Raw genomic sequence first — 72089 nt, 5'->3', positions numbered from 1 at the left:
TAATGCATGTAGAAAAAAATTTCATATTAAAAAAATTCAATTTAAATTTTAAAATTAACTTAAAGTTAATTAAATTAATAATAAATTGTAATGGAAAAAATAATAAATGGTTGCAAATTAATTTAAGTTTAAAATGACTGCCATATGTTTCGTTGTAAAGCGCATTTATTTCGTAAGGGTTTTTTTTCTGCAAGGAATGGAAAATATCGTATGGGAGATGGGTTCCATTTTCAATATTTATCGATATACATAGGAAATTGTATAGGAGAAAAATTATTATTCGTTAAAATCTCTATGTCTTAAAAACGTTTCATCCAAACAGAAGTTATATACCGCTATTTAGTTAATTAAAAATTATGTAAACTTTACTTTTAATATATTGTTACATATAAAAAGTTGCTACAATTATAATAGTTGATATTTAATTTTATTTTGTAAACTTTTGGACATTTTTTTAGAAAACATAATATCTCGTAAAATATTTGAAGACATTTTATTTTGTTAATTTTTCATATATTATTTGGCAAATATTTTTTTGCTAATGAATTTGATATCAATCAAGCCATTGGCAATTGTAAAGCAGACGAGCTAGCCAGACGTGGTACTTCAGGAAACCACTCGGAGCACCGAAACAATCTGGACATATTGTTGATATCATGCAAATTTGCATTGAGTTTTTAATAAAAGATGGGAAGACATCTGTAAGCAATTTGGCGACACACCAATAGAAGAAAATCGAACTCTCTCATAGAGATGCCCCGTTATCTCTACGTCTTGGTTTACTTACAGGTAGAACTTACTAAATCTCCCTTTCAACCATATTTGCCGCAGTTGTGGTGAGGAAGATAAAAGTGCCTCCCATCTGCTTTGCTTCTGTCCGGCACATGCACGACGCCGTCTTAACATTTTAGGGGCTTTCTTTTTTGAGAATCTTGGCGAACTTCAGGACCTTCCTTTAAATAGCATTATAAGCTTTGCCAACATTTCTGGATGGTTTTAACCCTTCGGGTTTTAATAATACGGTAGCACTATAGGCCTATAGGCATAAGTGGATCCTCCTTCGGTCGCCGGTATAACCTAATATAACCTAACCCAATCACTGTTTTTACCAATTTGTCGTTGAAAAACATGAACTATTGTTTTTTCAATTAAAACACACACATATTTTATAAGTATTCATATGTTTTAGCAAATTTATGTATTTTCATCGTAAATGAAAGTATGTAGCTTACTTCAGAGTGATATAAGACTGCCATACCATCGTTGCATTCGCCTGTCTGTGTCAGTAATCAGAAATTACTCGACAAAAGATATTTCTGTCTTCATTTAGTAAGCATGTTTTCATTTTATAATTCGGTTCGGAACTAGAAGTGGATACAAAAGATATTTTTTATTGGAGACTATTCAACGCAGGAATTTAAATAATGTATTCATTTAAATCGTTTGAGTTTGCTTGATTTGATGTTGGAACATCAAAATAAAAATGTTTTGTATCAAAAGAATTCGTTTTCAGTGATAAAATTCACTTTATTGTAGATAAATTTATAAATAAATCAACTTGCCAAGGCGAAAAAAAATTATGAGTAATTTAACTTGAAATAAAAGTTTAGAAAATGTTACAATTAAGTGATTGGTTTTTGATCGGTGGGTTGTTTCATAAATATTGAAATAATGTGTATATATATATTGCATAAAACTTATATTTAATAAATCCAAGTATAATTTTAAATAAAAATTTAATAACAATAATAATATAAATTTTGTTTTTGTAAACTGTAAATTCCTGTCTTACATTTTTTGTTTATTTTTTATATATTATCTTGTAAATATTTTTAGTTTATAATAAACAAACTAATTAAAACCTTGCTTATGTTAACTTATATAAACTAACATTATGTACGTATATTACTTATAAGCATAAATGATCCGAATTTTATCCACTGGGGAGTATTAAATTCTATATGTCATTGTGATTTGCATAATTAAAATATAATGAGTAGGAAAAAAAACATAAACAATTTCGAAAGGGAAGCCACATTCTACCATTTAAATACATACATACATACATACTTTGATATACTATGTAAGATTTTATATTGACTTTTGTTGACTTCAATTAAAAACATATCGTATTTTCAAATCCAATCTGAATAAATGTGTGTGTGCGTTGTTATGCGTAAGGTAGGAATGTATGTGTTTGAAACGAGCCCCTCTTTTTTGTTTATTCGCATTTTTAAATTGCGTTTCATGAAATATTAAACGATAACAATAACAAAAAAATAAATTTATTAACTTGTTGATTTTAAATAACATTTGCTGTTATAGTATCAATTTTTTCTTAATGAAATCAGTTTTGCATATCAACGCTATCGTCACTCAACAATTAAAAGATCAATAATAAACTAATTTAAAATGTTGCTCTTACATTCTATGTAAATAATTAAAAAAATTGTTTATTTTTTCTAAATATTTTAACTCATTTCTCACGCTCAATTTACAATGTAAATTACTCATAAATAATTACTCACAATTACATATGGGTTTTCACAATAAGTGCACTGTGTGTTATATTTTGTGTATTTGTTTCTTGTTTTTGAATGTCATCACTCTAGTGGGTAAAACGTGCTCATGCTCTTTTTTGGCATGCAGAGTATAAAAATATGGCTTTATGACACCTTGCCAATGTTACGGTTCGCTTTATGCACGCTTGTCATTTGATTATGTTGGGTCGATCGAATTACCAGAAATAACACAAAAAAAGAAAAAAAAACAATTTGGAAGAGCAAAAGAAAACAGAATACCAAATTGTCATAATGAATTCCAAATTGGCTGATGCAATGCATTGAAAGAATTAAGCCATTTACACTCTTTACTTACCAAATATATGAAAGTTTTTTCTATAATTAAAATATATTGGTACGTTTTTTTTCCATTTCTTTTGAATGGTTTTTTTTGTTCGAATAGCAAATATGTTACTGCAGCACGAGGTGTCAAGATAAAACTATTCTGAAATTATGTATTTGAAAACCCAAGCAGCAGATTGCAAAGTAAATACGATTTATTGACACTGGCGATAAAAGGCAATTCAGTTACAATCGGTTTTTAATGAAAACACTCAAAGTAGAAATTTGTCGCACGCCTTCAATTTTAACAGAAGCCCAGCAAGGGAGAATTTTTTTTCTTGGAATATAGAAGGTAGGGACTTTGCCTGAAATTCATTAGAAATATTTTCAGACTATTACATCAGTTTCTTATGAATTTTGTGCATTTTTAGTGGGGGTTTCTCTAATAAAAATTAAAAAAAAAATACTCTTTCATAAATACATTTATAGTTGAAATGATGAAACGTAAAAATTTAGGACTGCCGGCAGTTGTAGTAATTATTTTGATTTTACGTCAAAATTATAATGTAATACTTGTTCTCTTATAAATAGAGGGCGAATTTGATAAGATTTATCTGATCATAGTTGTATATACATATGAAATATACTAGTTTCTATTAAAAATTTGACGTTAAATTACAACTTATATTCAATTTATATTATATACAACTGATATTATATATACTAATATATTCAATATTAGTATCGCCCGTACGACTCGTGGAGTAACAGTAATATGACTTTCTCATCGTTACGTTTCTAGATTAGGTTCTATACATAGTAATGATTATATAAGTCATGGAACAGATAATGCCTTTACAAACAGAATAAAATGTAGTGTTGTTGTAGTTTACTACTGTTCAAAAAACCTCTATTTGTGAAACTACAAATTTTCTTTAGAAATGTCAAACGTATCGGTACTTTTATTCACCAGTTATTTAAATTTGCCAGAAAATTTATTGTTATCGTTCCTTGGTTATCTTATAAAAATTACAATTTAAAATAATTGGTTAACGTAAATAGTTTATTTATATTTAAATAAAATAATTAGTAGTACCATTTAATTGTTTTTCATAATTTATCACATTTTTAATCTTATACAATTTAAAGTTTAAAACAATAGGTTAACATATGTAGTTAATATATATTTTAATAAAACAATTGATACTTCAAAAATATCTCTACAAAAAGTATAGTACTAAATTTGAAGATTTAAAAAATAATTAATTAATTCAATCGTTCTTCAGCTGGTTTATGGTTGAATTCTAATGTAACAGAATAAGTGAATTTGTTATGGAACTTACACAGTAAATTCACAAAACTCCAATATTGAATAATACATAATACAAAGTAGAAGTATTCAATGCAAACTTGAATATTTTTAAATATTAACTAGTAGCAGTATATTAGACTTTTATGTACACATTTGTGATATCTCTAGAAACAATTTTAACAAAAAATTTATAATTGACAATTTATAATACAATTTATTATAAAACCTTAAGAAAAATTGATACCAACCTTATATTTTTAAAGTAATGTTCCTTGTAATTCTTTTAACATTAAGTCACGTAATGATATTTATACACGAGTACATTTGTTTGAATATCATTTGATTAGCGAATTAGTTTATAAATTATTTTTGAATTAAAATATATATCGACTGAATTAAGATATATACGGGATATGACAGAAAAAATTCAAATATCCGAATTTATTCATATTATGTCGATTAATTAAATTTAAAATTAGACAATTTGTTATCGAATAATAAAAACTTAAATCAATCATATTTTTTTTTTCAATTTAAAACCTTAATTTTTTATATTGAGATAAATAATTATGTTCGTTTAGGGGATTTTTTTTCGAAATTTCTTTCACATATACTTCGTTAATCTTATTCAACAACTTCATATTTGCGGACATTCACAAAATTACTAAAACTGACCAATAATAGGTTTATCGTTAATAATCATGTAACTCCGCCTTTAATAGACTTATTAAATTTCAGAAGTTAGGTGTAAAGAGTTCATTTATTTCATTGTTTCATTAGTTTAAATATCCGACTTAGTTGTTGCCATAGTGCCCCTATTTTTGTGGTTCTAATTTTGCATCTCTCTTTTAAGACCAAGGAATAACGTTAAGACTCCCAAAAACAGTTTTTTACATATATGTTTATTAAATGTATATATACATATATATATACATATATTTAAATATTAATAATTATTAATGTATTATAAAAAATTTTTTATTACAACTTATGATTTATATAAAAATACATAATTTTTAAATGTTATTATAGAACTTACCTATACATAACGTGTGTTAATGTATTTTCTCTAATTGGACATGAAATTATTCTTATCTTTTATACATTTGGCATTTCTTTTCACCTTTGTATTGTATATTTCTTAGTGATAAGTTCAAAAATTTTGATTGGCTGCTAACGTTCTAATATTTTCATTTATAGACAATTATATATTGTAGTTAACAAATCAAATTAAATTGTATTATTAAGGAACTACCTACTGTTAAAATACCGATAATATACATATAATAAATTCAAATTTGCTTTTATAATTCAAATAAAATTAATTGTTTGTTAATTAAGTGTTTAGCATTTGTCGTGTTAAAATTTTAGAATGAAAATTTAATTGCTCTAATGTTGATGAATATTAAAAATAAGATCTTTCAAATTCTATATAAAAGCGAACACATTTTGTTCAAAATGATCATTTGAAAGTGGAAGCAATTTTGTAAACTAAATACATGGTTACGCCCATGGTGGCTAATGGACCCCCTAAAGTGTGTTCGCAAAAAATATTTCATAATCCATGGGAAACTGGGTCCATGGGAAAAATGTCCCTCTTTCTGTGGTTTCTCTTAAAAATTTTGATTTTTAAAATTTATAATTACTAAAATTGTTCCTCCGAACTTCCCGCTGTCTTATACAAGGAGTCCCCCGATTCCTTCTTACACACATGCCTTATTTTATAATGTGAGCGTTTTAAATTAATTGACGTTCCTGTAATATCTAAAAGATTCAAGCACTAAATATTTCCTTCCAAGCTTGGATTCATTGATACGAATCGTAACTTGTCTGTATAGTAAAATGACCTCAAATATATTCACAATAATTGTTCTGCTGGTGTCACATTATACAATTTAAGATATTACGTTATAGTTTTATTGCTCGAGACAATATAATTATCGAAGTCCTGTTTTTATAATTCATTGATTTCTATGTTAATATAAAATGTACAACAGTTTTGTTAAAATCAAAAGCAGTCCAGAATATAGTCATTGATGGTGACATTTTATTTACCTTAATTTTTGAACAGAAACGACCTGTATCAAATCAGTCCATAAATAGCATTAAGCAATGAATTTTCAGAGTACTTCGGACTAGTTATGGATTACTTTTTTTATTACGTTCATATTTTTTTTTATTAACAAATCTTTTCAAATAAAAGTGAGCCATATAGACACTAATGTTGTAGCATTTTGAAATACTTCTCATTAAACACTTGTTTCGGATGCATATATAAACACGGATGAACGTTTTTGTATGACAGTTTAGGAAAAATATGATTTAATGAAAGGATGGTGTTAGTTGATTCGTTAATCATCAGTTGCTTGAGTATCCTTTCATATATAAATGTATCTACTAAAAAGAAACTTTTGATATATAAATGACATATGAAGCATTTAACATTTAAAGAACTCAGCAGTGCATACGTACAAACGGAGATTCTCCCTAAAATCGCACCATTTTCCCACTAGATAAAATGATTTTTTTTTAATTTTCTTGTATATATGTAGCACGAAACTAAAGAATCTGTTCTTAAAAGAAATTCTATACTGAACAATATAATATTTAGAAATAAATGAAATTATAATTGTGCTAATAGATAGCAGATATTAATTTTTGTAATTTTATAAATGATATGCTTCAAAAATATATTAAGACGTTGTACCTTCAATGTAAAAAACTGAGTTATACAAGATTTTCTTAATAACAAATTGAACCCAATATTGTGGAACCGTTCCTAAGATTGCTTTGACTGGGGGAATTAAGTAAAAAAAACATTTGTTCTAATTTCGCTGGTATTTTACTTAAGATGTCTTTCAATATTTTGACATTGATAGACATGTATATTTTTATGTTCATATATTTATGGTTGGCAACATATATTTTAACTAAAATCATTTTTATATATTTAAACGATTTCAAAACGTTTAATAAGTATTATATATGAACAGTTCTTGAAAATGTGTTTTAAATGGAAATTAGTGTTAAAATATTTGGCGAGCACGATAACTAATTAATAGAGTATAGATTAATGACCTCAAAACTTAAACACTTCAATAATAAAGAATTTCATAATTTAAAAATGAGATTACTCTATTTAAAACCAGTCGGTTAACATTTTTTCTAGCCAATTATACGTATCATTAAGATACCCTAAGTTCAAAACCGTTTTTCTTAGAATTCCTTCGCTATAATTTAAGCTATTACGTATCAATTTATCAATGGAAATGTGAACTTAATTAATAATAAGATACATATTTTTCGCTGAAACGCTATGAATTGCTTGAATTGAGTATAGATACTATCTGCTGTTTCATTTGAATATTAATGTTCAATTAAAATTTCTATTGACGTGAATGGACGATGATGTGAAATTGTCTTTAATAAAATTATTAAATGATTTTGATATATGATGATAACATATATTGAATAATTCAAATTGTATTAGTCATAGATTTCATTTAAAGGATATTTAATTGATTATCGCGAAAAGTATGAATATTTTTAAACAATTTCAATTGTTTATTTCAAACAAGTTTGAAATAGAAGTGAATGTGATAAATGCAAATAAATTAGGTTGGTTTAATACAGTTAAAACAATTAAAAAAATATATGTCGTTTGTGAATAATAACTTTTTTAATTTCATCATTTATTTTCAAATGATCAGATTAATTTGGTTTAAAATTTAAGATTGAAACAAATTAAATTTTTATTACTCGTTTTTATTCATTTTAAATGATTTTTTTTTTCCCGTTCATATATTCGTATAACAATATAATTTTTGAGTTTTCTTAGAAATAATTTCTTTCTCTTTTTTTATCCATAAAAAAGAGTTATATGTAATTAAAAACATTTAAGCTTATATATGCTGAGATGAGATCATTACTATTTCCATACTTATCTATGTTAAAGTTTGTTACTGACCAGCTTTCTAGTAAAAATTCATGCAAATTTTGGTCATGTATACACGATAACATTTTTTTTTTAAATCTCTTAAATATACAGGTAAGTAGTAAAAAGGAATTTCTGCACATATGTATCTTTGAGATATCTAAAATATTAAACAATAATAGTTGCAATAAAAAATGAAACAAATCAAAAAAAAAAAAAAATTAATTGATCGTATTCGTATTCGTATAGCAACAGTTAACAGCAAATAGCAAAGATCAAATAGCATCATACGAGTAGAGCATATAGTAGAGCATTTCAGTCGTATTCCTGTTTGCTGGTTCCATGAATTATCGCACCGAGCTAATAGCACGTATGCTTCTGTCTACGGGAAGGCACAGTTTTCGGCATCGGCATCGGCCATTGCCAGATCAAATTGTATATCCAAACAAATGAAGCTAAAGCAAAAGAATTATATGAATGAAGCTCAAATAAATTTTTGTATGAATGGTCGTTTAGTCGACTCGTTTATGAGGAAATGTGTGCGTGATAAGGCAGAAATACACACATTTGCGTGACTTTTACAGAGATCAGCAAGAGATCAGTTCAGAGGCAGATTGAAGCACTCGTTCAGCTTTTTATTTGCCGACAGTTAATTTTGTTGCTATGCAGAGAACGGGTGGTGCTGCATAAGCTTGGCTGCAGCAAGTGTGGTGGCATGCATTTACTCACGTCGGTGCATTTTACATTAACTTCACTTAACTGACGTATGCGAACATGTGAACATGTGATCTTGTTGTAGATTTTTTTCTTATTTAAGTGCTTTTAAATTGTAGAGTGCTGCTTAGTAGAACTAGAAATTTTTCAGAAATGAAAGGTGGCATTATACGAGAGTCTATTTCTTTTTTTTTGATATTGCTGCAATGGAAAATTACTGAAAATTTTTTAAGTTAAATGTTGCAACAGCATTGGATTAGTAAAATTACAAAACGTTTAATAATAATTTTGTCGAATTAGGTTAGTTTTCTTTCAGCTTAAAAAAGAACAATATTTTCTTTGAAATATTAATAATGGACATTATATCCTATTTATATTAAATAGAAGCGTAATATTATTAATACCTAAATCTTTTAACATCTTTATTTACTAGCATTTAAAAATACAAAAAATGACGGCGCCATACTACAGGTAGAAAAATCTTCAATATTATTTACTAAAATTATTTAATCGAGCATTAAACATATATTCTTTTAATTCCTAATTAATATATTTCTAATAAAAGTATTTATGTAGCTAATCAATTAATAGGATGTGAAATTTGAATTTTAAATAATTCATTAGTAGTGGATAGTTTACATTTGGCTTCCACTTTAAATTAATACACACAAATAAACTCCCGTAGTATACAAGACAACATAGTTTTTGTTGCAAATTAAGTTTTTTGTGAATATGTATAATAAATGCCACCGTTTATAAAAACAATATAAAACCAAAATAGTTATTTTTATTAAAGCCAAAAAATTATCCATATCATATAATATATTTGTCACCATCAGACCAAAACGTGCTTATAATATTTTTTAATAAAGACGTCCTACTAAGTATTTAACCTTATTTTGTTTTCTTTCTTAGTTTTAATTTGAATTTCCATACTACGTATTAGTTTTGGTAGCACGGATTGCTTTATAATAGTCATAGATTAGGTTTATAAGACACAAGTCAATAAGTCAATATCTTACACTTCTTACAATTCTTACACTCGGAGACAACCATTGCGTATTGTGATATCTTTAAAGTTTACATGCCGTTAATCTAACAATTATTTATAATTTGAAAATTAGTCATGCTGTAATTGGGAGAAAGTTATAGAAAGTATAACTTCTCCAGCCTTACGTAAGTTAAATATACTAGAAACTTACTTTATAGATGATCTTAATTAGTCTCCAGACCACATATTCAGAAGCGTTTCAGATTTTAACTAATTTCTAAATGGTCTTAAACTCTAGTAGATTTATACGAGAATAGAAAAGGAACTTAGAAATGGTTTTAAACCCTGCGAAATTTATACGACAATAGAATATATGACTATATCGAAGAGGATATCTAATGTTGCCATTCTAATCTAATCCGAAGACCACGAAATTGGAACCACTCTACTTTATATGTTGTTATTAAATTTTTCGTTATCATAAGCCAATCATAGAGAAGAATTTTGTGTAAGATTTGGGTTATATATTCTGAAAAATTTGATAAACGCTCATTTTAAGTTTGGAGTAGAAACACTTGAAATTCAACAGTCATACAAAAAATTAAATATCTATCAGTACAACTAACTTTAACAAGCAAAAATTAATTTCCGATATTTAATTAATTTGCGACGTTTAACCCATATGAGTCTCGAATATGACTATCAAAACATGTGCCCAACAGGGTGTTAATTCACACATTTCTTTAGTATACAAAAAAGAATATATAAAACTTTTTTTTTTTATTAAAAGTGTTTTTTACTATAATTTCAATATAAATCTGCTTTAAGTTTAATATAGTGATGTCATTCCAGAATTCTTTCTACTTTTAATGTGTTACATATAACATTAAATCCTACTCACTAACTGAGTAATGTATCCGGTCATGTATATACCTATTAATTATAAGAAAAATATTACAAGTTTCAAATGTAAAATACTTTTTTATTAACTCGAAATTATTAAAACACTATGATAATAATTGGGTCAAACGACTTTCGCTGAGATATGCAAACAACTCCAACAAAAAGTGCTCTGAATTTCTCATTTGAATTTCTCAATGAAATAGTTACGCAAATACTCGGACTGAATACGAGATTTGATCTCAGTCTTGTATTGAATGATGCAATAAAGTTACTTTTTGATATAATAATTTAGTTCTGAAACATGAAACATGAAGTTTTGCTACATTGAACTGAGTATGCTTCAGTCCTGACCTTGCCGAAATAAAGATGTCGCATACAATATCAGGTTACTATAGTTGTAGTTGGTGTTATTGAAATTTAAGTATTCAATGTCGTTTGCGAGTATTTCAAATTTCCACTTTGAATTTATCTATAAGCAAAAATTTTTTTTAATTTTTAATCGACTTAGTTGTTAATAAAATACTCGTATTTCTGCAAATGTGACGAATTTCTTACATAGAAATTTTTTGAATTGAATGAATCAAATACGAAATATGAGTGAAGATTAAAAAATTAGATTACAAAATGTATGTATGTATTGTATATAGTATATATGTATATTATAAATATGCGATTGTAATATTGTTAATAATATTTTGTAACATGAGTTATTACTTTTATTGTAAATGCTTAAGTCTTGATTCCTCAATATAGTTAAAATTTACTAATAAGTGTGAAATCACGTCATAGAATTAAAATCGAGTGAATCACTAACTTTTAAGGCATTTGCAGTTCATTAAACTTCATTTATTTCAGATTGAATGATTTTGCATTGCGAATATTTTTCACATAATAAATTTTTTATTATCATCATATCAATCGTAAATATTTTTTGATGACGACGTAGTTTTGATCAGTAATTATATGGAATAAAAATATAAAAAATATTTTTTTGGAAATTTTCCGATGTGACGAGTGTAAGTGATAGATGTGCGGTTCTAGAATTTCGTTGAAAAAATATTCTCTCACAGAAATGTAAATATCAACATCCGCATATAAATTTTTAGTATTGTTACCGCAGTGCAAAGAATATAATTTAAATATTTTAATGAATATTGAATAAAATTTCATTATTACACTCTTTATAAAGTGATTGAAAGATTTTTTTTACAGTGTTCCTCATTTTTCTAGCCTTGATGCTTTGACATTAGTGTGTTCTATATAATAATTTTTTATGACTTACTCGCACAAATGCTAATGAACAAAGAATTCATGAGATACATATACGTATATAACTTTTCTGATCTTTAAAAATTGTTTATAAAAGCTCAATTTAGAAATATATTTCCTACTTTGGTAAGAAAAAAAAAATATTAAAATATTATTATAATACAAATAGAAGTTTGAAAAATTATACTAGTGATTACATGACTCGGAACTGGAATCTTAATGGATTAATTTATTACATATTTTACTTTGTATGGTAAATATGTAGATGTATTTAAACAAATCACATATATATTTATATAAACAATATAAATAAAGATTAATTATGTTTACTATAAAAATTAATTGTAATAATATATTTATAAGGTATGGGATGTTGTCTGTCTATAAGGCATTTTATTTTCAAAGGGTGAGAAGAGGGGTTGATTAATGGAAACCACTTCTAACAAAGGAGGATCAATGGCAAATATAATATTTAAAATTTATAATACGGAAAAAAGATACGCTCTAGGAGAGTGCTAAAAATGAAATCATAAACCTGTAAGATATAAGATAGGAGAGTTTCGGATATATAAGACATTTAAGAACTAATAAAAGCAATTATTTTGCTGAAAACTTTTGTTTCTACAGCACTGGTGTAGTAATCATATTGTTCATTTGGTTTTGTTTGTTTTTAGAACTCTTTTTGAAAGTATTTATTTTCCATTTTTTTAATTTTACTTAAATTTGTGCATGTCCTAAATCCAAATAGGCTCTAAAATACGAAAAATTATGTACTCTTTCTCACTTTTTAAATATTTTAAAATTATAAAAATATATTATTTTAATACATATTTAGTGCAGTTGTCATTAACTCATCAAATAGTCTTCTTTAAGATGTATTAAATATTTTAACCATAATTTTTATGTATTTATATATATATTTTTTTGTTTTTTTAATAATTTTTTTATACAATTTCTATACGGCTATAGGTCAGTTTTTGTTAAAATTAAAATCAAACGTTTGTTTAATAATTTTTAATATATTATATATTTCGACTGTCCTTGAGAGTCATCATCAAGATCAGGATCTAACATAAATTAATATTAAATTAAATAAAAATGTAGTAGGTGTCTCATTTAGCAAATAATTTCTTTCACAGCTTTAGCCCAAAGAACTAACATATAGATAGGTTTTAGTAGTTGAGTTATAATCTTTTATAATTTCTTTGTTTCTTGATTATCTTTTTTGAACCTTATTTATATACCTTCTTTTGTAGGTATAGTTCAATCATGATTTTGGCGTAATATATATTATTTTCTAAAACCAATTCTAATAAAGCCTTAAGTATTTGACACTATTTTTTATGGCATTTCAGGTGCTATTTCTACGTGATGTTTTTTATAACATGCTATTATTTTTCACAGTATACCATACTTTCGTTTTTCATTGACAGAATTTTGTCCCTTGTTAAGTTTCGTTAAATTTGATATTTGCTACATTGAACGTTAACTGTGTGTTAAAGGATTTTATTTATATTTAAATAATTCAAATGAAAGTTTTTTATCAGTGCTAGAATTTTTAAAAAAGTAATTTCCATCTAAGTATGTAACATACATAAATGATACTAACTATAGTTGAGTCAGTGTACTTGAGAACTTTTACTCTCTATTAACTGCGAGGTTTTTTCATAACCCCTCTCTACGTGTTGACTGGATTATTGTTTAACACTTCATCAGGCTAAGCAATAACTGTCCTCAGATCTGTATACCTCCCTGAGGAACCTGGGAGGTTCGATAACGCGGTGTTGGTAAGCCTGAGAGGCTTTACGTAAATAATTTCAGAAAGAAATTATTTTTGATTTAAATTTACAATTTTTCATTTAAATATTAATTATTGTATATATTTCTATACATAATATTGTCTGCCTATGAATGAATTTGAAAAATTTCTTTTGCTGTTTTAAAAAATTTGGCAAAAGAATAATATCTGAAATGCTTTTAAAATTTCAAATCGGACCGCTGCATCCTAGATCGCATATATCAACCGCAAATTACAGTTGCAATACCAACTGATGCATTAAAATACCCAACAATGTGGAACAAAAAGAGAAAGTTTTGCTTAAAATTATGTTTGGGGAAACAAAAGTGAATTTAGTAAAAAAAAAGTAAATGAAAAGAAAATTTTATTTAAAAAAAAAAAAACAAATAAAATTTTATTATTTGGCAGCACATGTGAAAGGGACGTTGACAGGGCATGCAATTGAAATGTACTTTGATTCATTCAAACCGACCAAGCACATACGAACATACATTGCGCTCGTATATACGTACATATGTAAGTGAATATGTAAGTGAATATGCAGTTTAGATCGTTACGTTACGAAATGAAATAAATGAAAATCTAATAAATTGCATTCACTGGTAACAAACCAAGCAATTTATATGTAATGTAGTATATAATGTACGAATGAGTATGTATAAATATTGCCAATTTACATTCTAATTGCAACTCTTTGCGGCGCACCGCGGCTGCCGTATTGAACATAAGCCGCACCGCTTGCACATAGTGACAAGACGATAAATTGTAATTCGTGTTGCCATTCTGTCTGCCATTGCTTTGTCATGCTTGACGTCGTCTGACAACCGGGCACTACGAGTACACTTAAAAATGCCTTGTGGTCTGTGTACTGGGCGGTCGGGAGGTGTGTTGCAGAACAAGTGATCGTGCTGCAGATAGCTTAATAAAGGCGTGCAAACGAGTGTTTGACTTGTATTGCGGCTTTTTTATATGAGACTTTAAGTATTGTGTGTGAATATGTGGTTGTGTGCGCTTGTACGTTTTTTTTTTGTAGCTTGTACGTTTAACATGCTAAGATCATCAGATCTGAACAGACAAACTGGCACTGGCGGATTCCTTAACTGAAATAAAATGAACTAAGCGGAAAAAACCTTGTACCAGTGTAATGTACTGCAGTGAGACTGCTGCACTGTAGCACTGTAGCACTGCAGCACTGCACATACACACCGCACAAAATATATATGCCGGCAGATTACATTTTAATAAATCAATGATTATTAATGGCTTGTTGATGTTACGCTACTTATCCAAATATACGCGATTGGATCTATATGCAGGTGTATGTTTGTATATTTATATAATTATTTTTATAGAGAAGTGTCGGCATAATATTAATTATATTACAGATAAAGTATAAGGTAGACAATTGGACGTAAGATAATAATTCTTATTTAATATTAGTTGTTAGCTAGTACTCCTAAGTTTTTTTTTGTTTTTTTTGCCGAACAGAAGTGTTTGGTACTCCAGAATATCAGATGGTGTATAAAGAGATTAATTTGGTTTGATAGTTTGGCGAATACATTGTATAGATAATTATATAAAATTGGTTAAAACCATTTGCAAAGCGTTAAGACGTCTAAATTGTTGGAGAAGTTATAAAGCGTTCAAATTAGTTTAAGTCAGTTTAGTTAAGGAGAGAGCGAAAAAATTATTTTATTTGATTTATATCGCCGACGTTTCGTTGCTCTTATAACTTCTGCCTCAGGATACTTTATTTTAATAACGATATCATCTCTATTCTTTAGAAGTTTCATATTTAAAAATAACATGTTTAAATTAAATTAAAAGTAATAAAGAATATTTAATCATATTGTCAGATTACATAAGCTTTTTGGAAAGAACATATAACGGATTTAAAACTTTATTAAGTTTTAGGTTCATAATGCGTCTGTTGCACTTCGAAACAACAATTGCTCTATTGTGTCACCGAAAAGTTCATTACACTATTGCCATTTTATTAATTTATAATATATAATACTTGTTTCTCTCTCTAATTGATTATTTCGAAAAAAATCGAACGAAAACGCGGTATTGGTAAGAAACAATTTTCATGACTGCGAAACATTCGTCAATGGACCTAAATACAAGAGATTGGCAGCCTTACAAATATAGCTAACATAGATACAGAGAACAATACGCAGAAATCCTAAAAAAATATGTAATTGTGTTTATCAAAAGCTAATTAAACAATATAGTATTATGTTATATGATCATCAATATTCGAAATTAAATTGTGTTTTACATACATACTTAAACATTTTAAAAATCGAGTGTTTTCATTTGGGAAAGATCAGTTATAGCGATTTATATTTTATACATACATATTGCAGTAAAAAGTTTTTAAAACAAATCATTTTCAAAATTTACTACATCATCATGGATGTTAATATTAATATGTAATTTAAATTAAGAACTTCCAAGTAATTAATTTAAATACAAAGAACCTTAAATAATGAAAAATTAAAAAAGGAGTTTTTTCTAGTAATAATAGGATGAAAGTTTATTAGCAAAAGCTTATCAGTTTATAATGTATAGAATGATAATATATATTATTTATTTATTTCTATTTGAGCCAGTGCACTTGAGAATTTCTACTCTTTCTGAACTCGAGATATTTTTAAAATCCCTCTTTATGAGTTTTGATTTATATCTTTTTAATTACTGGTCATCAATTTTTTCGTAAATAAACAAGATTTGCTTTATATACATATATATAATATATATGGATATAGTGTAAATATGGATAAAAATATTAAATAATTTCATACAAAAATTATAATTATATCCTAACCAACGATTTCATTTTTTTTTTTATAACACAATATAAGTTTATTTGGAATAAACAATAATAAATATAAAAAACAAAAAGAATCATAAACAAAATAAATACAAAATATTTTAAATACAAAATATTTAAAATACAATATATTTCAAAATACGGAATATTTCTATAGAAAAAATTTTCAACTAAACTACTCGGTTTTAATATATCAGTTAAAAAATATGTGTCACGACTTTTAGGCATTGGGGAAAGATTTCTAACATGAGCTCATATATTGCTGTATTATTGAGAGACAGTCGAATATACCATTTCTATTTGTTTTATTATATCAAAGTATTATTAATATTAAAAAAAAACAATTATACATTATGATCTATTAGATCTTTATCCTATCGTGTCCAAAAGCTATATTAAAACTCATTTTATATTTAATATGATCTACATATTCAAATCTCTATATCAAATTCGGTTTAATGAAAGTTAGTACTGTAAATATTTCCTGACAATCGTAGGACATAAACAGATAACAGTGGGTAACAGTGGATAGGTCAACCGTAAAACATGAGCAGTTAAAATGGGTACAATAGTTTGGTATACTTTGCATTTCATAAAATCTACAGGTGTAAGCGTTTTTGAGTTTTATCCTTAAATGATGATAGCTAATAGAAGCGTATCCAGTCTAAAAATTACATATTAGTTTGAGTTCAGATATGTTTAGACTGAGAAACATTTTGGTTGTGTGCTAATTTTTATAATCAGTTTTAATTGCTTTAGGCCTTTAGGTACATGATTTTACAAATAGTGATTAAGAATACTTGCATTTTTAAATTATTTAGATTTAATACTCTTTCAAAGCAATTGTGATAAAAGCATATAACAATTTATAAAATCAACGGTTTTATGAACACTTACATTGCCATTAACTGCATTGCATCTTTCTCTAATAGAGACTTCATTACAATATCATAATCATTTTTTTATGAATAAATAGTTACATTATCTCACTTTGAGAATTAAAACTTCTTAGTACGGAAGTATATTTTATATAAAAAAGTTTCATTTTGGCTGTACATGAAAAATTGAAATTGTTTACAGTTCTTGTTATAGTCTGCCATACGACACGAAATCCTGACTTTGCCATACTGCTGCTTATTTTTGTAGATCTTTTGTAAGTCAAAAAGCCAGATTTAAGTTAATATCGCTCTGTCATATAAATTACAATTAATTAAATGCACACGGCAACAGGGAAATTAGAAGAAATTAAATTGAAATTAATTTGCGGCTTGTAGCTTAAATTGTACTGAGTCAGTTTTAATTGCAATATATCACGAGCCCAATTAATAAAATATACTATATATTGCTTTGAAAAAACTGCATGACAACACTTATAAAAAATATGAGATTTTATAAAAAATATGAATTTAAAATTTGTAAAAAAAGTTGAATATATTTATAATTATTAAATTAAAATTGAAAATTGTTTAAAAACGTTTATTAGTATTAATTTATTGTAAATTATATATTGTATATTGGGACTAATACAGGGTACAAATATAATTGAAATGATGTTACATGTTACCATTATACAAGTAGTTCTAACGTATTATATTTCAAATTAATTTAGATATGATAACTATTTGTTTATGGAAACCAAAACCAATGAATAATATTGTTATGTATCTAACCGAAAAATCACTTAAATTTTATAAAGACTAAATCTAAGTAACCCAAGAGTTTCTGGTTTCAAATCGCTTAATTAATTTATGTAATCTACATGTATGTATATATGTATAGTTTTAAAAACTTTGACAAATAAAAAAAAAATATTCATCATTTATAATGACACATTAGAGAGCACTTCAAAAATGTAGAATTGAGATCATATATGCTGAACCTTAAAATATGTTAGATATTATGCACAATATCTGAAGTTAGCTTCAGCCAATGGCATGTTATATGAGAGTACAGAAGAATAATGGATATGCAGAGGAATAAGTCAAGGTGACAGCGGTTTTCCAAATTTTTTACGCCCGTACCTGTATATGCCTTCAAAAAACTGAACTGGGAAACCAAAAGGATAAAAATTAAAAACATATTTTTAACCTACTTGCGGTTTGTGGATGATATGGTCTTAATAACTGATAATTTGCATGATGCAAAAGATATGCGAATGCAATTGAAGCAGATTGCACTTACTACTGGTTTACATCTAAAAAAAAAACAAAATTTATGACAAGTTTAGTAACAAGTGATAAACTTACAATGAAAAAGAATCTGTAAATAAATAAGGAGATGAGTGAGTATAAATATTTTAGGCATAAAAGTATAGTCGGTAAAGGTAACCAAACCCACAAAGTAAATCAATGGAATGGTTTGGATAGGCGCCGTTTGTTAAAATGACTGATATCTTTAAAACCATTCATATATTCATCTTAAAAGATAGCTATACGATCAGTGTGTGCTGTCAGTTATAGTGTATGGGTGTAAAAACTACAGTTTATAAGCAAGTGGCAGCTTAAGTGATAAACATAATCGAAAGAATAACCAAACTAAAGTGGCAATGGGCTACATACGTGATAACCATGACAGACAGTTGATGGACTTAATGAATTTTTTGAAAGCATGCCCAGGAAAGATAAGTAACAATTGGAAAACTGCTTCAAAATATGAAGCGATGATATTAAACAAAAAAAAATTTTTTGGAAAATATGTGGAATTCCAAATAAAGCAAAAAGGAAGTATTTAGAGGATGGTTATATTCATCAGTAGATTGTAAATGGTTTGGTTATGAATAATAAATTTAAAAACTAAAATTAAACGTCGAAGGAACTTTTAAAGATAAAATCCTAATTTTTTAATTCTTTTAATAAGATTATAAATATTATCGATTATCATTTTATCGATAATGGTTTTATTGCTTGAAGATTTTCTATGAACTTTTTACTAGTGTACTGCTGTTTGTTTTTAATTATTAATTTTTTTATTTTATTTATATATTGCTTAAATTAAAATTTGTTAATGGTGAACAATGAATTTCAAAAATAAACTGAAATGCAAAATAAACTTTTAAAGATAAAATGCTATTTTATTTAAATATTTTAATTAGATTATGAGCATTATCGATTATTACTTTATCGATAATAGTTCAGAGATTGTCTCTAAATTTTTAACTAAAGTACTGTTGTTTGTTTTTAATTATTAATTTTTTATTTTATTTATAAAATGCTTATATTAATATTTTTGATGGTGAACCATGAATTTTAAAAATTACCCGGAAATGCAAAAGGGACTTCTGCAAATTTTTAGCTAAAGAACTAAATTATTGTTGTTTATTTTTAATTATTAATTTATTTTATATAAATATAGCTTATATTAAAATTTGTTGATGGTGAACAATAAATTTCAAAATTAAACTGTCTTTAAAGGTACTTTTAAAGATAAAATGCTATTTTTTATAAATCTTTTAATTAGATTATGAGAGATCTACTGTGAAATTTTAACTAAATAAATATTTTTAGTTTTGAATTTATTTTACATATTTTTATATTTTTTAAAAGTATTAACTCAGGGCAAACTATTATGCAAACTGTTGTTATAAAATGTCCTATTAAAAATATGATAAATATTATCTTTATTTTTAAACAATAATTTTATTTATTCTCATTAAATAATTTTTTTATTTCAATAATTATATTGTTATATAAAAGAAGAAAATAATAAATCTAAACTTGAATATAACAGAACTTCTATTTTCAAAAGTTTCATAGTTCCTGCAACGCTTATCAAGTAAAAACACATACTCATCTATTTATCTAAGTACATTTCCACATTTCCACATAACTTCACAACTTCCCAAGAATTTTTTTAAATAATTGATGTTGACTCATTTATGTTGAATTGATATTTTTTGTTGCATTTTATGTTGTACACTCAAATTATTTGAAATGCACTCAAATGATCGGAGGTTTGTGTGCTCAGTTCAGAGAGAATTAATATTATTACAAAAATCTCAACAAACCAAAAAGAGAGAGAGCATTATCACAAATCATATAAATTGAAGTGTTTGAAGTGGATTTTAACAGTTCTGTTTCTGACTTTGAGACATAACAGTAAAGTTTGGGAGATTCAGTCGTCGTATAAGTTGTAAAATATATTAGTATTTTATTTATCTTCGTTTAAAATATTTTTGTTGTAATATTTAAATCTTAAATTTGTTAATTGCATAAAGCAAAACTAATCAAATCGGCCTGTAATGTCTATTAATTCTTGCACTTTGGTCGTCTGCCGTGTGACTAAAGCTGAAAAAAAAATTTTAAAACAACAACCAAAAAAACCATTTTTTATATATAAAATTACCAAATTATAAAAAAAGGCTCTAAGACATTTCTGTAATCAATCAAATTCTGTGAATGTTTAATAATCAACGCGTTCGTATAAATTTTAAACATTTTTGTGAAGTATTTAAAATAGCAATATATAATTAAAATTGCTAGCGAAATTTGCAAAAAATACGTGCTTAAAACTGTGTAATTAAATCTATCAAAATTTCGCCTTTAACAAGAACTGATTTCTTCAAAACGGAGCCCTTCATAGATTCTATGTCATTTTTAAATTCTATGTCGTTTCTATTCAATAAAAAAATACAAAAGCAACCAAGAGCCAACGGAAATAACTTTGAACTGATAAATTCATTTATAACGTAACAGTTAATTTAAAATTAAAAAGAAAAAAATTAAATTAACTGTAGCACCTGCGAACAAGTGTGCAAATTGTTAAGAACTTGATTGAGTAAAATAAAAAATTTATATACAAGTGAAAACAATTATTGTATATTCTTCTGTGCGAATTATATTCTTCAGTTTTTTAAAAAAGAAATCTTTAAACATTACCAATCTACGCAGAAAAAGAAAAAAGAAATCAAATGTAAGTTTCATATTTTTAAGAAAATCACATTTTTGAATTTATTTTTATTTCAATTAAAAAATTTGATTATTTTACTTAATTTATTTATTTATTTATTTAATTTATTTAGTTTATTGTTTTTTAAGTTTTATATATTATGTTATGAACATCATATTTTAATGGAGAAATCCGAATACCTGAGGTGAAATATATTGAAAAAATGCAACAATTGTCTGATGCAATTTTATTCAATAATTTAATAAAATTTTTTAAATATTTTTTTAATTTTTATTTAAAAGAATTTTATATTTTAATCTTAAGATTTCACTTTTAAATCATTCATTTCTTATTAGTTTGGAATTAAAAGAATTGCAAGTGTTCGCATCAATCATTAATACAGACAGACGAACGATACATTTTTTACGTCTCGTCTCATCTAAATATAAAACAGAAATATTAACGTCACATCCCAAACTAAATTAAAGGAAGATCGTTTCGATATTCTCCGTTAATTAAATGAAGAAATTCATTTTCGCACTACGATCAGTTTGCCTTTGTTTCTAAGCGTTTTTGTTTGTTAAAAAAAGATTATTAAATAATGAATTAAAAATTATTTAATCATCATAACGGCTTTTATGCTATAAGTTGTGAATAATATGAGCTGAAATTTTGAGTGGTTTCTTCTAATCAAATTTTACTGGAGGCATTGTGAATTTTTCTTTTCGTGTAAAAGGACGTGAGCTAAGTTACTCAAAACTATTGTGAATATTTGTAACTTTTGAGAAAATTTGCAAGTATGAGTTCTTTGATAATGAAGTAAAAGTTATATGATATTAAATTCTTTAAAAAAAAAAAATTTGCTTAAAATAATATGTTTAAAAATTAGTTTAAATAAAAAACTTAATTAAATTATGAATAAAAAAAAAAATTCAAAAGAAAATAATCATAAATAAATAATCATTTTCGTAAAATTAATACCGATTTTCTTTAATGATGCTTAAATTATAATTTTTTTATAATGTAAAAATGAAAACAAAATTATTAAATTAAAGAATTAATATTATTTAAAATGCTTAGTAAAATGAGTTTTAGATTTGATAAATTGTTTATAATAAATTTAGATAAATACATATCCAAACACTCAAGAAACCTTTTTTCTATTATTTATTGTCATATAATTACAATTTTTTTACATAAATATATTTAAACAAACAAACTAAAATTACAGGAATAATTTAATTAAATACTATATAACAATTAATATAAAAATAAAAATTTTTTTTTAAACTTTTATTTCACTTAAGCTTTTTTTTATTGATTATAAAAAATTTTTATATAATTTTTAACTTATAAGAAATCAGAATAACAGAATAAAGTAGATTTTTCTAACATTCATTTTTTTTTATTTATATTTTATTATAAAGTAAATAATATTTATTAATATCAAATTAGAAATAAATTAAAATTAGACTTTAGTGAAATGTTTTTATTAAAAGTAAAAACATAATACATTTTAATCAACAACTGAAGTTAATTATAAAAACCTAATATAAATAATAAATAAATTTTAACCAAATTGATAAGAATTATAATGATCAAATGATTATTATTATGATGATGATGATTTAAAAAAAAAGCTAAAAGTTTTGAATACTATAACGATATAATAATATTGATATAAATAATATCAATATAAATAAATTATTAAATATATTCTTATTTTATTTGGAAAACTTCAGTATTGAAAGCCGTTTATAAAGAATACCGTCAACATTTTTTTTAGATTAGAAATAAAGTATAGTATTTTTTAAATGTTGTTATAGTATTAGAAGGGATTTAAGTTAGTTTTTGTTGAGAAAAATATAGCACAGGAAAAAAGTATATAAAAATATAAAAATCAAAGATATAGGAAACTTGATTTTCACAATTTTAATTGATTTATATTAAAATTTTGGTTGAACATTATACGCTTACAAAAAAAAGTATTACAGTTCTCAATAGTTTCTTGCCGCTATACCTATAAATATCAGTGCCCGATAGACTTGTTTTAGTAGTTTGTAAACGACTGTCGATAGTAACGTAACCTCTTAGCTGATAAATAATATTTTATTTTTACAAATTTGGTAAACATAAAAGAATCTAATTAAAATTATCTTCATAATAAACATATAATAATTTAAAAACATCTCTTGGAATATAAAAATTTGAAATAAATTTTTAATTGAAAATTATAATTTTTAAATTTTTAATTTAATTTTTTATTATTATAATTTTCAATTAAAGTAGGAAAAAAAAATTATACATAAACTTATATTTATAATACAAACAAATATAAATAAATAACATATTAATAAACTTTTAAAAAATAAATTTCAAAGTAAAAGTATATGAAGTAAAAATATTTACAAAGAATATTTGATATTTCTTGATATATGATTGCAAATAAAAACTTTAATATAAACATTAATATTACATTAATATAAACATTATATTAATATATAATTTATGAAATAAATTAGATAAATAAATATTAATACGCTAATATATATATTTTAGCGAAATTAAGAGAAAAACATTTCTTCCTACTAATATTATAAAAATATTAATTTCAAATGAATAAACGAAGATATTATTTTATATATATATACATTATTTTAATATAGTATGTACATATACATTTTCACATACAAATATATAAAAAAAAATGAAAAATAATTGCAAATATATTCATAATCAAATATTTCAAATGTATATATACCATAACTAATTAATGAGAACGACGTCTATAACTTCAAAAATGACATTTAAATAAAATATATTATAAATTATGATAACGTCAAATCAAAACTGTATTATCTCGGAATTTTGGACATAAATCAATTAAAATTAAAATAGTATTTCAAATAAATTTTTTTCACTACGATTCACTACTCATATCCTGTTATCTATATTTGCTAATGTGTCACGTCGCACCCAATGGAATTTCTTATCATTTAATAACCACATCGTTGCTAAGAATAAGTTTCGCAGTGATTTCAGGCATATGTAATTATAATATTGCTATTATATATATATAAAATCTTGCATATTTATATATTAAATATATATATTAAATAATATACCATAGATTACTATACTAAATAATGGTAATAAATAATATTGTGCAAATTTTTTATGGCGAAATTCTTTTGAACTGAATTAAAAAATGTCATAAAAGACCACTGATAAGACCATCAGTGAAAAAAAAAATTCAAAGACCAAGCACGACATAACGATACAATAATCTTATCAGTTGGCACGCCTCTTTATGCCAATAGCAGCCTTGCTACTTTTCGCGTCTGTAGCAACAGCAGTCAAGTACAATACAACAATCAAATAAATGCCAATTAATTAAGGAGCATTAAACGATTTACTGAGTTCTTAATGGGTTTTTAATAATACTGCGATAGCTTTTATGTTACCAAAGTTGATTGAACTGAGAAAATACTTAAGATTTATTTTGTATTATGTTATATATTTATCATATTATATTGTGATATCACATCATATATTGCAATAATATATATCTAAATTATTTTTTTTCTTCTATTTCTTTTTAGACTATGAATGTACACGGGTTAATAATAGCGCTACTTGTGTTCGGCGCCGTAGCTGTGCACAGCCGTGCTATTGATGATGTCGACAATTCCATCGAGGCTAATAGCGAACAACAACAACAGCAACCACAGTCAAGACAAAATCGATTCGAACAGGATTGGATTAAATTTACTAAGCCACCTCCGTCCAAAGTATTTCAGTCTTTGGGCTCACCAGTCGAGATTGTCTGTGAAGTAATGGGCTCACAAATACCCACAATTAGTTGGGTAGTTGGCAATTTGCCCCTTTCAGAGGTTAGTATATATTAAAAAACTATTTATTTTTCTTACTGTTACTCATATAGCTACGAAAAGCAAAAGAAAATTTTTTTATATTATCCAACTAGTATTTTAAAAAATCACTTTATTTTATTCATTTTTTAGCTTGACAGCATGGAGTCCAATGTTATATCAGAATCTAGTCCTAGTGCCATAGTGCGTGTTCGTTCCGTACATATTGTTGATCACATGTTGAGTGAACCACGTACCTATACTTGCGTCGGTCGTACCGGACCAAAAACAGTTTATGCTTCTACTACAGTTTATCCTCAGAGCGATTTAAAAGATTTGGTACAAGTACGGGACAAACCTTTCGCAACAGCTCTAAAGCCAAAGATCATTTACAATGAGAAGCTACATTTGGATTTGGTTGGTTCAAATATTATGTTGCCATGTAAAGTGCATTCACGTCCACGTGCTGAGGTCTTCTGGATGAATGGCGAAGGCAAGCTAATTGAGCAAAACCATCGCTATAAAATTTTGCCTAATGGAGATTTGTTAATTTCTGACATTAAATGGGAAGACATGGGTGGATACAAGTGCATTGCACGAAACATTCACGGAAAAGATACAGCTGATACCTTTATCTATCCAGTACTTGTAAGTATATTGTTTTTTTATATAATTTTTTATGACAGTATTTTAATAACTTAAAGTTCAGTTGCGAGAAATTTTTTTACTTTGTTGCCAAAAATTGTTTAAAAATGTTAAATATAATTACAATATTTATATTATATCTTTACTAATTTTTACTAATTTAATTATATATTTTTTTATTTTATTTACAGAGGGAAGAAAGCAAACCTTAAGACGCTGTCACATTGGCAACAATTTAAAATTAAAGTTTCCTAAAGCGAATATGCTTAAAACTGTTTAGTACTTTAAATAGCCAAAAAATTCAGAGCTAATTAAATAGAAAATGATATCAAAAAATGAAAAAAAAAATTAATAAAAAATTAAGAAAAGTCAAAAAAAAAATATTAAATTTTTTTTTATAAATTTAGTTATTTAATAATTGTATTAATCACATTTACTAACAATTCCTCTAGGCTAAAATAATTTTCACTTCTGTTAGAAAAACTTATTTAATTTTTATAACTTTTCTTATCTCGTATCTAAGCACATATATGAAAATATCTACTACTAAATGTATTAACTTTTGTTATTAACTATTTAATTAATTTTTAAAATTAAATTAATTAAACTTTATTGCCTTACTTTACTCGAAATTTGAATTTTCACTTTTAATTATTTAAGACATTTAAAATAATATATAAATAAAAAACAAACATATAACCTCATAAATATGTACTAGTAAAAATATAAATTAAATATTCAATTAGTTGCTTATATACTTAAGAGTATATTAAGCCGAAATCGTATTAAGTTGGCCGTTACTTAATTTTATTTTAATTATTTTTAATTTAAATTAATTTAGTAATTAAATTTTTTTGCTGAAAGTCGCTTCACATCATTTTGTTTTCGTTTTATGTTGCATTCATTGTCAGTTTTTATATTATAATTAATTTATTTTGCACAAATTGTTAAAACCATTCAATTCATCACATTTATTTTATAATCTGTTTTTTATATTAATTTATTGAACAAAACAATTATTTATAAATAATGTATACCAAAATAATAATATTATTGTACTGATCAAACTAATTAAATGTTCAAATTAATTTACAATTTTCAAACGCTGTATACAATTTACAAACCACAAATTAATTAAAAATAAAGTTTTGAAATAAAGTTTAAAAATATAAAATGCTTTTCTATTTATTTGAAAATGGTTTAGGAAACAGAAAGGACATATAACTATGACGCTTTAAAACTCATGTGCAAATTGAAATTCTCTCCGATATTCTTTATATGAGTATATATACCATGTTGTTGTTGTGATGGTATAGAGAGTTCTAGTAGCAGATAATATTAAAGAAATTATAAATAGGAGTAATACATGGGTTAGGATATGATTGGGTAAGAAAACGGAATGGGTGGAAATATTATTTAAACTAGACTGGGAAAAACGTAGCCCGGTTTAGTTGCAATGGGACAGTGCCAACGACCAATTGGTGTTTGCATTAAGACATGAGAACAGATGGGTAAGGTCATAGGGAGTAGAGCTATAGTTTTGGTACACATTAGAAAAAATGCTTAGCATGTGGCTACATTTTGGTCTCAATTAAGCTAGGATACTTCTTTCTGCACGATTAAGGCAAACTTATTCCTGGAGATATCCAGCAGAAACCTGTTAAAAACTTTATTGCTATACAATTGTAGCTACGGAGGAGTATCAGCATCTTTATGGCTTATTTTTTATGCAATAGGTGTCAATATATAATTAACTTATTATTATACCATTATTCACACTCTTATGCGAGTAAGTTAGATACAGGGCATATTTGAATGCGAGAAAATATATCGATTTACATTTGTTATTCAGCGCTTGAACGTACTCCAATTGAGAGTGAAGAGAAGAGAATGAAATAAATATTGAAGACATTTGAAAAATGAAATTATCTCGTTACTTCATGATCACTTATCGTTGTTATTGTACACCTACGAGATATATATTACAGAAAACACAAAAGAAATTACAACAAACTAACACATAGATAAATATATGAATAGGGGTAAGTCAAAAAAAGAAGTTATGTGAAACTAAAAAAGAACCGCATGGGAAATAACGACATAAATGTTAATAAATATTAAATACTTTTTATAAAATATTTATTTAAAAAAACCAAACAACATTTTTTTATTATTCCATCATTTTTACATTTTTATTCAAATTTATATTTTAAACTAACAGTTCAGGAAACAGACTACAGGATGATTTTATACTTAATACTATGCAACAAAAAATATATCGATATAATGACAAATACTTTGACCATCTTGAGAGCCACTTGAATGCTCTAGCTTAGAATCTTTTCAATCTTTTGCAGAGATGCTGACGGTAAATCAGTTTCCAACACACACAGTTGTTGTAACATCTTCAAGTTACAGACTTATATACTGATTCTTTTTTTAAAAGATAGAACATTATCTGCTTCTTTGCAGGTCAATAAATTCTAATTTTAATGTAATATATACTATAATAAAAAATCAAATAAATATTCTCTGAATTGATCTCTGAAAAAGTGAAGTAAAAAAAATTGTTTAAAAAAAATTTATATAAAGAAGTAAAAGCTTACCGTATTTATGGAGCTCCAAATATATGACAGATAACCTGTTAGTTAGTTAGTTGTGATGTAAGGAGGATTGAATCCTCCTCAATTAGCTAAAGAAAGCCGTTTTGAATCCACAAATTCTCGTAATAAGTAGTAAAGAGAAGAAGAAGGGGCTCCCCAGAAACTTAAGCCCAGTTCTGGCTAAGCCTGGACATAGACACAGCACGTGTTCTAGTGTGCTAACTTTTCGGTGTTTTTTATATAAAATCCAATGTGCTATTGTTTTTTATTTTTTTATATAAAGTTATTAATTTTATACATCTATATAATTTTAAATAATTTACTATAATACAAAATTGATTTATTTAGTTCTATGCCATGTATTTTATATGTTCACCATTCAAAAATATTTCATAAAACTTATATCATTTTTATTTATTGCCATTACTTAATTCTTATATATTGAATAATTACAATAATTCAATAAAAAATTCATTTTTAAATATTTTCTTGGTTTTATTAGATATTTTCCTAATATTTAACTATACACCACTTTGCAGCTTTTATCGTAGGCTGTGATAGCAAAATCACCACAGAAGTAAGTTTTATAATTTATTTGTTGGTATAACTAGTCACAACACTTTTCTTTTTTTTTTGTTTATCCTATGCAGGTAAATAGGTTAAACGGCAGAGTTAATCGATATAATTGAACTTGTTTTTTTATTTGTGTCCGTTAGTTAGTAAGTAATGGCAACTAACCTTAAAATATTTTTAGGACCTAGGAGTAGTTTGCTCCTGGTTCTGGTTAGGCTGATCGGTCAGTCACTGAAAAACTGATGCAAGTTTACAACTGATTGAGTATAAATGACATGTAATATGTCAGGAGTTAGCGGAGGTAGTAAATATTAACCACATGTCAGTTAGGAAACACTTAAATAGTTCACTATAATATAAAAAACATGTGGTGGGTGGATGTTTGGACCACATGAATTGATGAAAATAAATTTGGTTGACCGAATTAACATCAGTGCAATGTTCACGTTGTTTAAAATGTAATATCAAATAAAAAACAACAAACATTGCATAATTTTATGCAATAAATATCGAAAACACAAAATTGTACTAACAACAACAAATTCTATTATCCATATATAATATATCCAAATTATTTGTGTGATCCACGTTCATTTGCATTGTATGCTCTCTCTTTAATATTCGTTCATAGACTTCGAATAGATGCATTATGGACAATAATCACAAATTCGGATATTCGAAGACTTCGAATTCAAAAGAAATTTAATTTTTTTCAAACTACGGATTGAATAGCTTTAGTTTTTCAAATATCCGAATAAAACAGCACTAGCATATAATTATATTTTGTTAGTATTATAGAAACATTAAAAAAAATTACTACTTTTTTGTCCAATAAATATGTATATAGATTTAAATGTGTTTGTTAAGAATACTTATTTAAATATATAATATATAATTTAATTTATAATAAAAAATTAATATCGATCATTTACTGATATATCGATTTATTGATATTTATTTTTAATTTCAGTGTATTTTACCTAGTTACAGAAATTACATTTTATAATTTATAAAAACCATTCAATTAAAATATTATCATAAATTTCATAATAAAAATATCAATTGACATCAAATTCTTTTAATTTATAAAAAAAATTAAGAAAAGACTCACCTTAAATATTACAGCAGTATGAGGTGAATTGCTCCAGTTTATTTCTTCAATTTGTAAAGAAAATTATAATTATATTATTATTATTGAATTATTCTGAATTATTTTTATGATTTTTATAAACATTACATTCACAAATTTTGAAATTAAACCACTATATATACATATGTATCATATAATATCATTTCAACTATTATCGCCTTTGTTTTTTTTTTAGTATAATTATTTCCACAGATGACTGCAGCAATAATACATTCACTTTGCGATTTTGTGGTAACATTTCATTTTAAGAATAAAACAAAAAAAACAGCTACATAAAATTTTGTAATAAGAACAACATAAAAAAAAAATTGCATCAATTAATCTCACTTCATGAAAACAAATAAAAAAAGCATACAAACTTGTTTGGAAGTTTATTATCAACATATATAAATTTAGTGTATGAATGTAGACTTAAACCATTCTAGTTTTATGTTTTAACAATTTGATTTTTTTTATGGTATTCATTTTTGGTACATTTAAGCAAATGCGCCAGGTTCAATTTTTGTTTTAGTCATGGTATCATAATTGTTATATGAATTTATATTAATATGCTACAATAATATATTTATATATTATTTTCACTATTTTATTTCATTATATTTAAAGTATTAGTGTAAATAAAATAAAATAATTTTATTTCTTTTGCCGCATAACAAAATTTCAATGTGTAATATTATTGCGCAAATATGATTGATTTTTCTTTGTTTTTATTAAGAAGTATTAATAAAATATAAAACTTATATTGTTTAATTACAATTATAAATCATTTTGAAACTTTTATAAACTTATTTAAAGCAATAGACATTGGGCGAAAAATGCAATTACATAAATCACTAATTAACGCACTTACTCCTTTGTTAAAACCGAACTGAATTACTTATGCTAAAATAACCTGTAAATGCAATGCAAAAGGAAAACAGAAATCAAAAGCATATCTCACCTTAAGCTTAGCGTGATTGATATATCAAACTCAAACTGTGGTGAAATTGTTTAACTCAACCCCCCACGCAAAGAGAAATGAAATGTGGGTTAATATCAATATGGTACTATTTTTGATATATATTATGCATGTACTGTACATACATACTGAAAAACATGAATATTTTATAATTTTAATTATATTAAAAATAAAATAATTGAAAAGTTTTTAAAAACAAAATTATTTAATAATTCTTTCTTCTTTATTAACCAAAAATAGGAGCAGCCCCTATGGAAAATTTGGAAATGAAAAATGATTGATTTTCTAATTTTTCATAATTAGAGATGAACTCACTATAAAAAAAAGTGAAATTAAATTAAATTAACGTCATGAAAAGAATTAAAAATTTGTTAAGTTTATTACATATAACTTTATTTTAAAATAAATATTACATTGTATATAACAATTTTTTTTCAATTTTATATTTAATATTGAATGTAAATACAAATGTCAACAAATGTTTGCAATTTTTTTTTATCCTATACATGCACTATTTTTGTCCGAAATTAATTACGATATTTATTTTCAATAAAACGCCTAACATGACTACAAAAATATTTCAATTTAGAAACATTATAAATAATGATCTTTTAATATATTTTAAATAATAATAATTATAAATAATTACTTGTTGTAATTGCTTTTATTATTTCCGCATTATATTCAAAATTTATAATTATTATCAAATAGCACATTAAAGTTCTTATAAATAAAATTAATATTATAATTTTTATTTTTATAAAATCTTTTATATAGTTGAACTAATTATTGTTATTATTAATATGAATATTATTTTTCGTACAACTATTAATTTTATTTTATTATAATTAAAATAATGTGATCAATATTTTATAACAATAATGTCGTATAAGATAATTAATATATATATATAATATATATATAATTAAAATTCTTGGGTGAAAAATAATATTTTATTTATATGAATTATAATCTCATTATTATTAAAACAAAATTATTATTATAATAAAATATAATTAATTGTTAAAAAAATAAAAATATTTTTATTGCAATAATATGATTATTTTTATTTTAAATTAAATTAATTTAATATTGAAGATAAACTTAAGCAATTTCAAAGTACATACATTTATTATGTTGTGATACTTGGGCGAAGTGTTTAGGCATCCCAAATACAAATTAAACAGATCAAATGATTTTGAAAGTGATTGCGGAGCTTAAGAGCATGTCACAATGTGAGAGAAATAACTAGTTAAGTTATTTAGTATTATCTAGTATTTGTAACAATTATGCATAAAATATAAGAAAGAAAGCTATAGGTGGTAACGTGCGGTTCATTTATTATTTTCAGTTGAACTGAACCGAAGATTACTTATGCTAAAAAATCCTTTGACGGCAGCATAAATATTTTACTAGTATGTATAACACTTAAACTAAACTAAGCTAAGGTCACTAATTCTTTACTACTTCAGCTACAACCAGTCAGAGGAAAAGGAAACTATTTTCTATCTTTTCAGCTAGCCTTTAAGCGATCTGAAATAATCTTGGGTAGCTAGCGATAATTAATATTACAAACTTCAAAAGCATAGACTGGATTTAATCATACTGTCACCACAAACAACCGGAAAATCAGTGGATAATTGGACTCATAGAAAGTGATCACTTAAATCAACCAACTAAATAGCCATATCTGGAAAAAAGGGTGATTGCAGTATTACAGCTTTGGGTAAGGAAAAGCTTTTCAATTATGTTGCTACTTTTTTCATATCTGAAACAAGCATAAAATCGCTTCACATGAGCCAAATGACAATCTTATTTTATAAAAAACCTCTCTAATAGTAACTGTTTAATTAGAAAGTGCTCTCTGCTTAATTGTTTTTATATCTTAATCAGAGATGGACGTGCTATCACGATTTTATCTTGACTTCAAAGCTATTGTACTATTCATGATTTCGTGGTTGTATCATACTATCGAGGCAAATAATCTTTTTTTGATATTTTGAATGCTTTGCTTGTCCCTTTTCCAAATTAAATTATACACAAACTCTTTGATTCGACATTGTCTTGCTCATTCACTGAGTACTAAACTACACCTAGACTTTCTAACTAATTCAACTCTTGTTCATTCGCTTAGTAAATAGAAACTAAGCATAATAGTTATATCTTAACTAACAGATGCATTGCTGGCAGTGTAACCAATACATAAAAATCGCTTAATACAATAAAAAAGAAAAAGTAGCTTTTTAAAATTCTCTTTATTCATTGAGTATACCCAAAATATGTATATTGGTAAGGACATAACAAGAAAATTCGTTTCACTAAAACAATAATTAGTAAGTGCATCTATAATAAAAAGGCAAAAATTTCGGTATCTTTGAAACATAATTTTGTTGGTGAACATTCAGGTGAAAAGGATGTTTTATAAATTGATTCTGGTCTATGGTAGATTGATTTAACACTGAAGATAATAACTTTTTTTCAAGGGTATTAATCAGTAGATTAAAGACTATAGATCTAACCGTTGGTTTGCGTCAATTTTATACTTGTAATTGTTATTTAAACAATACGACGTGAAGAAATATCTTCTTTAGGGTATCAAAATACTATCGATCAGATGAACATATGTTACATATCTACGCTTTCGTCGCATGAGCAGCTATAGCGTTAGAATGATGAAGAGTTCACGCATTTTCATTAACAAGTTTCACAACAATTGATTAAATATTAAGGTGGTTATTCAAGAATAAAAACGATTTAAATAAGAGAATAATAAGGGACAATTGATTATAATATTATTTATCTCTAATTATAAAAGTTCAAATATAGTTCTACGTGTCTGAGTGGTATTTTAGTTAGGGAGATCCTATGTATACAGGAGTAGCAATTCGGATATTGTGACAATCGTGTTAAGCGGGAAGATTTTTTAATTGCTTCAGTATATTAAATAAAAATAATAATTATTTAAAATTCAAAAGATTTATAGTACATTTATTATATTAATTTTTCATTTTAAATGTTTTTATTATAATTGAATTATAAAAATTTTTTACATTAAATAGTTTTTTCGTAATTATGTAAAATACGTAATCATGTTTTTTTTTATTATTTTTTTTTATTATTTATATTTAGATTACATTTTTTATTATTTAATATTAAATAACATTACCAAAAAAAAAACAACAAATTTCTAAAGTAGTTTTAAAATACTAGTATGCGGGAAGTTTGTTTAAATTGACTTTCAATAGGTTAATATATAACAAGTTAATTTATATTTTGTTAATTTTGTTTACCTAATGTTTTATTTTCTAATTTGGTTTTTAAATTTATTCAATAAAATATTTTTTTAAATTTTTTTTTGTTTTTTAAATTTTACTACTGTGCGAAACCAACGGTTGCAATATTATTATTTATTTAATTCTATACATATTTTATATATAACGAATAATTTGGTAATGTATTTATATCATAAGCAAGTCTAAGAGCTTCATTGATGGAAAGAGCTATGCGATTGCAGTACTGTTCAAATATGTTCATAGTGTATATGTATGTCTCTGATTTTTTTTTGGACGGAGTTCTTATAAAATTTTCTGCAAATTTAACAAACGACAATGCAATGAAATAGCTTTTATTATTTAATTTTCAGACTCTTTAAGCACATTACTGAACTCTTCCTAATTTTCTTATTTTAATTACTAAATCAATTTACTGAAGTTTTAATTATTAATCAATTATTGCTTGTGTGGTCTTGATACTTGCTACTTGGTTGATAATTTATTCTTAAGATACACGCTGTATAGTTATAGTTGAAATAAAAATTTTGATAGTAAAAATACCAGATAACAATTGAGTTCATAAACTGCATATAAAAAAGTTATAGAGAATTATGGTTTATTAAATTAAGTCAAATATAAAGTTATTTATTATCATATAAACATTCATTTTATTTTATGTGTTTATATAAGAGTATATAAATATATGTTATCAACCTCCAGTAATAATTTCTTATTTAGTATGTTTGTTATAATATATGATATTAATAGTTGCAAGTAAAACTATTAACATAAATTTGCTGTTTGATATGAAAATATTAGTGAAATTATTATTAAAATAAAACATGCTATTTGCTGTTGATAATTCGGATACTTAGTAATTGTTTTATTATTATTTAATTAATTTATTTATTTATTATAAGTTTCATTTAATTAATAGGCATATGAATAATTTGATATAGTTTTTCATTTTTTAAAGTTTGCAAGAATAATGATTCAGTATATATCTCGTGTAAACAAATATAATAAATATATTATTCTTTAATATAATATATATTATAAATATATATTATACTATTATATATTATATTATATACCTTCTTATCAAAAAAGAACGAGAGGACTATTTTTGAATTCCCGCACTTATCCAATCGGTAAATTTTTTTTATTTTCACGCTGGCAACACTATTATACACATTCTGTCAAAGTTTAACGCATATCGTACGATTAGTTTTTGTTTGGCGTCTATACAAAAAGTCGAAAATTTTTCGTGTGGCGAAAATATAAAAAAAAGCGTGAATATAAAAAAAATTACCGATTGGATAAGCACGGGAATCCAAAATAAAAATTAAAGTTCTTTGTTGATATATTATACTACATATTATTACATTCTATATAATATATTATATATTATTATATAGTTCTATAACATAAAAATGGTAGTTCATTATATTGTTAGAAATATCCTCAGTAATCCAGAGAAGTTTTGCAAGATTTTTTACAGGACCATCGAGATTTACATCGATGATCGATTTACAGGATCGATAATCAATACATGATTACTATAAAGTAATCATTGAGTATAAGTAATTGAGTATAAACTCAATTCCAACTTGTTTCATGTTCATTCTTATGTACATAATATATGAATCATTACTGGAGGATTGCTAGTAAAAGAATATGTGGTAAGAAAGTAACTGCAGAACTCCTGTTATATTAAAATTAAGATTTATTATATTTTAAATTAAATATTTACCTATGCTTTTGTTAATATTAATAAATATAAATAATACCGTGTAATATTGGGAATAGAATTTAAGAAGTAAATATACTCTTCACTATATAGAAGTGATCTAATTTTATCATAAAATATTATAATAAATTGTTTCTTTTTATTATTAAATAATAAATTCTGTTATGTTGCTTTTAAATAGCTGAGAAAATTTTTTAAATACGAGTAGTATTAAATTGATTCTTACATACCAGCGTAGAAAGAAAAATAAAATTTAAGCAATAGTATGGCTTCGCATATACAAACAATTTTAATTTGATTTATTTACTTACTTTTTTGCGGAAATATATAATAAACAAAACAGTAAAAGAAAATATAAATATGTATAAAAAGTAACATCGAATTAACATCCTTTTGTGAGCTTCTAAGGACTTTAATTGAATTTAAATACTTTCACGTTCCTTGCTTCACCATTACTGTTGCAGTTTTAATTTTCTGTGTTTCCCCTCTTTTTGATTATAAATCATTGGCTTTATTAAGGTTTCATATTTGTTGATATTTTCTCAATTTATTTGTTGTGATGTTATGTATACACTATGTGTCAGTAAGGATGCAAGATAAAATGTGGAGTTACATCTTAAGTAAAAAGCATTTTGCTAAAATTTATCCTTTAAGCAATTGCAATTTTAGCATTTATTTATTCTGAACTTTGTAAGTTTTTTTTTCATATAACTTTCAGTTCTATAAAGACGATTCTTAATCTTTCTAGTCTTATTAAACATTGATTACGGAATGCTTTTTAATGTTTCCAATGGGAACTTGAACTGCTATCACTGCTAGACGGCCATCACGTAGCGGAGCTAATATATGTGTATTACCAGGTGTTACCACAACAGTTTGTATTGGAATGTGTAGTGGAATGTCAAAAACAGGCTTAAGACTGGAAGAAAATAAACAAAATTTTTAAACGAATTAAAACAATTTAAAATTAATACGAAAAAAAAAAATTAAAAATGTTATAAAAGAAAAAATTTGAAATAATAAAAATAAAAATTTTTACTGCACTTACCCGTTCAAACGACTGACTGTTATATCGCCTGCATCATCAGCAACAACAATATAATCGGATGCTGTTGCCAAGCCTGTAACTCTACCAGATACATATTTGGAACCAAGACTTGTGCCATTTATATTATACGCATGAACGGAGTGAGAAGTATCATCGAGAGCACTGAAGACAATGTGACCTTAAAATAGAAGTTAATACAATTTTAATTAAACATTATTATATTAATATATTAAAAAATTAAATAATTGCATAATTAATTAAATATGTACACAAGGTGCATGTGTACCTTGGTCCTTGTCTATAACGAATAATATATAATAAATTATATAAATTAATCAAAGAAATTGCCTGATTAATAATTTATTAACGAGTAATCCAACTGATACCACGTTTCTTTGTTATCGGTCAAGTCGGCATCAGTCGAAAATGTAATTAATGCAATTTTTTTTTTACTTATTTTATACAATCATAGGTCAAGTTCGCAAGTGATTATTGCTAATTTGAACACACGAATATGAATTTTATGCATATATTATATACAAATAAAAATTTATATATATATACATGGAATTAATATTTGAATAAATTATACTATGTATATATGATTACCACAGACAATGAGTTCAATCAGATTTAAAAGGAGAAAAAAAAGGGATACTGATAACGGATACTGATACTGAATTTCCTACCAGTTTTGTATACTATATAATAGTATAGTATATGAATATATAAATCTATGCCTGAATATTTACAATATAAATATACTTTTGATAGGTTGCGTTAGACTTTTTGACGTAATAACAAATCAAGGTGTTCGCTATCAGCATTTAAAAAATCTCAATTACATTTTACTTCAGTGGTTAATAATAATTATTATTATAATAACATTTTATATATTATAATTTTAAAGATTACAGATTAAAAAATTTTAATATGTGTCAAAGTACATTCACATTAGAATGAAATATGCAATTTAAGAAATTATTAGCTCATATAAATTTTTATAAAACCGGCAGATCAATAAATTGTAGATATTGGGTGTTAAGGCGGGTTTACAGATAATATATGATTTCAGAAAACATATCAATGGTATAAACAAAAACGAAAAAAAAAAAACAGAAGTATTGTATGTAAAACAATTTTGAAAATATTTATGTTACTATACTTTGTAGATAATTAAATATTTCAGTATTAGATTTTCATTAATATTAGACTCATTTGCTAAATCTAATAATCAGTCAAATATTTAATTTTTGAAGCCAGGAATTATTTTTTGACGTATACAATTTTTAAAGCAAACATCTGATATATTTAGAGAATCCCATTTCGATTTACACCTTGTGTAAACCCATTCAAAGTGTGAATGGGTCATTAGATCGTGGTGTTTAATTAACTTTAATTAATTTCATACTCACAACCTTAAGTGCATGCCACAAACATGTTTCGTAAAAATTATATAGAATATTGGAAAAGGATAAATACATATATTCAATATATTTAAATGAAATGAAATAATTTTATAATAACAACCTTATGGACATGTCAAGGCAACAGCTCATAAGAATATTATTACAATATTATTACTACTATTATAACAGTCGCGAAAAAGATAAATATGAAATATCCTAAAGATTGAAAATAAATTATGAAATTTGTTTTTTTGTATGAAAAGTATCTAACGTGCATTTTTAGAAAATCAAGGGAATGAATGTGATCTACTAATCTTCGTTCTCACTGACCTTACGCGACATTTTTTATTCCTGAAGGTGAGTCGATTTCAACTATGAAAAACATTTGCGGAAGAAGTTAAAGGGTACAAGTAATTAATAGATTATAAAAACTGAATGGAGGACTGGATTAAGCGCTTTGATGAGCCTAATTTAAAAGCGACGAAATAAATTTTTATTGTTAGATAAGTTCGCGTTTTCTTTTCTTCTATTTAAAATAATAGAAGAATTTTTTTTTATCATCATTGTTTTTTAGCTATGCCTTACGGTTGGTTTAATAATAAATTGCCATATAACTTGAAAAACCTTCATGAATAGCATCGAATAAAATACAGGTATTAACATATTTAACACAATTCTATTTAATTCGAGTAAAACATTTTTTAATCCTTCCACACTATTAACTCTTTTGTTAGTGTTCAATATCTGAGTTGATCTACCTTCTTAGTATTTCAAAAGGCTGAGGTGAGTACCGTAGTACACAATTCCTAGCTATGAATCCCGCATTTCGAAGACTGAAGCTAACACTGTCCTTGATAATTTCTAACTATGAATTCGACATTTCGAAATCGAATAATTGAATCCACCTTACTTGTTAGTCTCTAGTTTTTAATCCAAATTCATAGTAGTACATCAAAGCTATGTCGATAGTAAACAAGAGTAGCATAAAATCGTTTTATTTTTTTTTTAAAATACTTTAAATGTTACTGATAATGTTGTATTAAAATGTGTTTTTAGTTTATTCATAATAGATACTGCACCCATTTCTTATCACAACTTATAACATCATAAGTTATTGCTTTGCTTAATGTAATTGCTAAAGCTTCTATTATTTTAGTAATAGTACATTTACATATTAAACTATTACTAACAATTGCACTAAAGGCATGGCTTAAATGTCTTCTGTCAAAAAAACCTTCTACTATATCTTTCTTAGTCAATCGAAGTTTTTGATTGATTGATATTCATGCAATTAAAGATTTCCTTCAAGGTTGATAAACTCACTTTTAATTAAGTCAGCTCACTGATAATTGACTGTTTTTCAGGGAGTAGTTTTTTTGTCTTTAGTTTTTTTTCGTACAAGGAATTCAGTCGTTGCACTATATATAATTTTCTCTTATTGTCATAGTAACGAAGTTCCAATTAGTAGATAACTGAAGGTTTGGCCACATGAATAATGTAATCTAAGAGTCAATATTAAATGGTTTGGAAATTAAGAATAAGTTGATACAAAAAATGAAATTTTAAGTATGTTCTTACAAATTACGAAAAATTAAAATAGTGTTTAAGATATAGTTCCACTATTGATAAAAAAATGGCGTTCCTCAAAGTTAGTAAGCAATCTAATTTCATTTCTACGTATATAGATCAATCAGCTACGCTGTTATTTTCAGTTTACGCTTTTTCTTAAAACGTTTATTTTATCATAATTTCTTAAGACATAAATGTATTGCCTCTAATTAATATTATAGTTCTCATATATAGTATAATGGAAACTTTTATTGCCACATTTCACACTGAACACATTTCGGGAATATTTATGATGGGTGCGCAGAAATCAGTGAAAGCTATTTTGTTATAAATTCCAAAACGTAGAATATGAAATTTAAGTTTTGCTCTACTAGACTTATTAATTTTCCATTTCACATATACATATAAAAAATTTTTTGATTTATGTGACATAATTAAAGATAACTTATCAGTTTCATATTTACTACGGATGTAAAATATTTTAGATTGGGTAAGGCTCTTTAAATTTTAAGTGTCAACTCTTTAAAAAGCTATAATACGTTTTTTAATGGCTCCTAATTATACTGAAATTACTGAATAAGTGATAAGGTTCGTCTAGGCGTTGAAGCACTAAACTCACGCATAGCACTTATCTTGGTTGTGCTATAGAAAACGACAAGATCTAAAATACCGCAGACAACCTATGACTGTGCACACTGAAAAGTGATAGGCCTGCACAGTGGCGATATTGAGTCCGTACTTTCGATAATGCGTTCTTCGAATGTGGAACAAGTGTGACAATGTGGGGAATGAGTAAAGAAATGAAAAATTTGCGCAGTTAAAATTGTGCGGAGTATCACTTGTTCAGATAGCACTGATAAAGCTGATTGTCAAATAATAATTTATTTGACAATTTGTGCCAATTCAGAAATTCTTCCATAAATCAAATTCGGATTCTAACAACTCGAATGTGAACACGAAATATGCAGCAGCAATTAAGCCAAATAGACAATTTTTAATGCGTAATTTTTAAAGGGAATTCAATTAATTTCTTAATTTTTTTTTTTAAATATTATTTAACATTTTTTGTATTTATTTATTGATAAAAATAAAGCACACAATCAGCTTTGGAATGTCAAATTAGTAACGTTAAGAGCGAACATTGATTGATCAACTATACAACAAACATTGGAAATATTTAGCGGATGAATTCATTTCTAAAGCATATTTCATCAGTCAAATCTAAAGCGGAAATCTGGTATTAATTCAAATAGAGTGAATACGAAAAACCTTAGTAGCACTAAAATTTTTCAAAGAATTTTTAACTTTGGGGAAATCCTAAATATAATTCATAAATATTTCAGGAGTGACGGTCAAATATAAATTATGTACTTTTTACAATTATATTCTACTGAGTCATAAAACAACCTTTGTACACGTAAATCCATTTATTGATTCATTTTAAAAATTATTTTCAATAATGGCATTATACTCTAATATTGAAAATAATGGCGTTTTCGATTAGTAAATCAAAGGCAAATTTTTTTAATCGAGATGCTCTTTTAATGTTCTTTTAGTGCAATTTTCATTTTTGATTCTTAAATCTGGAGAGTGTGTTATACACACTTCAGATAAATTTATAACACTCTAGATATTTTGTCACAGTAGCAAGATTACCCTGAAATAAACAGGTATTTTATATTATTTGACAGACAAACGGTGAATTGATTCGATACATGCATTAGAAAAAAAATATAAATGTCTACTAATACTACTATAGATATATAAGATTATTCTAAAAATGTTCGATTGGGCAAAAAAATTCGACAGATCGGGAGCAAATATAGATTGAATCCAAATTTACTAATAGAAAACGAAATAAATCTAATAATAATTAATTAAGTGAACACAACCAAAAAATATATTTTCTAGACCGTTCACCTTTTGACACCTCTTAAGTGGTTGTAACAAATCTAGTCGCGGACGCTTATTTAATAAATTTTGAGTGTCAACTCTTTAAAAAGCAACAACAATAAAGTACATTTACTTAAGCAAGCTGGATGATCGTGAATACCCCTTATAAGTTATTAGTTCTTTCTTATTAAAGCAAGGACTACAGAGTTCATATGACAATATGAAGATAACACCATAGAATAAGAAAGAGCGATTATTTATCGAGCTTCGTTATACGGCTGTATTATATGTAAATCATTTAAGGAAGTGTATACTTTCTTCCTTTTTCATTTAAAAGTGTAGTAAACAAACTTTTATTTGTATAACATAAATATAATTTATTTATGTAAAATATAAATATATTATGATAAATATATTACATTATAAACATTCGATCTTTTGCTGGTGCACTACTATATCAGTTCGAGAAGCTTTGTTCTACTTATTTTATTTCGGAATACATTTTCGATCAGCAAAATTGTGTTTACTGGAGCATATAGTACTGCGTTTCGAAATTAATCCACTACGGTCGTGTTTCATTCATTACTGTTATGTTGGACGTTCACTGAGTAATACCAAAAATATAATATTTATGGTTAATATTATAATATTATTTTATATAGTACTAAATCAGTTCTTTTTTATGAATTTATAGAATAGTATAAAAATATTAAGAACCATTATATTATATTTACAAACATTATCAACTTCATGTACTTTAATTGGGTGATGTTTTGGGAAATCTTTAAGAACCTCTTTGGCTATATCATGATGTTTGTAGTATACAAATATTGAATTGGTTTAAATTAAAATTTAACTGATATTCAGACTGATATTATTTATCTCATTTGTTTATAAAATAGTAGGCTTTTTGTCTTTTGGTTTAAAAATTTCCATTGAATTGTTCGTTTCACAAATCATGTGAACACTTATGCCAATTATGAATTTAAATTAAATTTTTGATGAATTTTTGCTTTTCATGTTAATATACAGCGCAAAACTCAAATCCAATAGCTTTCCCAGTTCGAATCTGCACAAACCGAATCATACAGCCGATTTCCAGTTATCATTCGGTTGCTATAAATTTAAGGCTACAAAGAAATCTCATTTGTCTTGAAATTGATAACCTCTAGTAACAAAATTTGTTCGTATTAAGCTCGCAATAAAATGTAATATAATTTTGATTTACGTCATTAATTAACCCAATTTGAAATCAATTAATTAATTTATTAACTTAAAATAAATTATAGAAAGAAGATAAAGTGAAATCACTGCATACTATATACATTAAATAATTAACATTAAATTAAAGAAAGTATATCCTCCGAATTTAACTTTTAAAAGATATAATTTTAATAAAAATATATGATGATTTGTAAAATGATTAATAAATAAAATTTATGTATATATTTTAAAATTAAAGAATTTATTGAAAATAATTTATTATTGAAAATAATTAACATATATTTATTATACTTCTTTTAGTAGGAATGATAAAACTAAGCGGGAAAGTAATAAACTATCGGTAATACCATAACTTATGGCATTAGGTTATAGCCCTAATCTTATAGGGTCAGGACAATAGGGCCATGACCCAATGGAAGATACAGTAACTGATGATTATGATGAATAACATAACCAGTTTGAAAGCTTAAAAAATCAAAAATCCTGAGAACATTAGGTTATAAGTTGGTTATAATAAATATAATATTCAGAATCGACCAACTTTCTGGTGTAAATATTTATATTATCATGATAACTCTGTTGTGGCAATAATATATTCTTTATTATGTTCTTAATGGTTTATGTTCTTCATAACTATTAAGAACTATACAAGAACGTAGTAAGTGTTTTTAACACACTTACTTTTGCTAAATTATTTTTTCTATTACTCGCATTTAGCTGCAAGCATACGCTCATTATAGTCCTTTTGTTTGATTCCTTTTTAATAATATTTTACGTAGTTCTATATGTTTAACACAAATAGCAGTCTCGGTCAACCAATGCATTCTGAATTCAGAGAATTTATTTTAATATTATATTTTTAAGATTCGAGGAATTATATTATAGAAAATCAAATTATATTAAGTAATGATTATACTGATAATACATATACCTTCTGCTCAAAAAATATCCGGATTTTGTTGTTTGTTAACTACTTCTTAAGTAATAGACCTTTTTTAAAAATTTTTTTGTTATGTTAGTACACCCTTTCTTGACATATGGTACAAATTTTGAGCAGCATCTGTCAATTAGTTTGTTTACAGCAGCAATGTGAGACTACCTCAAGTGCTTTTAGCGATTTTTACTATGGAAAATTCTTGTTGTACGCGGTTTTTGACCAAACACGGCACCACTGTCATTGCTCAGGCACCATATGTACCAGATCTGGATCCGTGCGATTTTTTCCGAAACTCGAAACTCAAATTGCCCCTTCGTGGTAAGCGTTTTGAGTCGATTGAATCGGTAAAAGAGAATTCGCCGAAGGAACTAAAAGCCATACCTGCACGGGCTTATGAAAAGTGTATGGAAGATTGGGTTAAGCGTTGGCATATGTGTATCGCTTTGGAAGGAGCATATTTTGAAGGAGATAAAATAAATTTGGAATAAAATTTAAATTTGTGTGTTTTATTTACAAAATCCGGGTACTTTTTTGTATATTAAGCATTCAAGTAAAGGATTTTTAAAGGACTAAAAACTGTTACACGATCAAAGCTATTTGAATGAATCGTCTTTAAGATATAGTTCGATATAATACTGCATGTTAATACATATGTGCATAAGACTCATTAATACAATGAGTATTTCAACTTAAATTTCACAGGGACCTCAATTTGATAATGGATTTAAGTACAGTCAGTTATATTTAGCAACTTTTTTTCTACGCCAATACAGCTAAAATCTCGAGAAGGCAAAGTTTATAGTTATAGTTTTTATAGTTTTTACATTTTTACTAATTAGAAATAGATTACTTAGTGCAAAGTAGTACATTAAATTTTTATATTGATAACATCTGGTTGATATATCTTCTGTAAAAATCTTCGACTTTAAAGTCCATATTTCGAAAAGTAAGCAATAATTACATAGGTATGGCGTAGTGCAGGTTTTTTTAATAACTAGTTGACATTATTAAAATTTTGCCTTGTGACCTTGTGGTAACATATTAAATATTTTTCTCATCTGCAGTATGTTTTGGGCTGAGACACACTGGCACAATGGGAAAACTTGCTCAAAATGGTGGTATTTAAAAAAAACCGTTGTTAAATGAGTGTTCCAGAGAAATCAGAATTACGTCATATATACACTACACTACACTTATATAGTACACTTATATATTACACTATAAGATAGCTGACGTCAATTTTTTTTTTTAAATTTACATACACATTTATTTTAAGATAAAGCTTAAGAAAATTCTAAAAAAAAATTAATATAGACGAGAATAATATATTGTATATATATTAATTGTTGTACATATTTTACCTTTGATAAATATTCTGTACAAAGAAGTGTGATTAATACCACCATGCCTCAGTAAATAAAAACGAATCATTTCATATTTATAAATGGGAACATTTGAGAGTTCTTCCACCTATATTTCTATATATAATACACATACTATATGTAATAAAATTATTTTTAAAATGTGATATTAAAAAATTATTATAATGATGACAATTTTAAATTTTAAATAAATTTTTCTTAATGGCTTACTCACCGGAAGCAGGTGATTTCACAAAAAAAAAGTTCTTGATTTCATGGAAAAAAATAGATAGTTGGCGTGACAATTAAGATAGGACAGCAAACCATTTTAATTTAGGAAATTTCAACTAGAAGTTATGATTTTTTTTAATCAAATAATAATGAATTGATATACTATTCTTAGAACTACTATTTTTAGTAGTTTTTAGAAAGACGTACGCATTTGAGAATAACAATTATTTCATAAAATAACGAAAGTTCAAAAACCTAAGGCCATTCTGAATGATTTCACTATTGAAGAGGCTTTTTGAAGAGGACGGAAATAACAATTTGATTGTCTTCTATTAGCGTAAAAAATATTTCGATTCTTGTAATCTTTTCATAGCGAAATGGTCTTGCAGCACTACGCATTTTCCGAAATCTTTGACTTGACTCTGCGGCGAATGAGTAAAGAACACGTGATGATCTTTAATTTAGAGGTGTCAATTAATTTATTTGCATAAATGATTGAAGAAAATATCTCGAGCTTGTTTACACGCATTTTTAGTGAATATCACACGGTTATAAAGATGTTTATATAAAAAAATCAAATGAATTAAAATCAAAATAAAGAATATTCATTCATTCATAGCACACAAATCGTAACGTTCTTTATAGTGTGTGGTGTTGGAGGTGCGTATTTGGCGCCCAAAATTTTTACAAGGAAGAAGACAGGCAGGGCGCTGCTTTGAACATTTTAATTTGACATTAATTATCTATTATATATATTTTGTTTGAAATAGATGACACGTATAAAAATTGGCAAAATATTTTTATTAAATTTTAAATTTCTTGAGAATTCGTTATGTTTGTGTTAGTTCTTATGGTCTAAGTCACGAGGGCTTGTCTTTGGCAATAATTAATAGGCCAAGCAGAATGCTTTAAATTATTTAATATAATAAGCAATGCGACTCATTTAAATGACTGCGACAATAAATTTTAGTAAGAAAAACGTTTTACAATTTGGTTCCAAAAATTTTTTTTAATAAAAATCAAAAGTTATTTCACTTATCTTCAATGATTTATTTAATAATGCGTCATTCTAATGAACCGTAGAAAATGTCGTAAATGGTAGAATATCATATCAGTTTTTTTTTTACTTCTCATGAATGTGCATAATTACAAAGCTTTTTTTTTATTTATTTTTATTAATGAACAGATAAGACTTGCAAGAACGTTGTACTAAACATTTTTTTCTTTTTAGAGTAATTGTGTATACATATAACATTAACGTATCAATAATGCCATAAAGTCCATAGCAAAATCAAAGAGCTTAAAATCAGGCGATTGCTAGATTTATTATATGTGCATATGTTTTAATGTATATATATATATTTGTATAAATACATAAAATTCTGAACAGCATGTAGAACACATAAAGTGACTATTGCAACTGATAAGATAGTGGATTCTGTGCATTTCAACAGCGTAGTTAGTAAGTGTTGAAGACACGCACAAATGGCCTCAGCATATAGAAACTGCTTTGAACTTTAAGTAGGCTTTCGAACAATGATCGTCTATTATACGGTTTAACATATATACAGTATCTGCAACAAATATATATACAAATATACGTATTGTATATATAACACGAGACCTCAATCACGTGAAACCAAATTGAAATTCTTTTGTCACTTGTGTTGAAATTTCATACTCATTACAATTTTCCACTGATAAGACTTAATAAATTTATATTTGAGTAACAATCGTTTGAGGGACGAATTAAAAAAAAAAAATTAAAAAAAATTTATAGACATATAATATTTAAATAAGATAAGATATTCCAAATAGTGTCCGTATTTGCATGAAGTATACAAAAATCTAATAAAGAAGTTCATTGGTCATTATATTGATCATTATATTTAAGTTTCGTAAAATAGTTGCATTATTAATTTAAATTAAATTTTACACTTTGTTTTAAAATAATTAAAATGATTTTCTAGCTGTTGCTTTGGATAGAGCAAAAAAAAAATGAGATATTCAGTCAAGACATTTCTTCAATGAGTATTTATTTTCTTTCATTTGAAGCAAGTTGTTAATGCAATTCGGATTATGTTTTCTTATTGATAATATACCAGTAGATTAGGTTAGTTAGATTAGGAACGTAACCCAACTTAAACTAACCTATTGGTAAGCAAGTTAGGTTAAGTAGTGATATGTTAGTTAAACTATTCCATTATTTTTATACTTATAGTACAAAGTAAGTTTACAAATGAAAACACATTCGAATGGTATCACTGATCCTGTTTGAACAATTTTTTGTTCGAACAATGCTTATCTGCATTATGGCGATTTATAGTAGTTAATAACGTGACAAAGAAATCCCATATATCAACATATTGCCGACAATGGAATACAATGTTTTAATAACATTGGTGCTGCACTTTGATGTTATACTGAATTTTTCTTAATAAAAGTCATACCTAATTTGGTGGCTATATGCACATTCGTTTAATGTTTGTACAGAATTAAGTGTATACAGCTTATGATAATAAGTTTAGAGAAATATTATGTCGATATTTTGAATCCATAAAGAACTTATTCACAATTTACAAAATAGTACATTTGTTTGAATTTCAGTTTGATATAGTTTTTATTTTACTTGACGCTAAACTTTCTAAACAATTAAAGAAAATGTCCATAATTTCTTATAAGACACAATCAAATTTAAAATGATATTCACAATGAAATATAATTGGTTATTATCTATTAAGTCGCCTGCAGAATAAATCGACTTACGACATATGAGATGCCACAAATAACTAAATACTGACCAAAATAAATCTGTTATTGCAATTTTTTACTTAGGCTGTAGGCAGCAGTGTCACATCAGTTTGTTAATTTCCTATTTTTACTATTACTTTTGTACTTTTCAGTTATGCTCAAATTTTAAAGAAAACAATACATATATACATACAAAACGACTTTGACTGAGTGACAAGGTACAGATAGCCAGGCCTCGTGATCGAATTTAAGCCGACATTTGTTTTTTTCTCTCACTCTCAATTTTTTAATTTGCATTGAAAGCAACCATAATTTTGATTTTGTCTAAAAATAAAATTTATTAATGGCCATGAATATTTTTTTTAAATTCAACATGTTTTTCCCTAAATAACTGTGCACCAATTTTTTTTTCTAATGAGAAATTCACTAAATTGGCAACCCTTTCCATTTTTTCCATTTTTGCATAACATATTCATATTATTTATTTTATGATGAAACGAATGTGTTGGTGTGAACACCACTTTTCGTTTAAAATTAAAAAGCATGTTTAATACACTACTTTGAATAGCAACTTACAACTGGCAACGAAACCCTCAAATATATTTTATAGTAACTTTAAAACTGTTAAAAGAAACGAACAATTCCGTTGCATAATTTTAGGGGAATCGTATCTCGTTTTATAAAGCAATGCCGTTGACCTTACACATAGGCAAGTTTAAAAACGAATAAGTAAACAATTAAAAAATTAGTATATAACGCATTATAATTCCTAATAATTGTCTTTTAAGTCTGGAAGAAGGTTAGTTTTTATTTTTGCTTAAATGCGTTTACATCGTATTTTTTATATAGTGTTAATAATCTTATAAAAATTTAGGAAATTAATAAATCTTCTAAACTGTTTTAAGTTCACTTTTTGCTAATAATAAATATTTATTTTTAAAAAATAATGAAAAAGTCATATAAGTCTTTCAATAATGATAGTTGAAGTAATAAATCGCTTTACTTACCATGATATGAAAGCGTTACATATGAGATTTGAACACAAAATTCGGTACAACCTAAAGGTTTTAATGTGCGTATAAACTGTCCATCTTGTATGCTATATACATTTACAGTGCCATCCTAAAAATCAAGCAAAGAAAATATATAAACAAATAATAAAAAATATAATTCTTTATAATAAATTACTTACCAAAGAACCAGAAACAACCAAGTCTAATTCGGTGTAAATGGCTACACTGGAAATGGCATCATCATGACCATATAAAGTTGTCAAGGGTTTTGGTGAAAAATTATTTTGTGTGTTTAATTGTGTAACCGCTTGTAGATGAGCTTGGCCAGTTAATGCGTGCACTGGAATGTTGCTTGTTTGGCTGGTACCAAATTGTTGAGTTTGTATGCTCCAAATAATGCAAGTGCAATCTCTTGAACCAGTGACTAAGTATGAACCACAATTATCCAATGCTAAGCATGTTATAATATCTGTTAAATGTAAAATGAATTAAAAAATGTACCCTGTTAAAACGACATAAAGTAAAATACTACAAACAACTTACCTAAGTGACGTGTAACAGAAGCAACAGCTTTACCTTTATGTAAATTATAAACACGTAACGAATTATCCCAAATACCACCCACATAAAGTAGTTTGCCATCTGTACTGACAGCAAACATTTGTGAGTGCGGAGTTTGCGAAGGATGCAAAGGACCAAAAATTCGTTTGCGATTTCTTAAAATTTGAAATTTTCTTTCATGTAAAATTTATTTTGTACAATTGAATATATAAAACTTACTTTAAATTTGCTGTTGTTGCATCAATTTCAAGTAGAAAACCTCTATCTCTATCATAAGACATCCAAGAATTACAACCAAGTATGCATGATTTTGATATACTAACAAGAACATCAGGACTTAATTGTAAAAATGAGCGTGGCGGGCTACGAGGCATGCTAAGGAAGACACATGGATCTTTTGGCGTTGAGAGTTCACAATAATATTGCACAACCTTATCGAGGAACTGGGTTAGATCGGGTCGTTTTAATTCGGCACGTAATAATTTTAAAACAGTTTCATCTTGTGTTAAGCGGCGTGGATGAGGTTCACGTAAAAGCTGCGATGGAACTTGTCCAAAGTTATTAATCATTCCTTAAATAAAAAAAACTTTGTTTTATATGCGATTTTTTAAAAATAATATTTTCATTACCTTCCACTGCTTCTCGTTCTACGGGATTCGTAATTTTATCCAAATCAACTGCTCCCTCATATGAGCAATAATAAAAAACATTAAGTGCCTCGACAGCTTTAGGACCTTTTTGTTTATACCTTTAATTAAAAATATGAATCGTAGTTTATATGATCGGTCTTCTCTTAAACAAATTAAACTCACCCAAAAATTAGGTCAATCCAGTGATGTAGATTTTGACTAACATATTCGGATTCTAAAGCTCTACGATGTATTGCTATAAATTCTTCTGGCGTTGTAGCCCAAGGTGGCAGTATAACATCATCAACTTTTTCTTTGGTAATTTGAAGGTATCCCAAATCAAGTCTTCAAATTGAAATAAATAAATTATAAAACATTTTAAATATAGTAACGAAACATTAATGCGGGAGCTGATTTCTTAATCCAAAAATATAAAATTCTATTAATTAGTACTCGTAAGGACTACGGAATTTATGCTGTTCTTGTCGAAAAAAAATTTGCTTATAGAAAAATAGAAGGTAAATTCTTGAATAAAAATTAATTCAAAGATAATAGGTATCGACATATGAAAAATGATATTAAACTGTGGATAAATCGTTTTAGAGTTTTAAAGTTAAAGTCAGACAAAAGGTTTTCCTGACTAGAGTTTTCTTTAACACGTCTATTCTGCTTAATATAATATTTAAAACATACTCGAGGTTTTATTTTATTTATTTTTTTTTGGATTAAGGAAAGCTCCTGTATTTATGCCATACTGTAAGATATAAAAATTACTTGTTCAAATTTTTTAAAAATTCTGGAAAATAGAAAAATTCGGGTATTAATTCTTTAACATCATTAGGATTGTCCATGAGCAGCTTCCACGTTTGAGGTATAGAATGAAATTGCCTATCAGCTACGTCAAATCTGCCACTTTGCAAATCTATGTGCAATGAGGTAAATGGCTCAATACGTAGCAAGTAATGCAATACACCACCTGAGTTCGAATAATGTGTGCCATAATGAAATTGAGGTATTGCACCAGATGGGTCTTCGAATAAATCATATTTATTACGCACCTCAACTTCATTTTTTGGGTTCACCTGAAAAAAAAGAGCGTAAAATTTATTATGTATTTATAAGAAATTGGATGCAAACTCACCACACCAATAGGTTTTGATAAATCTCGAAAAGATTTTGGATCTGTTAAGTCAAGTATATCGCTGGTGTAATCAGACAATATCCATGGAAATACAGGATATTGACTGAGATCATTGTAGGTACGACCTATTTGGTGATGAAAGAAAATATTATTTTTTAACTAAAAAATTATTAAATGATTAAATAGTTTACCTGCAATAGTGTTAAGGTACATAAGGTATTCAAAATTGGATATTTCACGATTTACCCACTTCTGTGTAAGTCCTGAAGCCCTCAGCAGTTCTATAGGTGAACGTCCAGAACCATATAATATATTTGGTGGCTGTAAGCTTAGTATTTTAGTAAATACTTTGTTTCGTGTCTATAAATGAGTATATCTTTTAATTTATTTTAAAATTAATCATTTTTATTTGTTACTTTTGTTGTAAAATTCAAGAAGTAGCTCGTTTGATCTACTAAAAATATTTCCAATGCACTACGTCTTAAATTGTATTTTCGTAAATGTATTTCACGTATTTTACTTATAGCAAATCTGTTATAAAGTAATATTGAAAACTTTAATAAATATGAAATAAATAATTGAAGGATTCATACCGAAAATCGTGTTTTGAACCTGTTTCTGCGGGTGGGCTTAAATCAACAAATATGAACAATGTTTGATTAACCTCGAGCTTGCCTTTTACTTTTGTCATCAGCGTTATAAGTTCGCAATCCTGCGAGATAACAGATTTCTCAAGTGTTGCATCTTGTTGAGATTGCGCTTCAATAGATAAGCGTAGCTCCTCTTCAAGCTGTGAATTTTCATCATCTGCTAGAAAATCTCGCACTACAGCATTTTTGATTGTAGAATCAAATTCAGAGATTTCTCTGCAAATTAAAGAAACTCGTTAGATACGAATCGGATATTTTTAAACTGGAAACTTACTTTGTATCGTAAGCATTAACAGCATTATCACGTAAGCTGGCAGCATTCTCATGTCTATTGGGATAAAGTTGTGGCTCTAATTTTAAACGCATGCGTGCACCATTTTCATGATTTGATAATGACCAGAATTCTTCCGCCACTTCACTAAAAGATAGAAGAAATATTTAGTATAGATATAGATGATACAGACATAATTATAATATATGATATAAATATTATATTCTTATTATAGTCGGAAATGTTAGACTGACTATAATAATAATAAAGTTTTATTATTTATTACTTAAAAAATAAAAATAAAATGACAGTTAAAAGGCATTAAATCTTCATGGCTATGGATGAGGCGGCATAACTTCCACCTATAGCCTTCGTATTTTCATCTATTATGAATCCTGGAACATATTAATACAATCCTGGACCATAAAGACAATAAATAGCATTACTCGGAAAACTATTATGATAAAAACGCTTTAAACCATAAACGCTTTATTTACCTTGCGAGAACAACTTTGATTTATTATGAGTTCTACCCATGTTTCATGTTAGAATTTAAAGATTCGATAAACTATGAAATATGTTAAAAAATGTTATGGTGACAAAATGGGATTTTATATTCTCTCAATAATGTGTTATTAAACATACAATAACTACAAAGAGAGGGAATAATTAGTAGTTGGAAGACTGACCTAATACATAGGCTAATCCTGTGCATAATATGTCATAGAAGTTAAGTTGTAAGAGAAAACTGACACACCAAACATCATCAGAATTTGTGGAATTCATTTAAAACTGACATTTATTCATTAGAATATTTCTTTTGAAATGGGTGCCGTATTTGCTCACAGTTGGCCAAAATAAAACGAATTTTTTCATTGGTATAAAATGGCAGTCAGCTCAGTGAATAGCAATCAGTGAAAGCTGTCCAAGGTGACCAAAGGTACAACAGTCGACTGTTAAGGCTATCGAATCAGTATATTTTTTAGAAGGCATATAGTATAATATTCATATACCACATTTAAAAAGAGTTTGATAATCGAGATCACGAGGAAAAAGAATCCAAATATAAAAGAAAAGTACTGTATCAACAAGTCAAAGCAGCGTCTCACAAGTCGTTGGTTACAATGGAGAAATTTTACGAGTTCCAAATAAATTTGTATCTGATAGATACATTCCTTATAAATAAAATTGCGTGAGTTTCAAGAAATGTTTAAAAATTTTTTTATTATCAAAAAATCTTATAATGATGAAAGTAATTTTAAAACGACAATGATTGTCTATATATTTACAAATGAAGGTCCTCTATTGAAATTTACTGTTCACGTCTGCTTACGTCTCTGATTTAGAAATTTCTTCACTCTGCGATCAGTCAATGTTGATACATTTTTTTGTAATATTGGACTTAAGGTACATGACGACTTTATTTTTTTAAGAAACTAGTTTAGGCAACAATGGGAGCGGCAAAAGTGTTGGCAACAACTGGTGCTGGTGCCGCTACGACTGGTGCAGCAATAGCTTTAGCAGCAACGACTGGGGCAACAGGTACATCCTTTTGAACAACAGCGTTGAAACCATTGATGGGATCAGCATAGTAGTTGACAATACGACGGGAACCATCAGGTTCAATTAAAGAGTATGAGCCACGTACAATATCACCATCACGAGTTTCTTCTTGTGTTTTAGAATCACCAGTCAAACTGTCTTGTACATCATAAGCGAAAGTATATTGTGGATGAGGATCAACAACTTCTGCTGCAATAGGGGCAGCTACTGGAGCAGCGAGTGGTGCGGCAATGGCTTTAGCAGCAACAACTGGTGCAGCAGCTAATGGAGCAGCGGCTAATGGAGCTGCAGCCAATGGAGCAGCGGCAAGAACTGGAGCTGGTGCGGCAAAAGTCTTAGCAAAAAGCGGTGCAGGTGCTGCGGCAACAATTGGTGCTGGAGCGGCAAAAGCCTTAGCAAAGAGCGGTGCAGGAGCAGCAGCTATAACTGGGGCAGGTGCAGCAAAAGTTTTGGCAACAAGTGGTGCAGGCGCGGATAGAAGAGGTGCTGCTGCAAGTGGTGCTGCTGATAATGCAGCTGGTGCAGCAAAATAAGGCGAGGAAGCATAAGCAGCATAAGGAGATGCAGCATATGCCAATGGTGCAGGTGCTGCAAGTGGTGCTGCGAATGGCGCTAAACCAGCATTAGCTGATAGTGCTAAGGTGGAAAGAACAGCTACTACCTGTGAAATAAAAATTTCTTATAAAAGTCTAGAAATATGCAAATTGGTTGCGATATTTGTAGTTGAAAGCATTTCAAGAATTGCAAAAATTTAATTTTTGCTTAAACTCCAGAACTCATCAACTAATTTTCTTTCTAGGCAGTAATCCGTTTGCCTTGTACTTCCAGAGGATACGAATTGAGTACTTACAATAAATGGACTCATTGTGTGCTTAGGTTTATTTAGTTATCACTGTCGGTTGTTTAAAATTGAACTGACATACCATTTCCAAAAATTCAGTGCTTTTTATACTCGCAAAAAAAGGTCTCAGAAAATTTGAATATTTGACAGTGTCATCAGCATGATGGGCCCCAAAAATGCTAGTATATACACTTTGTTGGTGGTAGGTAAGTTGTTTTTTTTTGCATTATTATAGATTTTTTTTTTTTCAATTCTGTGTTATATTGTCTTCCAACACTTAGACTTTGTGGCAATCGAAAAAAAACTCAAAAATCGATTTTTTTATAATAGTTTTCGTATTCCCCGCACGTAAATCGGGTAAGCCCAGTGCGTATGTCTTTGTGCACATACAAATTTTTCCACAAGACATAGTCAACTTACCAAAACCAAGATATCTGCGTAACTTCAGCTTTATTGCCAATGTGGCGCAGTTTGAAAGTGAAGACCAACGCGCGACAAATATTACAATTCCGTTGCCATCGCGTTCAATGCCTTCAATTATACAAAAGTACGAATTAAAATCAGACTTAAACACATTTTGGCAATAAAATCCACAAGTGCAACTATTCATCCACACAAATGATTTTAACTTAATTTCAATTCAAAGGCGGTCGATTAATTGAACTAAGGCACCTCATAAAATTACTGATCATTTCAGGGGACCCTTAAGGTTCACTTTTTTAATACTTAATCGATGGGTTAAAATTGTAAAATTTGTACAACGTTTAACAAAAATTTGTTCAAATTCGTATATTTGATTATAGTTTAATTGCATAAAAAAGAAAGTTTTTTTTAAATTTTCATCAATTAGGTATTCAGTAGCTCTTTTCAGTGTTAATGATAAGAATCTCATTAAAATCGTTCACATTTCGGAGGCAATGAGGAAGAATTTCGCAAACTGGCGATAAATGATTTTTAATTTGCAATTTTAGAAAAAAAAATACTTAACAATTTTTTTTAAAACAATTTATTTACGGAATTTGTGATTTATTTTAGAATTTATTACGTGTAAGTTATTTTAAAAAAGATTTAACGAGTATGTATGAAAAAAGTGTAATTCTCAAAATGAAGTGTTAAATACATTGTTGTTTAATACAGAGAATAAGATATCATGTCACAAGAGAATATAAAAAAGTACTTGACATCATTTACTAAAGTAATTCATTCAAATACTACCAAAAAGCAATTACATATAGCACAGAACCTGGCTTTAAGAAGACTGTTTAAGATTCCATGGTATATGAGATCAACAGATATACTTAGATCTTAGGATTGACTCAGTGAAAAGATATATCAGAGACAGAGCTCTAAAATTATTCACTAAAGTTGATGCGCTACTTAACCTCGCCCTAACAATCCTCAAGTCCACTTTTGGACTCTCAGGAAGATATGCTGATTTAAGGTCCGTCATCAACTAAAAGACAAATAAATTATATGATTTCTTAGCCTAGTTAAAGCCTAGTGTGGGGTAGAGATAAGCCCCCCACCTATTATAGAGTAAAAGTGCGTAATAGCGCTAACTCAAGAAGAACAATCAATATGAAATTTGATTTTAAAACCAATAGTGACTATTTTATTCAATAGAAACTCTTGTATTTAATAGAGAGGTTTTGAAAAGTAGTGTACTAAAAAATAACAAAAATTCTTTATATAACATAACATTAATTAATTGAATTTTAGGCTGATTATATAGCAGTTTTCAGTATTGACAAATACCTGTCATCAGTGGTCTTAGAATTATTTCTTATATATAATTTTTATAAATAATTGTTTGCGACTGCACGAGTTCATCTCTTGATACGGATGAACTCGTGCCCTGCCAAATGCTGAGGAACACTGCCTTTGAGCTTCAAAATTTGCAGAGCACGAATTCAATCCTTGGGACTTACAATGTCTGCTTACTTTTAGATATTTTTATGTTTCAATGAAATGCAATTTAAAGGAAATTGTTAGATACTGTAAATGCGTAGACTAATTCAGAATAGCACTCTTTTAAATTGAATGCAATACATATATCTGAATAATATTACCAGAACTTAACGAAATTCTTATTACAGTGGATCATCTAAGTGGTCACAGAAAGTATGGAGTAAAAGTGTTTTAGACACTAACTCGTGCTTGGTCAAACAAAAAAGAAGAAGAAGAAAAACAGGAAGTTGATTTTAATTTAATTCATATCAATTATAAAGTAAGGCCCTTTAGTTCATTCACGTATGCAGTAACTGCTCACCTTAGGTTAAATGTAGTGCATATAAGGACTATAGTTGTTGTCTTAAGTTTATTTTTGTTTGGTAATTTCATCTCTATTTTAATTTGTTATTTATTAAAAAATATTAGAAATGTCATAAATTTATCAACTGATATTTCAGTGAAGATGGTGTCGAGTTTTTATTTTTATTAGAGACATTGAGCGGAACACAGTGAATTAGCGGACATACAGTAAAATTAATTTCTGAAACAAAATACTTTTTAAAATATAAATACGTTTAGTCTCCTACTCCTCCTAGTTTCCAATCCTTTAATCAGTTATACATGATTGAAAATTTGTCATTTGCCCGCTTAGAAAACTAAAAATGGCTAGCCAACCCGGCCTGCAAACATTTGGTAATTAGCAAAAATAGCAATGAGGTATAACTAAAGACTGTTATCTGTTGATGGACAAATCCCCTGGTTATATAATGATCAAAAAATAATGTTTACTAATATAATTAAATTTGAATTCAATTAAAGATTTAATTAAGGCGCGTGTTTATACGAGTATTCACCTACACTTAGAAACAACTATTCTTCATTTTGATCGCGTTAATGTGCTCAGAAGGAGATTATTAATATATTGGTGATATAAAAAGTATCAGTGGTTTTTTGGTACATTTTTGAACAAATATTTTTTTATTAAAAATCAATTTTTATGAGATTATAAAACTTTTTGGATACTTTTATAGTTCCATCGATGTCTGTGAATTTCTGTGGCTTATCTTCAAAAAAAAATTGGTCAAATAATTTAAAGGTTGGCTAATTTTTTACTATTAGGACAGTTTCAATAAGAGACTGAAATAAATGGTACTCAGATGGTGCAAGGTCCAAAGTTTCATCAATTTGTTCCGAGTTATTGAACGTGTGTCTGATCTGCCAGTGTCATGATGGAAAATAACTCCTTTTCTGTTAGCCTATCCTGGTTAATTTTCCTTGTTTCGTTTAAGCGGTTGAGTTGTGAGTAGTAGACGACCGAATTAACCATTGCATTAGGCTGGAATAACTTGAAATCGTTTGTGGAGGGTCCATGATTGCTTGTATAGGACACATTCGCATTTAACTAATTTTTACATTACATTAATATCGAAATTTTCGGAACGAAATAAAGCAGATTGAAATCACAACAAAACATACATGAGGACAGCACCGAAGACAGAAACTATTTATAATAGCTAAAGGCATCAATTTAGCTTGTGTAACAACTATTAAAGCTTTCTGGGGTTGTGCCAGCAAGAAACACATTGCAACTATTCAGCGTTTTTAAAATAAAGTATTACGTTACATCGTAAATGCTCCATACTATATTAGAAACAGTGATTTCCACCGTGACCTTGGCATGCCAATAGTCGACGACGTGACTAAAAGGCGTGCCGTTGCTCACAAACGGCGTTGGAAAACACATGTCAACGTTACAGCATTCAGTCTTCTCTAGGCGATTGCACTACCTATACTGCTAAAAAGGATAACAGTGGCAGACCTAATGGATAGCGAATAGCAAAATAGCTTCGTTTTTGCCTTAAATATTCCAATAAAATAGCTTATTAGTACCTCTTATTTGTTATTTGTACTAGGTGCAATATTAATACGTTTTTTGTCTATATTTTAAGAATCGTTTATAATAATAAAACAAAAAAAAAACCTTCTATATGCCAATAAAATGGTTGCCACATTATTAGGTTACATTGCATTTGTCAATCACTTACTTAATAAACAAAAAATATGATTAATGAATTTTTAGCAATAAGTAGGCCAAACTTCTGACGATGCATTGATTGCTGCCTAGAACAAGATCCGCTTAAAAACAAACCTATGCACCCAAAAGGAGTGGAGAAGGAAAAATTAATATTTTAAGCTTAAAATGAATTGGTTTTTGATTAAACACTCTGTTATTTACAAATTAAAAAAAATTTTAGTCAAAAATGAAATTTATTTTTCAAAATATAGTGCACATAATTAATTATGAATTTATTTTATGAGTAATTTTAATTGGTGCAACAGAGATTTTTTTTCAGGAAATACTTGAAAAAAAAAAAAAATTAAAAGAAATTATGCAACTACATTTTTATTTTTTATGAATCAAGTTGAAATTATAAAAAAATATAAGCCATTCGATGCTTAACGTTTCTCATAGATTTTTTTGAGGCAGGTTTCTTAACTTAACCATTAAACTATTTAATTTTGCTAATAAGGAATTATAAGTAATGAGATACCGGTATTATTTTGTAAGTCACCACAAACCAAAGCTACTCGTATTTTATATTGCCTAAAACATTTTAGTTGTTAGCTAATGCAATGGGAAACGCCAATTTTGAATGTAATTCAAGCGCAAACCACAAACCGTAAGCCGCAAAATATTCACAAAATCATTTGTGGTTTCAGTTGGGTGTCACCTTACATTAACCGATAGGAAACATTTGATTTATGAAGTAAATTATGGAAGTATTCCAAATAAATTATTTTTTTAATATCTAGTCATAAATTATAACTAAGTATATTCAACAATAAGAAATAAAATGATGTACGGAAAATTAATTTCATCCAATAGTAATTAATAGGTGTCTTTATAAATTAGTTATTAAATTATGTTTGGAATTCTAATAATTATGTTAAAATGCTATTAATTATTAGTATAAATTAATATTTATTTTTATACTTGTTTATTTGGTTCGAAAATATTAAGGAACTAAAGATGGTTGGGTGCCTGATGGACTTTTTTATTTATGAAGTTTTATAAACTTTGATGTCAGTATAAGTTGTTACATAGCTATTAAGTAGTTTGCTTTCATTACTATTTTATTTTTGTTATTAAATTTTAATTTTACTCCAAAAATATCTTGAGATTTTGAAAAGACCATATATTATAGTTCCTTTTTTTTCAAAATAGTTTTGTTGTTACAGCACATACAATTCTTAATTAAAAATTGAACTATCAGATTAAACAAACTTTTTAACAAATAGAGACTGAAAGACGTTTTTTCCGTTTCTACCTGGCAAAGGTGTCCATAGAGTTTAACTAAATAAAACTTCTTAAATATGCTTTAGGAATGCAAGCGATTTTTAGTAAGTATACAGAAATATCTACCAGCAGGCGTTGAAGCTTAAAAAACCAATCATTTACAATGACTAAGTTAATTTATATAGCTGTTGTTTATGCGTTAATTCTAATAAATAGCTTTGCAAGTGGAATGGTTCTTTATGAATAAACAACAAAATTTAATAAAATTCTAAAATTGTATAACTAGTTTTTAGTTCAAAGTTGACAGGGCTTAATTTTCTGACACTTGCAGTTCAAAAATTTATATGATTATTATATCATTTAATAATCATATTATTTACCTGTGATCAAAAAAGAACTTTAATTTTTGAATTCCCGCGCTTATTCAATTGGTATTTTTTTTTTATTTTCACGCTGGCAACACTATTATACACATTCTGTCTAAGTTTAATGCATATCGTACGATTAGTTTTTGTTTCGCGTCTATACAAATCATCACTTAGAATGCGCGTTTCGTTAGCAAATTTTATTAGGATTCCAACAGAAACCTCAGATATGTGCTTTAGTCCTCTAAAACTGGCAGCCCCCAAGTATGTTTGTCGAGTTCTCGAGAGAGCCGGGCAATTACACAGTATATGCTCCAGAATTTCCTTTGCATCCGGCTCGTTGTATTTCCTACAAGCATCGCTGTGAGTTAGGTTTAGTTTTCGGGCATGTGCTGCGACCAGACAGTGACCTGTCAACATACCAATTATTGTTCTGCAGTTCCTTTGGTTAGACGATATAATATCCTTGGTGTACTTTTCTTCGTATATGTGTCTACACATGATTCTAGCTATTCTATAGGTGGTTAAGTTCCGATAACTTACCTTTGCTCTCCTTTTCATGTGCTCGTCCAGAAGTTTATGTATTTGTTTCAGAGGTCTGAGTATCAACTGTCTCATTTCCCTCTATGCCTTTATGACTAGGAAACCAGTACATACAAAGTCTGTGGTTGGAGGCTAGTCTGGCTATAGCTTCCTTGCATTCTAGAACATTTTTGGATGGTGACCAGTAGTAATATGAGGATACATCTCACTCATTTTTCGAGCTGCATTTGTGTTTTCTGCTACAACAACCATCCCTTCAAGACCTTCACGAAATTCGTCGTGGAAAAAACGACGGCCACGCATCAACTCATTGATGCTGCGTTTTGCAGTTGTTTATCTGTGTCAAAAATTGTAGAAAAATCATCGCACGATAATGTTTATTATTTACTACCATTTTATCGCAGAGATACAACTTAGAATCCTTAGAAAACTTAGAAATGACGATGTGCAAAATGAGCAAATAAATTATAATTTAGTCCCTTAATGATAATTTAGCTCCCGTCTGTCAATGCTATAAAATTAAAACTTATTAAATTGAATTTGCAACAGCGAATCGTTGCAGAGACTAATAGTGCGAGATAACAATTACTGAAAAATAGAATACACGATAGAAAAATAGAATACGATAATGTGATATGTCAACGGTTTTGAGAAAAAAAAATAAGGCTAAATAAATGGTGGTAAACTCTGGATTGACATTTATAGTAAGGTTTTGCATTGATTGCAAGGATACTACATACATTACAAGCTATTAGTTCAATTCTATCATATACATATCACTATATTCTATCATATTCTTCCTGATGAAAAGGTATGGTGTTTTAGTCGGTAAGAGCACGGCACACCAGTATCATTACGATGTTACTGACGGCCGATGTTGTATTACACGCGTCACTCCGCAAAAAAAAAGTATAGATATATTTATTATTCTATTTATTTTTTTATTTACTGAAGTGAGGAATTTGGTATAAATAAGCCATTTATTTTAATCTTAAACATACTATACGTACTATTTCAAAATTGACCTACTTTATACGAGTATTTCATTTATTAAATTTTATATTTGCATTTTCGAAATTTTCTATTTAAGTGATTAAGGTGGAAAAGTAAGGCAATAGAGTAAATTTTCAAAGTGTGTCAAAAAAAAAATTAAAACATATATAAATAAATATATAACATAAAACATAATTGAGAATTCATTTGCTCATTTTTAAATTGGTTAAGTCTTACTTCAGATTTAACTGAATTGCTAGGCAGTATTTCCTACAAGTTAATTTATTCCTAATTGATGCATTTCAGTCATGTGCCAATTTGGTAACGTCAAGTATGGTAACATAGCTCTACGCATGTTTGTATTGGGAAAAGTGAATGGTAACTTTATATAATTTGGATCAAATAGTGTAGATTGATACAAAGCTTTAGATAAGGTTTCCAAATATTGGGTGTGTACGTCGTTTTTCGGTATACATTGTCAATTTAATAATTCATTATATTAAAACGCGTTAGTCACAGTGAACACAAAAAACGATATTGTTAACACATAAAAGTGTTCATAAACATTATATATCTTATTTTTTTTTAAATATATACCTATTAGCTTGAATAAATTTTCAATGCATTTTCCATATATAAATTAACTACAATTAAAGAGATTTTTATTGTATGTCGCCCATGGTGGTGGTTAGTGACTTAGCCTAACAGCTTCATACAAATTCGTTTATAAAAGTATATAAAAGTAGAATATCTACGATTTCAGTTTTTGAAATTTTTTAATCACATTTTACACACTATTTACCGTAGCTTAAAAGTAAAGTTCAAAATTAAGAAATTTTATGGCTCTGCAATAGTCAAACTGAAAAATTTATATGAAATTACGTGCGAGGCATTTACATTTACTTATTTTCCCTAAAAGTAATTTTTTACTTTTTCTTCTTCGTGTTGTTACCTTACTTGAAATTTATTTCTTTTGTATCTGGAATGCGAGCCAATTTTTGAAGTACATATATTTATTTATATACGAACAATTTCCAGTTACTTGGTATGTAGCCAATAAGACACAAGGTCGTTGATGTTTTTTTTAAAAAAAAAACGAGAAAAAAGTTACGCACAATTGAGACCCGGCTTGGCTTAGTCCATACTTTGCAAGTTTATTGAAACCGTAACAAGATTTTTATAGACTGCAATTAATTGTTTTTTTCAGGTGTAGTTTTTGGTTGCAGTACATTTTTATGAGTTTTAATTGTTTTGTAGTTTAAAAAATGTTAATATTGTGTAAATACTTTACACTTTATTTGATATAATTAAACTTAAATTGATGTTTACTCCCATGCCCAAAAACAAGTAGAGGTAATAAAAATAATATATGATTTGTTGCCAATTGGTCCAAATGTTATATCTTTGCATCCAAAATGTCCAAAAGGTTCAATAATAACCAGAGCTTAACTAGTTTGAAGGTTATCTACAAATTTCCATTCGTAATTAAAATAAAATTGACGCTAATTTTAATTTTCTAATAAATTTAATTTAAGTTTCTGGACACAAATTCGTTTTGGAGCCACAGAGCTATGTTTAGATCAATCACTAGTAGTACTGGACCTTTCTATTAACAGTGCTAGAGAACTTAACTTAGTTGCCAATTACAGACGTGAGTCGCCCTTGCCCGCGTTGAGTAGCCGATCAGTTGCTTGCTGTCGCCAATTGCTAGTACCGAACGCCTCCAAATCGTTTGTTATTTGTTCTTTCCACTAAAGTTGCGGACACCTTCTACCACGTTTTCCTTTCCAGCCGAAGGTCTTTCTGAACAAGCTATTGAACCCGCTGAATTTTTACGCACTTAACTATGTCAATGTCGCAATTTAGCTCATAAAGTTCATCGTTCCATCTAATTCGATACTCGTCGCCAAAGCGTAAGGGACCATAAATCATCCGAAGAATTTCTCTCTCGAATGTTCCTAACTCTTTCTCATTACTGTTGGTAATTGTCCAAGCTTTTACATCACACAGCAGGACAGGTTGACGTCTTTTTTGATGTTTATGTTGGTTTCAAAATAAACAAAGTCTTTCACAACTTCGAACTTATAATTATCAACAGTAACGTAGGTCCCAAGGTGCTCAGGAGATTTGTTTGTTGACAGAAAGTACTTTGTTTTGTTCTTATTTATCATAAGGCCCATTCACATGTATTTCTAAATCGAAAAATGCCGTACTAACGGCGCGGGTGTTCAGGCCAATGATATTAATATCAACGGCAGCATTACACTATTGCAGAATATTATGGACCTTTTTAAATTCAATACAGTACTTTTGTGATGTTTTTTTTGTATGTGTTTGTAGTTTTTTGACGTTATTAATGTAGATCGGCTCTTATGGCAAATTTTAAACAAATCACAGCCCACTTTTTGAAGAAGCAGAGTTACCTAAGATGTGGTTACTTTAAATGATATGTGAACAAGAGAAGAGTTGGTTTACTAAAATAATATTTAGGATGAGTTCTTTAAATTTTAAAATTGTTTCGAAGCCTTAAATCCACTTTTGATGAATAGGTGGCGTTTAACGAAGTAATTGAACAACTCAGTATTGTATTATTTTACATATGTTTTTCTAATATATGCTAAATAAAATAATATTAAATAAAAATATTAATAAATTAATTAATTAATATAATCAATCAATATTTTGATTTACATGTAATTTAATTAACATTAATCACATTCTTACTTTTAAAATTGTAGTGACATTGTACTACTTTCAAATAATTTAAAAAGATCTTTTTTTAGTAATACATATATGTGTGACCGATAATTTATGTTTTATTTTAAAAAAATGTCGATAAAATAAATAATCAATATATTTATTTATATGGTTAATTTCATTGATTACTGTTAAAAAATTATAAAATTATTTTTATAATTTTAACAAATTTTGAAACAAAAATTAAATTTTGTCAATTAATTTTTTATGGAATCATATAATTTTATTATATCGTAATGTCGTTGTAGATTGTTGTTTTAAAGATAAAAAGAAATACAAACGATCCTATTGGAATGCGATATAATTAAATTATCTCTTTTACCTTTTTAAATTGATATGGCTTAGGCAATTATAATAATACCTTGCAATAGCTTATAGTAATATATTACGCTTACATCTGCACTGCAAAAAATGCGATTAGAAGGGTTCCAACAGTAATGAAAAAACAACAACAAAGATTTTAATTAATTTATTGAAATAACACTGACCATGCAAGGCTGTTTCGAGTATTGTTAAGTACTTATCACCAGTGATCTTAGAAAATATTCGAATTTTTATTTAATTAGTTTGTACTTCGTATATAACTGCAGTCCAACAACAAAATAACAATGCGTATTATTAGTTACAACTTCAGATAATTTAAATATCAGAATAACTTTAGTTCAGTTTAGGTTAACTAATTATTGTGACCCTATACATTCACTAAGATCTGATCTGGTGTTTCTTTTAAACACGTAATTAGAAATGGTTAACCATTACTTTTGAATATTAATTATTCAGACCAATTGTTGAAACGAGTTAAACGAAAACTAATCATGCTAGAAAATCAATGATTAGTTTAAGTTCAGGTCACTTAAACAGATTTTTGAAAGCTTTAGGTATTAGTTCAAACCTGGGTAAACAACAATCGCTGTCTCTAAATACAGTTGTAGCTTAGTTCAATTAAGAAAAAAAACTTTTGAAGATTTGGATCTACTTTGATTTAGTGGACCCTATTAAAATATACGATAATGGTGGCATTTTTTTATAGCATTTTCTTAGACATTATTTTGCAAATTTGGATTTTTGCTTGTAAAATCATGGATATTTTTCGATTACAATAAGTAGAATTGTAATTAATCCATTGTTAAATCTTAATCTATTGAGAAACTAAAAACACATATATCGTTCTGTACCATTCCGTTTGTCTTCCTGTGGAAAAAATTCCTAATAAAATGTCTATATTGGATTTCGGTTTAGGGACACCTATTTATACACATTCAAATTTTAATCTATTAGGAAATTAAAATTTCGCTCTATAAGCTCCCTTTCCTATCATTCACTTTATTTGAAAATTACCGTTCTTTAGTTACTGAAACAAAAGATTATCTGACAAATAAAAAGCAGAGTTCAGGGCAAAAAACATTTTAAGGTAGAGTTTAGGAAAATGAGTGATGGTAGAAGATAGAAATGAATTTATTTAATAAAAAAAGTTTACAACTATACTATCTTTTTTTTCGCTTTATTACTAATAGTTATTAGTAATAACTAATAAATTATTCACATTTTTGACAGATTTATGATTAAAGTTTAAACAAAATCAAGGTTTGACAAATGATTTGTAATCAATATTAAAATATTTTATATTAAAAAGTAATAACTCATTGAAAGGAAAATTTGAGGAAAAATTAAAATGAAAGGAAGGGTTTCAGAGAAAAAGACGATTTAAGGCAGAGTTTAGGATAACGAAAGATGGTCGAAGATAAAAACGAATTTATTTAATAGAAAAAGTTTATAACTATACTATTTTTTTTTCTTTCACATTATTTCATTGTATTGTAATAACTAATAAATTATTCACATTTTTGACAGATTTATAATTAAAGTCTTAAGAAAATCAAGGTTTGATAAATGATTTGCAATCAATATTAAAATAAATTATGTCAAAAAGTAATAACTCAATGCGCTGCGCCTTGTTACTTGCTCTTTTTATAATTGAACAAAATGAGTGAATTACCCAAATTTGTATCTAGCGCCTGTCATTATTTCCAGTCGACATTTTAATCAATCTAACCAACTTAAGTGCTCCAAATATGAATTATTTTTTATTCTGATCTTGTACGTATCCGCTTTAATAATTCCATGTTCGTATTACATCAGCCAATATTTGTTGTAGTCATACGAACATTGTTTATAGTAAGATTCAAATTTTTGGAGAATGTTTGCTGAGCATATTCACTTGTTAAAATGGTAACATTAATTACGAGTAGCAGCAATTGCAGCAGCTGTAGTAAGAAATTGAATTGAACGAGTCTCGCTATGAAAAGATACTGAAATCGAAGTGATTTTTCGCACTTTGAGATACGTCAAGAGAGATCAAAAGAATTAAGTCGAGCTATTTGGAGGCGATAAAAATAAAATATGAAAAAAATAATAACTCCAAATGCGTGCAAATCGGATGCAATTGTTGCAATCGGCGTATATTGAGCTAAATGTACAGATTTGGGCATGTAAGTGCAGCAGTTTGGTTTAGCAGTCAACCAATACGTGCAAATCATTGAGTAAATTGAAGCAATGACGAAATCAAACCAAACCATCGAATGCAACAGCAATAGACTGTCAGATACAGATGACTAAAAATCTTATCTCATGGTAACCGATTGAATTACAACCAGAATCAAAGGCAAATACAGCAACAAACGAACAGTAGCGATTGTATAATGCCAATCACTAAAATTGCAAGACAACATTGGTGCGTACCTATAAAATTTGAAATTTGTTGTTGGTCTTGTCAACTCTTTTTTTTGTGGATTTTGTGTTACTAGTACATATTTTAAAATGCCGGCAGTATTAACGTATGTGCAGTAGAAATTCTTTGTACCGCTTATATAAGTGCAGACTTCTTTGAGAATTTATCTCAAACCAAAGTTGTATTCTTGTAAGTGCACACATCATATAGCAAAAAATGTTCGCAAAGGTAAATTTTTAACTTCGATAGTTTAAAAAATAAATCCTTCATACTAGAAATGGGAAATTGAGGATTAAGTGTTATATTAATTTTTGTTTTTCCTTTGCTATCGCAAAATCTTTAGATATTATTTGTGCTCGGTGTTGCACTGTCAACAGCTGTGGCTTTACCAATTGATGGTTATGGTTCATCATTGTCATATGCTGCACCTGCTATTACGTACGCTGCACCAAAAGTGCTTACAACATCACTCGTTCAGCACGCTGCTCCAGCTATAGTCGCACACGCTGCTCCTGCTGTAACTTACGCCGCTGCTGCTCCAGCTTATGTGGCACATGCTGCACCAGCTGTTGCTGTTGCCAAAGTAGCCGTACCTGAACCATATGATCCAAATCCACAATACAGTTTTTCATATGGAGTCTCCGATCATTCAACTGGTGATTCTAAACAGCAAGAAGAAACACTTGTCAATGGTGTTGTACATGGCAGTTATTCCTTGACAGAACCTGATGGTTCCATTCGTAAGGTCACCTATACCGCAGACAAAATTAACGGTTTCAATGCTGTTGTAGAAAAGAAGGGCGTTGCTGTCGTCGCGAAACCAGCGTTAGCCGTTGCTGCTGTGTCTGCCCCAGCTATAGCAAAGGTCGCTTATGCAGCTCCAGCAATTGCTAAGGTCGCTTATGCAGCTCCAGCAATTGCTAAGGTCGCTTATGCAGCTCCTGCACTCTCCTATGGTCACTATCATTAAACAAAGTTGATAGTTGGGCAAAATATGGCATTTGACCGTTGTTAAACTGTTTTTGTTAAGTTTTCTTTCTAGTAATGTAGCGCAAGTGGGTGCATCGCTTAGCTGCGGTGTACACATTTTGATGTAGTAATTTTAGTAGAACAACTGTGTTCGTTATTATATTTTTTGCACAATCGCCAGCTTAACGCTTCATATTAATTTGTATTATTAATTTAATATATATATTCGTCATTAAACTTTTATGGCTTTCACCGTCGACGTACGTTCACGCCGTGCTAACGCATGAGTGCGTGCTGTGTCGCTGGAAATTTGTATGCGGCTCCATTTTACAATTAAACTAAACAACTTAATTATGAATTACGAATTATTTTACTCTTATAAATCGTTTTAAGCTAAATGTGTACAACTGTGCACCAGTCAATCTAGTGAATTTTATAAAAAAAAGTTACGAAAAATGTGCATTTACTGAATAAAGACTTCAGTACAAAAATATTAAAAAATCTCAAGTTTTTTATTTTTTGATTGCCGTTGGGAATAATGAGAGAATGTTGTCTTTTGATCGTTATCGATTAATTTATCGATATGTTTCAAAAGCAAATATAATTTTTTAGATTTTATTTAACAATCTAACACTATGGGCAGGTAAGCTTAGGCGTGGTTGAACCAAGTTTCTTGGCTGAGTAGTGTTAATCAGTTCTTGCCTTATAGGTACATGTTGCGCTCATTTCTATAACCTTCTCATGTTGTTTTGACAGTTTAGGCAGCCTTTTGATAACTCATCGCCTCCGTATTTGGCTTTGCAGTTTTTTATATATATAATAAACATCTATTATTGGAACTGCATTTGACAAGAATTGGAAAGAGAATTTAAACAATTAAAACTTGTGAAATATTTAAAACTTTTTCTACGCATTATGATTATGATTATGTTAGTTTTATCTTAACAGAAATTTTAATCATATGACATGATTCACAGATAAGAATAATCACATCCAAAACGCCATTTACTAAAGTAATTAATTAATATATTGAAAACGTCTGGAAACAGAACACGAATGTTTCATTTGATAATTACTTCACGCAAGAAGTAGGAATAAATATATACTCAATATATACTCGGAGACTATTTTCAAAGAAGCACTACACGATGCGACAGATGGAATTGTGGTTAACGGGGAACTTATAAACAATTTGAGGTACGCCGATGATACAGTGCTTATTGCCGACTCAATAGAGGGCTTACAGAACCTTTTAGACGCTGTTGCATTAAAGTGCAGAGAATACAGCTTAAAATTAAATTGCAGTAAAAGCCAATATAAGGTGGTAAGCAAACGATCCAATTCTGGAGGAAGATTAACAGTATTTGGTTCATAATAGTAATAATAATAATTCTTTACTATTAATAGGATAATAGTAAAGAAATACGTGTCCGAATTGAAAAAGCAAAGTCTTCTTTTATCAAGATGAAAAATTTGCTGTGCACACGAAAGCTGTCATTACCGCTCAGAATAAGAATGCTGCGATGCTATATATTCTCTATACTTCTCTACGGGACAGAGGCGTGGGCGCTGTCTGTTGCATCGATGAATAAACTCGAGGCTTTTGAAATGTGGTACTGAAAATAAGCTGGACAGAAAAAAATTACATATACCGTGGTACTTCGGCGTGTCAACAAAGAGACAAATAATTAGAAACAGTAAAACCCCTCTAAACAGTTAGAGTTTTTGGTCATATTTTGAGGCATCCGGAAAAGTACGGACTACTAAAATTAATCATTGAAGGCAGAATTGAAGGCAGATGTGGCCCTGGAAGACGAAAAATATCATGGCTGAAGAATTTACGTCAAAAATCAGTTCAAGATTTCCATAATATCATTGTGTAATCATTGGTGATGTATATGATTTTAACGTCAAGTTCTCTCATTGTAAATCGTTTTTATAGAAATTTCCTGTAGTGGCAATACCGAAAAAAGCATGTTATATCTGATTAATTTTGAATATTATTTTAATCATTTACTTTGAATAAAATGTTATAGTTCACTATAACAGTAAATAGTTTAAATCATATTATTATATTAATCATATAATCATATAAATATTAAAAATAGTACTCTAAGCCCTAACAAAACGTGGAAAAGAAGAACGAGGAGATAAATGAGGTTTTTCTGAATAATGAATACATAATTACTTCGAGGTCAGCTAAAATATTCTTATTTGTTTCAAAAGTACATCATAAAGCAGTACTCTGTTGAGACCTAAGATCCTACAGATCATATAGTTTAATACATGGAAACTTTTCTTTCCATAAAATAGTTGATGGCTCATGGTTATAATATACTGTTTGTGGAGGGTTAACATATTAATATTTACGTTTTATATTAATTTGATGTTTTCATTATACATATATATTTAAACATCAAGTTTGCTTTGAAGATAAAAATTTTATTTTTAAGAACATTCTAACAATAAATATAAGTACACAAACAAGATAGTGTGTAATTAGTATCTCACTAATGATAATATGTTTTAATTTTTTATAAATCAAAATTTTAAATTAAAAATAACAAAAAATGAATTTCATCTACGGTAGTCTGAAATACAACTGACGTGTGTAATACAACTTTAACTGAAGAATGGTGTTTGAGAATAATTAAATGGTTAGGATGTACAAATTTTTTTATCAGAAAAAAAAGCATCGTAATTATTTTATTATCATCCAATGTGCCCGGATATATTATACTAAGTCTCCTATATGAAAAAATATTTTTTCACTTTTTCGTAAAGTTAAGATTTGACATAAAACACTCAACAGCTTTTAAGGCGGTTTATTTAAAGATGTTTCATCCATGCATGCAAAAGTAGTTTCAACGTTTCTTTCCAAGCAAGCGTCAAATAATAGCTGTGTTTCAGCAAACATGATCCGCTCAATGATCTGAATCATCTTTGCTGAAACGATACGGATCACGTTTGAAAATAATTGGCAACGCATGAAATATGCCAGTTGGGTTTGTGTACAAAATTTTTTGATTTATGTGAATAATTTTGGCGCTAAAAAAATAAGTGAGAAAATTTTGAATACAAAAAATCTAA

The 72089-nt window shown here is 27.4% G+C and overlaps 3 protein-coding genes and 1 pseudogene across 3 annotated transcripts; 2 read left to right on the top strand and 2 right to left on the bottom strand.

Annotated features, from left to right (window-relative positions):
* Positions 1-20669: 20669 nt before the first annotated feature.
* On the top strand, positions 20670-26510 carry LOC119672264 (neural/ectodermal development factor IMP-L2). Its single transcript, XM_038083277.1, has 4 exons — positions 20670-21508; positions 25087-25377; positions 25507-26001; positions 26190-26510. Exons 2-4 carry the CDS (start codon positions 25090-25092, stop codon positions 26208-26210), a joined length of 804 nt encoding a protein of 267 aa, XP_037939205.1. The 5' UTR covers positions 20670-21508; positions 25087-25089; the 3' UTR covers positions 26211-26510.
* Positions 26511-36620: 10110 nt separating this feature from the next.
* On the bottom strand, positions 36621-53778 carry LOC119684007 (neurobeachin-like protein 1). Its single transcript, XM_038097940.1, has 15 exons — positions 53750-53778; positions 52996-53139; positions 52665-52937; positions 52488-52602; positions 52263-52431; positions 52072-52196; positions 51705-52012; positions 51114-51275; positions 50931-51049; positions 50521-50872; positions 50284-50456; positions 49920-50209; positions 49735-49849; positions 37353-37530; positions 36621-37223 (listed from the first exon to the last, which is right to left on the bottom strand). Exons 1-15 carry the CDS (start codon positions 53776-53778, stop codon positions 37058-37060), a joined length of 2718 nt encoding a protein of 905 aa, XP_037953868.1. The 3' UTR covers positions 36621-37057.
* A 506-nt stretch (positions 53779-54284) lies between these two features.
* LOC119669223 (cuticle protein 21) lies at positions 54285-55463 on the bottom strand. The gene is made up of 2 exons (XM_038079045.1): positions 55406-55463; positions 54285-55216 (listed from the first exon to the last, which is right to left on the bottom strand). The coding sequence occupies exons 1-2, from the start codon at positions 55418-55420 to the stop codon at positions 54434-54436; spliced, it is 798 nt and encodes a 265-aa protein (XP_037934973.1). The 5' UTR covers positions 55421-55463; the 3' UTR covers positions 54285-54433.
* A 2545-nt stretch (positions 55464-58008) lies between these two features.
* LOC119683996 lies at positions 58009-69088 on the top strand (annotated as a pseudogene).
* Positions 69089-72089: the final 3001 nt, after the last annotated feature.

Source organism: Teleopsis dalmanni, chromosome 1 (assembly GCF_002237135.1).
Source record: "Teleopsis dalmanni isolate 2A chromosome 1, ASM223713v2, whole genome shotgun sequence".
Taxonomy (NCBI): domain Eukaryota; kingdom Metazoa; phylum Arthropoda; class Insecta; order Diptera; family Diopsidae; genus Teleopsis; species Teleopsis dalmanni.
Note: the sequence above shows the minus strand (reverse complement) of the source record. Positions and strands in the feature narration are given on the sequence as shown.

Bases quoted from the DNA above. Each gene is read 5' to 3' on its own strand.
- LOC119672264 (XM_038083277.1), top strand. From the start codon at position 25,090: ATGAATGTACACGGGTTAATAATAGCGCTACTTGTGTTCGGCGCCGTA. The intron at 25,378-25,506 runs GTTAGTATATAT...TTCATTTTTTAG, and splicing joins GCAATTTGCCCCTTTCAGAG to CTTGACAGCATGGAGTCCAA. The intron at 26,002-26,189 runs GTAAGTATATTG...TTTTATTTACAG, and splicing joins CCTTTATCTATCCAGTACTT to AGGGAAGAAAGCAAACCTTA.
- LOC119684007 (XM_038097940.1), bottom strand. From the start codon at position 53,778: ATGAATTCCACAAATTCTGATGATGTTTG. The intron at 50,873-50,930 runs GTAATGAAAATA...TTTTTATTTAAG, and splicing joins AGAACGAGAAGCAGTGGAAG to GAATGATTAATAACTTTGGA. The intron at 50,210-50,283 runs GTAAGTTGTTTG...TACATTTAACAG, and splicing joins TTCTGTTACACGTCACTTAG to ATATTATAACATGCTTAGCA.